General features: G+C 37.7%; 6 protein-coding genes and 1 pseudogene across 6 annotated transcripts; 1 reads left to right on the top strand and 6 right to left on the bottom strand.

Annotated features, from left to right (window-relative positions):
- Nucleotides 1–4,342: 4,342 nt before the first annotated feature.
- Nucleotides 4,343–7,196, bottom strand: LOC137736768 (heavy metal-associated isoprenylated plant protein 32-like). Its single transcript, XM_068476028.1, has 3 exons — nt 6,740–7,196; nt 6,522–6,597; nt 4,343–6,362 (listed from the first exon to the last, which is right to left on the bottom strand). The coding sequence occupies exons 1-3, from the start codon at nt 6,767–6,769 to the stop codon at nt 4,795–4,797; spliced, it is 1,674 nt and encodes a 557-aa protein (XP_068332129.1). The 5' UTR covers nt 6,770–7,196; the 3' UTR covers nt 4,343–4,794.
- A 9,531-nt stretch (nt 7,197–16,727) lies between these two features.
- LOC137737997 (probable E3 ubiquitin-protein ligase LUL4) lies at nt 16,728–20,725 on the bottom strand (annotated as a pseudogene).
- An 8,187-nt stretch (nt 20,726–28,912) lies between these two features.
- Nucleotides 28,913–31,133, top strand: LOC137736155 (uncharacterized). Its single transcript, XM_068475481.1, has 4 exons — nt 28,913–29,014; nt 30,010–30,141; nt 30,319–30,499; nt 30,733–31,133. Exons 1-4 carry the CDS (start codon nt 28,913–28,915, stop codon nt 31,131–31,133), a joined length of 816 nt encoding a protein of 271 aa, XP_068331582.1.
- A 4,737-nt stretch (nt 31,134–35,870) lies between these two features.
- LOC137737998 (uncharacterized) lies at nt 35,871–36,628 on the bottom strand. Its single transcript, XM_068477594.1, has one exon. The coding sequence runs from the start codon at nt 36,618–36,620 to the stop codon at nt 36,099–36,101; it is 522 nt and encodes a 173-aa protein (XP_068333695.1). The 5' UTR covers nt 36,621–36,628; the 3' UTR covers nt 35,871–36,098.
- Nucleotides 36,629–38,104: 1,476 nt separating this feature from the next.
- Nucleotides 38,105–42,925, bottom strand: LOC137736806 (uncharacterized). The gene is made up of 9 exons (XM_068476077.1): nt 42,471–42,925; nt 41,709–41,770; nt 41,406–41,460; nt 41,070–41,168; nt 40,743–40,829; nt 40,397–40,513; nt 39,384–39,476; nt 39,073–39,103; nt 38,105–38,521 (listed from the first exon to the last, which is right to left on the bottom strand). The coding sequence occupies exons 1-9, from the start codon at nt 42,564–42,566 to the stop codon at nt 38,337–38,339; spliced, it is 825 nt and encodes a 274-aa protein (XP_068332178.1). The 5' UTR covers nt 42,567–42,925; the 3' UTR covers nt 38,105–38,336.
- A 5,424-nt stretch (nt 42,926–48,349) lies between these two features.
- Nucleotides 48,350–50,984, bottom strand: LOC137736807 (uncharacterized). Its single transcript, XM_068476078.1, has 2 exons — nt 50,746–50,984; nt 48,350–50,600 (listed from the first exon to the last, which is right to left on the bottom strand). The coding sequence occupies exon 2, from the start codon at nt 50,588–50,590 to the stop codon at nt 48,632–48,634; it is 1,959 nt and encodes a 652-aa protein (XP_068332179.1). The 5' UTR covers nt 50,591–50,600; nt 50,746–50,984; the 3' UTR covers nt 48,350–48,631.
- Nucleotides 50,985–54,804: 3,820 nt separating this feature from the next.
- Nucleotides 54,805–60,278, bottom strand: LOC137736808 (UPF0613 protein PB24D3.06c-like). The gene is made up of 9 exons (XM_068476080.1): nt 59,982–60,278; nt 58,810–58,886; nt 58,481–58,586; nt 58,002–58,094; nt 57,825–57,890; nt 57,252–57,397; nt 56,934–57,042; nt 56,463–56,527; nt 54,805–56,238 (listed from the first exon to the last, which is right to left on the bottom strand). The coding sequence occupies exons 1-9, from the start codon at nt 60,198–60,200 to the stop codon at nt 56,091–56,093; spliced, it is 1,029 nt and encodes a 342-aa protein (XP_068332181.1). The 5' UTR covers nt 60,201–60,278; the 3' UTR covers nt 54,805–56,090.
- Between the last annotated feature and the right edge of the window lie 670 nt (nt 60,279–60,948).

The following is a 60,948-nucleotide window of genomic DNA, read 5'->3' on the forward strand; positions in this document are numbered from 1 at the left end:
AACATAATTTGCAAATCAATAATGTGAAAAATCTAAAAAAGAAACAATGGTAGTTTGCAAAAGAAGAAAAAGATAAGGAAAACTAATGAAAATAGTTTAAAAGTTTTGAGTTTTAACGATAAAGAAAAAATAAAGGGTAAATTGAATAGTATCAGATTTGACTTTTTAATGTAAAAATATGATTTTTCGTTAAAACAAACAGTATCGCAAACTTTTCCTTAAAATCATCAAAAGATAAGAAAGCCAAAACAAGAAACACGATTTTGATGAAGCAGAGGTGAAAATGTTGCTGTGAGATGTTAGGTTTGTGTGAGTGTGTGCCAATAATTTTGCAAATAAATCCGAAAAAAACCCACTGAAACTGAACCAAACCGTCATATGCCCATACTGCCATACAGGCATGCAGCCATACACCATCACATGTGAAATGTGAATATACATGCATGATTCTCCAGCTACCCGTCAAAGTCGTCCTCGTTTCTCCTGCCACGTGTCAGTATGCATAAGTTTTGAAAAACTACCTATACTGCTCATTTTAAATGTTAGAAACTTTAATGAAACTTTAATGAAACTTTAATGTTGGAAACTTTAATGAAAAACTCAAAATACTGTTTATTTAAAAAAAAAAACTACATTTTCACACTAAAAAATCAATTCTGATACTATTTATTTTACTATTTATTTTATCCTTATAGTTAAAACTCAAAGTTTTAAAATCTTTTTAATTAGTTTTTCTTTAAATGTTTTGTTCGGATCTCTGATCACCCCCCTGCAACCGTGGTCCGTAGAGCCTGATACACAAGTTGTTGTTGGCTCATCTTGCAAGCAAGCACATAAGTAAAGGTTAAAGGAGTAGATGAGCATTCTCTCTATAGAAAATATGAATATTCTATCAATATTTTCATTCTCATTTATTGGTTTGTTGTTCTCAGTACTCTTTTCATCCCTTTATATTTTGTGCGGTCACAGTTAAATTACGTCAACATTTTATATTGATTTTTTAATAAAGATAATAAGACAAAAAGAAATAAAAATATAAAATATTAATGTAACTTAATCGTGACCGTACAAATAGAAAGGGATGAAAAAGGCATCCAAACAGGAGGGCGCACAATCTGCCTCCCTCATTTATTGGTTTGTTGTTCTCAGTGCAATATTGTACAAAGAATCGAACTGTCTAATTTTTATATAACTCTTTAAATATTATTTACAAACCTTAATTAAATGTAGAACTTGAAAACATCTAACAATTATTCAATAGATAGATGAACCGTGTTTCTCACTCTAATACTAAAATGTTGATCACATTAATCAAACGGGTAAAGAATTTCTACTTTGGTTAGAAATTAGACTCTTCCAATCATCAAGACACGTTGAAGAATAAAATAATAATAATCAGGAAGGTAATAAAAAAAATTCAATTGAAAAGGTTGTTAGCATCCCCATAAATATTTACCACCCACAGAAATAAATCCTCTATTGTCAAACAAAAATGTATTTACTTTTGATGGAGTAATTATATATGAATGTGCAGTCTCACTTAACAATCTAATAATATATCGAAATCATCGTTTAATTATATAGTAACACTATTTAAATATATAACATGTTTGTTTCTCATACAACTAGGGCTTTCAGCCTTTCACCTCTATTAAGGAGTATGTGGACAATTTTATATATCTAAATAGCATTATTGTTAATCATATATATATATATATATATTACTGATGTCGTTTGGTAATGTGCAATTTTGATTAACGGTCTAACATCATACACTCGCTAACTTAAAAGACAAATTGTGGTTGGAAGCCAGTTGAAATTAAATTTGGTTAATTTTTTTTTTTATTACAAGCGGTATCATTAAATTAATATATACTATAGTGAGTGTTTAAATATGAAAAACAACGAGTTAAAAAGAAGAAATCTATCCATAAAAACAATCGATCACTTACAAATTACGTCAACAATTCGATTCCTATAACTTGTAGCAACCATTACCATAACATATAAAATAATAGTCTTACATTGCATGTTTATTTTAGTATAATATTATGTACAATCTCAGTTAAAAACTGTCACATCCCCGTCCGGGGGGACCACTTCTCGGGCTCGCTCCACCACCATAGCACGATATTGTCCGCTTTAGACCCCCATCACACCCTCACGGTTTTGTTTCTGGGAACTCACACTAGAACTTCCCAGTGGGTCACCCATCATGGGAATGCTCTCGCATACTACTCGCTTAACTTCGGAGTTCCCATGGAACCCGAAGCCAGTGAGCTCTCAGAAGGTCTCGTTCTAGGTAGGGATGAGAATATACATTTAAGGATCACTCCCCTGGGCGATGTGGGATGTTACAATCCACCCCCCTTAGGAGCCCGACATCCTCGTCGACACACACGTGGCCAGGGTTAGGCTCTGATACCAAATGTCACATTCCCGCCCGAGGCGGACCACTTCCCGAGCCCGCTCCACCACCATAGCACGATATTATCCGCTTTGAGCCCCTAGCACACCCTCACGGTTTTGTTTTTGGGAACTCAAATGAGAACTTCCCAGTGGATCACCCATCATGGGAATGCTCTCGCGCGCTACTCGCTTAACTTCGGAGTTCCCATGGAACCCGAAGCCGATGAGCTCCTAAAAGGCATCGTCCTAGGTAGGGATGAGAATATACATTTAAAGATCATTCTCCTGAATGATGTGGGATGTTACAAAAACTCTTACCATAATAAGCCATTAAAGCAAACACAAATTATCAAACAGAAGTCATTGGTTGCAGCCAGTTAAACTTTAAAAAAATCCTACTAGACTTTTAGTTTATTGATTATGCTACTAAATTAGTAACCCAAAGCTTGACCCAATTAGTTACTTGCTAATTAAACTTTTGCTTCTCGTTAATCAAAGTTTTATTATAATTATATGCAAGGGAATGGTAAGCCGAGGGGAAACAGACAAGTACTTTTGGGTAGGTACACTGAGCTTCCCATCAATCGCTGTCTGATTAGACAGTGGCTGATGGATGGAGCTCGACGACGGAACAGCATGGCAGCATGGCAGCATTGCAGCAGCAGCAGTGCAGCTCCTCCACTATCATCATGATCATCATGTGACGAATCCAACGCATCCAACACATCCTGTTTGTGTTATGGGGGCCACCCTCCTTCATCTTCTGCTCTGTTTGTAATTTTTTTTTTTTTTTTTTTTTTGGTGATTCTCTTTCTTTCCATCTTTCCTGTGATAAGACGCAGACCTGAATTTCTGTTCGAAGTGTCAACGCCGTTAGATTTTCTCCAAAATGTAAAGTTGTTACCTTGTCTTTGTCAACACCTTCTACACTTTGTTTCTTCCTCTTCTCATTTTACCCGATATACACAGAATTTACAGTCCATATTTCAAAACCACTCCCATTTTGTTTATTTTTTGAATTGATTTTCGCACCGTTTTTGTTAGTCTGTCGCATATGTTTATTTATTTATAATTATCAGATTAAATAAATAAATAAATAAGAAAATTGTTATTTCTATTCTAAAAATCTCATTCTACACTCCAAACTTTTTATATTATGAAAGAAAAATACACTTGAAAGAAATGTATAATGAAATTTTTGGAGTGCCAATAACACTTTCCAAAAATAATAGATAAAATTAAGGAAGAGAAACAAATGTGTTTGCTTATACTCTCCATTTTTTTTTCTAGCTTTGGAAATGATTAGAGTGATTTATATACTCTCTTTTATCTTCTTCAAATCTCTACCTTAATTACGACTCTTGATTTGTTTTGAAACAAATCATTAAAGAGAGTACATAAATCACCTTTTTAATGACAGTAGCGAGAATTAATGAAAAAAAATAAAAGTAAAGAAAAAGGAGACATGAAATGTGAAAAACACTAATCACTGCTATTAACATGTAATAACTCATTATCTTTAGGGGAAAAGTATTTCTTGAATATAACCCTACGACATATGCATTAAAAACTATCTTTCTTTTTTTTTTTTTTTTTTTGGTCAAGCATTAAAACTATCTATGTATTGTTAATTTATACAAAATTTTCTTTTCTATTCATATTTTAATTTCCATTTTAATAGAAACACTCTGAAGGTCTGAACTTTGAAATTTGATCTCATCGCATTAGAGAGAATCAAATCAATGATTCTTTTATCTTTGTAAACAGTGGCTACTAGAAACAGTGTTGAAGATTGCAGATTTCCACTAGCCCTACTCATTTAGGTGGACCTACCACCCAAAACATCCATGATGTCAATCACATTGAAGAAAAATTTGCATTGAAGAAAAATTTGTACAAAGTTGATGAGCAAAGCCCATGAACAATTCTGATCAAATGAAAATAAGAGAGGATTTGGAATTGAAATTATGAGAGAAAACGGGCAGAGAGAGAGATGGGGCCTCCCCTTCTCTTTTCATCTTATTTTTGCTTCTGCAACTTATAAACATATATAAACATCCTCATAAAAAACAGAGACAGCAGAGCAGAGCAGAGCATTATCTCCTCTCCCTCCACTTACATCCCCATCTCCTCCCCTAATTACTTTAAATATATTATCTATAAATACTCCCTATTCTTAATTAAACCCTAATTAACTTGGATTAAAAGGTAAGATGATCAAAGATGGAAAAAAAAAGGAGAAATTAAAAAGCATTTCCATGTATAATATGGCATCAGATCTTAGAACCATTAACTGCAATCACCAGAACCACGACAAACTCAGCAAATTAACCCAAATCAGCAGCTGCAGGACCAATTTTCAGTCAATTGTTCGTTTTTTATTTTTCACATCACATTGCAACTTGAGGTGTTCTCATCACTGAAGAAGTGAGTGTATGGTTCACCAGCTGGAGGAGGAGCGTATGGGTATGGGTATGGCGCCGGTGGGCCGGGGGGCATGTAGTTGACAGCAGGTGGTGGCCTAGCATACATCATTGGTTGGAACCTCTCATTGCCCATTGCCCTTTGCTGGTTCATCACAGCCTGCAAGTATTGTTGTTGTTGGTAGGGGTTACCGGGCATGGCCTCAGGCCCAGCTCCTTGGAAGTACCCTCCGCCGGCGCCTCCTCCACCACCGCCATTCATGGCACCCGCCGGAAGGCCTTGAACAGCTGGAATGTTGCCCATTTGGCTCATAGGCATGCTGCCCATTGGCCCCATTCCCATGTTCATGTTGCCCATCTGACCCACACTAACTCCAGGCATGCCCTGAGGACGCCCACCCATGTTCTGAAAAGCATTGTTCATAGCTTGAACTTCACTCATTCCTCCTCCGCCGCCACCACCAACTTTTTTACCCCCATTGCCATTGTTCATGCTCCCATTAGGACCCCCTTGACCACTGTTTCCATTCTTGGCATTTCCCCCACCACCATTTTTGCCTCCATTCTTTCCACCCCCGCCTCCTTGATTGTGGTGTTGGTCTCCACCACCGGCACCGCCCTTCTTTCCTGCACTTCCATTTTTACCCTCATTGTTCCCACCACCAACAGGCACAGGCCCACCACCACCTCCTCCTCCCTTCTTCCCATTAACCACAGCACCACCTCCATTCTGGGCACCACCATTCCCGCCAACACCCTTTTGGGCGGCGGCATTCATCATCTGAGGATGGTTCCCCTTCATCATCTCATTCATCATCCCCATGTTCGGAGGCATCCCCTGGCCGCCATTGCCCATCACCACAGGCTTCCCCTTTGTGTGAGGATGATGGGGCTCATCCATGTCATATTCAAACTCATCGTCGTCATAGTCATAGTCATCATCGTCATCAAGGTCATCGTACTCATCGTCACTCAAATCCTCTTCCTCCGGCATGTTGAACTTCACCGCCTTCTGGTTCGGGTTCGGGTTCGGGTTCTGGTCCTTGAAACTAAGGGGCATTTGCATGCCCTTCAATTGTGGCAGCTTCACATCTTGGAACCCCTTCATTTGCTGGAGTTGCTGCAGCTGGAGTTGCTGCTGGAGTTGCTGCAGTTGCTGCTGCTTGAGTTGCTGCAGTTGCTGCTGCTGAAGCTGCTGGTTCTGCTGCTGAAGCTGCTGGTTCTGCTGCTGCTGCTGCGGTTTCTGGCCGCCTTGTTGGCCGCTCTTTGGCTGGTTGTTAGCACCGCCGCCTCCGCCGCCACCACCATTCTGCCCGCCTTTACCGCCATTGTTTCCACCCTTGCCATTTTCAATTTGCATGTTCTTGAACTGATTAGGGAGGTTGCTCTGGTTGTTGTTTGCCTTCGGAGCGCCCCAAAGCTCTGCATATTTGCCGGATTTTGCAAGCTTCTTAATCAGAATAGCAGGGTCCACATTTCCGGAGACCGTCACCTTCCCCTGCTCTGAATCTATGTCGGTGGTGAAAACCCCTGTTCAAAAATTAAAACCCAATATTAACCAACAAAATTTCAGAAAAATGATGCAAACTTTGATATTCGTATCACACAAAACCAAAAGGGGAAACGTGATTCATCACATAGAAACATTTTTGTGACCGAATTTAAAATATGGGTTGAAATGGAGCATACCATCGATTTTCTGCAGAATTTTCTTTACTTTGTGTTTACATCCATCACAGTGGATGTTCACTTTGAGAACACATTTCTGCATGTACAAATAACCCAAAGAATACAGCAGAGTAAAAAGAAATATTCACAAAGGTGAATAAAAAAATAAAAGTAAAAAAAATAGAGACATTTGAGTTCAAATGAAGCAAAGAATTAATAACGAGAGTGAAAGAGTGTACCTGGATCTTCAAGAACTCTTCTTTACTCATAATCACAGCTCAAATGCAACAAATTAACACAAGGTTACAACTAATAGATCTAACAAACAGAAGCTACAGAAAACAGAGAGAGAGAGAGAGAGAGAGAGGGGGAGGTGAAATTACAGGAGCTACGGAAAATGGGTTGTTTCCCGTTTCTTTTGGGGACTTTTTCCTAGCAAAGAACACAGAGAGAACAAATGGGTCTGCGTTTCTCTAAGCAGAGAAAGTTTAGAACCAACAAAGTTTCAGTCTTTGTAGAGAGAGAGCGAGAGAGAGAGAGAGAGAGAGGAAGGGAGAGAGAGGAGCTCAGAAGAAGAGGTGGGTAGACATTAAACTCTAATGGGTATCTCTGCTTCCTGTATTTCAGGGTTAGAGAGAGAGAGAGAAAGAGGAGTGAGCTAAAATAGAGAGAGAGAGAGAGAGAGAAAAAAAGAAGAGAGAGAGGAGTGAGCTAAAACAGAGAGAGAGAGAGAGAGAAGAGAGAGAGAGAAAGAGGAGTGAGCTAAAACACAGAGAGAGAGAGAGAGAGAGAGAGAATGGTCCCTCCTCCAAGGCGTTTTCTCACTCTTTATTTTTGGGGCTTTATTATTTACTGATATTATTGCTATTTTATTATTTCTCTGCCCTGCAATTTGGCTTGGCTCGGAAGCCAAATAGTGATGGAGAACTGGGGGAGGAGGTTGAGTGTTAAATAGTGATGGTGAATTGAAAAGGGTAAGATTTGGATTTAATCTTTGATAATTATTATCAGCGGATGCGGATGAAAACTGTGTCAGATTTTCCTCTCCCAAAAATGGGTGGTACAATAAATAACGCCATTAAATAAGACCTCTTTCGTTTCGTGTATACGCTTGCTTTGTTGACGGGAAAAGCGAGAACTTGAACTTGGCAGAAACATTTTTACCTGACCACCTCTTTAAAATCGACTGGATTTTGAGGGTTTGAGTGAATCCAATGCCATTGAGTGAGTAAATTCCTCGCAATGTCAACTTCTTTTGACATAAATCAACCAATGGCAGGGATTTGTGGTGATGCAAGAGGTCTTAAAAGAAAACAAAATTCACACAAAAAATTTGAGAGGCATTTTATCAAATATATAATTAAGTAAAGTACAAAAAAACACCTCAATTATTGGTGTCACGACACTTTCATACTTCATCATTTAAAATTAACAATGACATACCTCATCTTAAGAATTTGTGCCAATGTCAGACATCCGTCAGTTTTTCTGTTAAATGCTGACGTTGTTAGAAATGGGACCAATTTTTATTAAAAAAATAATTAAAAATTAAAAAAAAAAAAACAAAAAAAACCCATCAACCCGTGTCCCCCCTCCCCAAAAACCCAGATCCCCTTATCTGAGTTCTTTCCCACCAAACCCTCTCTCTTTTCTCTCTCTCATCTCTCTCTCTCGCCTCTTTCTCTTCTCTCTCCTTACAACCTACATCCCTAAAATCCCAAAACCTAGAAATCATTGCCACCCGTCCCCCCCCCCCCCCCAACTTTCCTCTCCGATCCACCGACGACAACCCTACCTCTGTCGTTGACTCCAGCGATGACAGCCACGATCCCTAATCGCCCCTAAACCCTAACTCTAGCCACAACCTCCACAACAACATTCCCTTCTCCTCCTCGCCCCCGAAGTCTGCCCCTCCAGCGATTTGCGAGAGAAAAACAAAAAAATAACAACAACAACAATCCTAATAGAAAAACTCTCCGTTTTTCCCAGAAAATACCGAGATTTTCCCAGAAAATCAGAGGAGGCGTGAGAAACAAAGAGATAGTTGTGATCTGAAAGTGACTCTCTTTGGTTTGAGTTTCTGATAAATGGTGTATATAGGCGGGTCGGATGAGGAGGAGAGAGTGGAAGTGAAGTCCATGGCGATGGGTTCTGAGAGGGTGAAGCCTCTACACAATTTCAACTTGTCGTGGTATTTGAAGTGGGGGAACCAGAAGCACCTATGGTGCCAGAAGGAGAGCTCCGAAGCCAACGGGTGTGGCGGGGAAGGGTCTGGGGTTAATCGGCGATTGTCGACTTAGAGGATTAAGAGCTTGCCGGCAATGGGTTTTGGGATTTTAGGGATGCAGGTTGTAGGGAGAGAGAAGAGAGAAAGAGAGTGAGAGAGAGGGTTGGGTGAGGGAGAACTCAGAGAAGGGGATCTGGGTTTTTGGGGAGGGGGGACACGGGTTGATGGGTTTTTTTTGGTTTATTGTTTTTTTTTTTAATTTTTAATATATAATTAATTTTTTAATAAAAATGGGTCCTGTTTCTGGCCACGTCAACATTTAACAAAAAAAGTAACAGAAAAACTGACAGACGTCTGACATTGGCACAAATTCGTAAGATGAGGTATGACATTGTCAATTTTAAAAGATGAGGTATGAAAGTGTCGTGACACCAATAGTTGAGGTAATTTTTTGTACTTTACCCTATATAATTTGCTTTTGGCTTTAAGAAAAACTCAAGTATTGAGTTTAAATTATGTAACTTAGCCAAAGGAAGGCCATTAGACTAATCTTAGAGACATAAATAGGTGAGATGAAATTGATGATGATAAGTTCAAACTGCAATGTTATATAAAAAATAGAGACTGACTTCAATACTTCTATGTAAAAATTAATAGGAAATAAAGTTAACCGTAAATTTAATATTGAAATACGTCTTGCACTTATAGTTAGGGTAAACAAGTTTTGAATTAGAGTCAATCCATGTCAAGGTTCTAAAAGACGCTAGGAGCTAGTTAGACAGCGAGCTGTGGCCTAACGCCTAGGTGTCTAGGCACCCTTTCTTATTTTTTTAAATGCCTGAGGATTAATTGTAATGGTGGCTAGCCACTTAATACTTAGGCGGAGACTTTTAGAAGACTGATCCATGCTCTTGATGAAAAAATAGAATAAGAGCACCCTAACCCTTTCCCAGCTAGAGAAATCTTGTTCTGGAGACTGGTCGTATTACCTGAAAAATCATGGAAGCGCACTTAATCCCCTCACTATGACTACAGAGGTAGAGCACGATTTCCTCTCTTCCATATTAAGTTTAATCGGATGTTACAATATATACATAATCATATCCGAACTCAAAAAAGCTTACATACTAATTCGACTTACACGTATTATAAAGTTCATGACAGGATTCTACACAATTAAGGACACATCAAGTGTACTGCAAACACGTTACATTGTACACTCTAAACCCAACACATTTCATTTAATTTGGTCAACTTGTACAGTGAAAATACTCATATACAATGTAACATCAAAATACATCACTAGAGACTAAAAAAGAAAACCGACCTTAAAAAGAAATATATTTAAATTGATAAACAAAATCTTACCACCTCTTAAAGGTGTACATAAGAAGATAACTGTGGTAAAAAGATTACCACCTATTGAGGATTTAACACGTGTACATAAGAAGCTCGAGTTGACACATTTCAAGAGGCGTGGTCTTGAAATTTTCGCTTAGCAGAGAAGATACATATGTCAAGGTCATATGCTCGCTACATATAGTACATCACAACATGTCGTTTTTCTTAGCAATGATATTAAGTCAAAACGGCTTAGCAAAGTTCACACTATTCAAATATAGCTAGACCTAATGAACAATTACCCCATCATGGTTGTGTTTGGGTGAATAATTAACATTGGGATGAATTCATTAAAATCCCAGGCCTGCAAATGCTTCTTGGCTATAGTTAGTTGAAGCACATGCCCAAACAGATTTAAATATCATTTTTGGCAGCTAATAGACAGCAAGCCTATGATAAAAGTGACAAGGGATAGAGGGCAACTCACTTTCTTTATTCATACATTGATTTCGAGATGCTTTGAATAGTAAGAAGTCAGTCAACTGGAAGTAGCATGATATAATTGTAGTCTTCGCTTGTTAGGCATATAGCTAATCTTCTTTCTGAGCGAATGCTTACCTCAGGGCATCTCGTATAAGTCCTATGGTGATAAAGCTATTCTATTCTTTGGTGTGAAAGAAAGACGTTGAAGAGGCATGCCAGATCGAGATAGAGCCGACAAGAAAGGTCCCAAACGCCATCATTCTGAGATGAAGCATAAGCAGCCGAAGCTAGGCCTCAATCTTTTTTAGCTGGTTCTTGAGCTTTGTTTCGTCGAGTTTGAACTGAAATCCTTAGCTTAGGAGTTCCAAATCAAAAACCTAAAGTCGGTGAGGACAGTGTGCTGAGTAACGAGAAATCCTGTCTTGCAAGAAATCTATGTGAGTTTTGTCAGTCACATATAAAAAGTACTTTTCTGTGGTATGGGTAGGTAAATAACAAAACCAGATGATGACTCACCTTGCTTCATAAGCTATCACCAAAAATGGAAGGCTTGGACACTTGGGCAAGAAAGTCTATAAAAGCAACAAGGAATGTAGAAGAAAAGACTCTCAACACACTCAACTCTAAACTTAACAGCAAAAAACGAAATAGCTTTATTGTAACATCTCACATTGACCAATGAAGAGGCAGTGATGTGCCTTACATGTACATGCCCACCTTCATTTAGCACGAGGCCTTTTGGGAGTTTACTGGCTTCGGAGTTCATCGGAACTCCAAAGTTAAGCGAGTTCGCACGAGAGCAATCTCATAATGGGTGACCTACTGGGAAGTTGTCGTTTGAGTTCCTGGAAACAAAATCGTGAGGGCGTGGCCAAGGTCCAAAGCAGACAATATCGTGCTACGACAAAGCTGAGACTGGGATGTGACAGAATGGTATCAGAGCCACTCTAACGTGTGGTGCAAGTGTGCCGACGAGGACGTCGAGCCCCTGAAGGGGTGGATTGTACATCCTACATTGACCAACAGATAGAGGGTAATGTGCCTTATATGTATATGCCCACCTCCATTTAGCACAAGGCCTTTTGAGAGCTCACTGGCTTCAAAGTTCATTGGAACTCCAAAGTTAAGTGAGTTCACACGAGAGCAATCTCAGGATGGGTGACCCATTCGGAAGTTCTCGTTTGAGTTCCCAGAAACAAAACCGTGAAGGCATGGCCGGAGCCCAAAGTGAACAATATCGTGTTACGGCGGAGTCGAGACTGGGATGTGACAGAATGGTATCAGAGCTCTGCCGTGTGGTGCGAGTGTGCCGACGAGGACGTTGAGCCCCTAAGGGGGTGGATTGTAACATCCCACATTGACCATCGGAGAGGGGGTGATGTGCCTTATATGTACATATCCACCTCCATTTAGCATGAGGCCTTTTGGGAGCTCACTAGGTTTGGAGTTCATTGGAAATTCAAAGTTAAACGAGTTTGCGCGAGAGCAATCTCAGGATGGGTGACGCACTAGGAAGTTCTCGTCTGAGTTCCCATAAACAAAACCGTGAGGGCATGGCCGGGGTCCAAAGTGGACAATATCGTGTTACGGCGGAGTCGAGACTGGGATGTGACATTTATTTTGTCTACCCCTTTCTTTTCAAGCATTAGGACCACTGTAGAAAAGCTCTTTTTTGTCAATTTTTAGAAGCTCTGCTACGATTTTCTTTTTGTAGTATCGAATCCCTTTTGTAAACCTTGGTTATATTCTACTTTCCAAAAATGTATGTTTTGTAAAACACAAGGAGAATGGTCTGTGAGGAGACAAAACTTGCTCTAATCTCCTACATTTGCATTTATATACAGTAGATCTAACTTTTATGCATCTTATTTGGTCTTTATGTTCTTTTCCATTGCTTATTGTGGGGTTTTCTGTATATTTAATCCTATCAAACTAATTACTCTTATTTCTATATTTTTAATAAAAGTTGATCGCTGAGGAAATCACCTAATTAAACATGAACTCCCTTATGAATGGACATACGATGTTCAAATAAAAATCCTTGTTTACAAGGCAAGAAAAAGAACTTGATATAGACTTAACCCATCTGTAAACAATCCCAACGAATCAAGAAGTCTAAATGACTTGTAGCGCAAGCAACTAACGAATCTAATAACCAAAAAGATAATATGTTGAACAAAGATAACAGTGGCATGTTCAGATCTATATTAGTTTTGATTGTGAGCTTTGGAGCCTAATAAATGCCCCACAAAGGCACCATTCAAACTAATTCTAAACTTATGCTGCAGTAAATCAAGCAACGAACTTTGCCCGACAGGCAAGACAGAGGGAGTTGTGCGAGGGATAATCTAGCCCGAACAAGTTGAATAAGGAATGATCCTGCATAATCAACAACAAGATAATAAGGGTAATGCTAAGGAGACTAAATTTGTAGACTAGATCGTGGCTTAATTATAACCATGTTGGTTATACTCGATGTGGTTCTAAAACAAGACTATTAATTGGCACTTATTGTCACGTCTCCCAATGTCAGACGCATGATGTCTTCATGGGTTGGATTACGAATTTCAAAATTGACAATCACGTAACGCCATGCGTGTCTTAGTGAATCACCTTCAAATTTAAAATTGCCACTATATAAATACTTAGTCATCGACCTTTAAGATGTAATTATTCATGTACCAAGAAATTTAGAGCTTACATATTTATTTAATCTACTACATCTATCTTAGGGATTATAGAACTTGGTTCACACCACATAGTTGTGACAAATCTAACTTGTCTATCCTTTTCTTAGTTGCAAAGACAGTCGAGTAAATTATACGCGTGTGTAAAAATCATTCTCCACAATAACAGTTCAAAATCATTATGAATTTGAAACAATATTTTATTTTCAAATACATAAACAAATGTAAATAAAAATTGTTTAGAAAATTGAATCAATTGGTAAACTGGACTAACGAAGAAAATTCTGAAATTGCTCTATTAATCCAAAATTTTAGATACTGTTTTTAAATGCCATTAATTGATAAAAAGAACATAAAAGTATGTGAAAGAGACTAGCTTAAATTCCACAATCCAATTGCTAATCCCCCATGCAAAAATATCATATTCCCAAATGGTGGAAATAATTCGACAAAAAAAAAAAAAAAAAAACTGTTATTAGCACTCCAAAAATCTCATTCTACATTCATTTTAAGTGTATTTTTTTTTTCTAATTATAGAAAATTTGGAGTGTCAAATAAGATTTTTGGAGTGATAATAACAATTTCCAAAAAAAATGATGGAAATGAAGAGTGTAAGTATCCTTTTCTACATGTATCATTCATTCTCCCCAAAATTGTTTGCTAGTTGATACACCAACTAGAAGAAAGAATTTCCCAATTGGGCTAAGGGTTTGGTTCAATGGAAGCTCCATTATTTATGAAATGTGGGAAAATATGGGGGAAAAGGAAAAAGTGAAAGAAGCTTTTTACAATATAAACTACCTAAGATTTTGGTATTTTCCACAAAAGCAGTGATCCGTGGTGAAGAAATTGTGAGTATTGGCTGTCACAGAAGTTTTTTAGAAAAAAAAAAAGGTAGCTGTGGATCAGGTTAACAGCAATTAGGCAGAAGAAAGCTACTGCAGAGGGCCACAAGCAAAGTCCTCTCCTCCTCCTCCTCCTCCTCCTCCTCCATTGATGCAGATGAACCATGCTTTGCTTGCTTCCGGGTAGGTTTTTTCATGAGTTTTGGACACTTGTTTCATGAGGTTACCAATCATTGATGTCCTTAGAAGCCTAACGGTGAGGTGAGAGAGGTGACAATAAAACAAAACCCTAGTGGCTTTTTTGCCCCTTAAGCTTTTGCTTTTTACCCCTTTGGAGGGGCAACTTTACTAGTAAAAGGATGTTTGAACGGTGAGAAAAGGGACCTAAACCAAATGGCTTAGTTTCCTGTTCTAATTTAAACGAAGAGGATTGCTTTTAAAGCATTGATTGTGTTTTTGAGGTGACTTGTGGATTAGGTAAAGGTTTGAACTAAACCATTGACAAAAGTGACACTCATAAACAGGGCAAGATCTGCCTTGTCATTGGTTGTAATCCCTGTTTCTCTGTCTCTCATACCATGAGACTTAGCTACGCTAGAATCCCTCATAAACATTGGAGATTGTGACCAGTTGTATATTCATTTGTGTATATTAATCTAATCATGTGAAATCTGCTTTGTAACTGGTTGCATATCTCTATCTCTAGTTGTATGTGTGCATATAACTACCTCTCATTACGTGGAATCTGCTTCGTAACCAATTGTGTATTTACATCTTCAGTTGTATATCTGCTTATATTTATCTCTCTCATGTGAATTCTGCCTTACAACCGGTTGTATACCCTCTTAAGATGAGATAGATAGACAGACCCAAAAGAATATACAACTGGAAATAGCTGAGAATCTCAGGGAAAACATATAGAAAAAAGGGTGAAAACTATTGTGGGGTTTTCAATTTCCATTTAGCCTCCATACACAAAGAGACGGTGATCAACACGGCAACACTTGAAAGCAGAAAGGTCTAAAATACAATGGGGCCGTTCAACTTTGTTGAAATTTGAATGATGTCAAGCGGGTAGCTCAGTAGCCTCTCTTATAAATGGAACATAACATCATTTCAGCGTGAGGGTTTTAAAAAGGAATGACTTGGGCGGCCAAGCAATGCCATTGCCATTTATGCAGAATTTGTCACATGAAGCACCACATGGCCCTCTGCACAGAGAGAGAGAGAGAGAGAGAGAGAGAGATTTAAGGTCGTCATTTATTAGATTTTTGCCTGCAAACCAAAAAAATGCTTGCCAACCCACATGCTCTCTGCAAACGCTTTTTACTCGTTTCAACCCTTGAATTTTGTGTGTGGGAAAATAATGGAGGGGTGGATGCTAAGAAGTTGACTTTTGACACAATGATTCGTCTGTAACTTGGAAAATTACCATAAAAATACAATGTGCTTCTGCAGATTATGTGAACGTAATAAGTAAGATTCTAACAATTTCGATCAGAAGTCCGTACGCAATGACAATAGTAATTAATGAAATTTGTCACAAAATTTCTTTGTTGTTCTTTTTCAAACCAGAAGAGAAAAAGGAAACCAATTCTTTGCACAAGTGTTTCGGAACGATATCAACAAGTTGCAGAAGTGAATATACATATATACAGTGCTTAACAGACTGCAACAGACAACATTATGAAGGATGCAGGATATACAGAGGAAAATGGGTGATCAATATAGGACTTCTATGGCTCACATTTGGTGTAGGCAAATAGCAATGAATTATACAGAGGTACCCTTAAATGTAAGAATACAACGTGACGAGGTAACGCATGAAGTTTTGTATGGTAACAACAAAACAGCTGGTGATTTCATAAACACTGCTTGGATAATCTAAGCGGGATATTACCAGCAATTTGTAATGTAGTTAAGGGAGGTTAATAAAGTAGGATTATGACACATACGAAATAAAGGACTCAGACCAAATACAGAAAGGATGTTCAATAAGATGCAAATTGTCCCACCTAAGCTTTATAGATTCTTAAGTTGTTCCTTTACACTCTAACTTCAACGGAAAACATTCCCTCCCAAACTTTTTCAGATGTATCCCAGAGTGAAAAAAGTACTTCCTTGAGACACAGAATGTTTGTCCTTCTAGATGTCCCAACCTAGAATGTTCTTCATTCTCTTCCTTGAATCCATATGTACACATAAAGATATATGCATCGCATGTAAAGATATCATAGAGAATTGACTAAAGAAGCGGAAAGTTAACAAACACATGCCTCTCCCGCTTTCTTCTTCTCCCCCAAGAAAAGAAAATGGTGAGGAGTGTGGAGAAAAAAAGCATGGAAATTGATAACTTGTAAGGAAATACTGTAAACCTCATAAAATTCAAAAAGTTATTCAAACATCGCCTTGAATATGGAAAATGAAAAGATGAAGGCTCCTTAAATGTATACAAGCTTCAGAAAACAATCAAGGAAATCAAACCCACAGTTTTTACTTATTTGTTTTTTTTTTTTTCCTTAAATTCTAAACAAGTTGCTTGTAGAGGGAACCATTGAAGAGAGCTTGCGGTTTGCACACACCATGTGTATGTATAGTAGTTAAGAAATTTCAGTCTTTGAGGATCAAATTTGAATCATCTATGTAAAGATAGTCACATGAATATTAGAAAGCAACGCAGCAATTACAATATACAAAACAAAACAAACAAAAATGCCTTTATACAAGTGAAAACACACAGATAAAAAGAATTCGATAGTCATACCACAATCCACGTAGTATGGAGAAACAAGTATCTTCATTGCTCACTTTTATTTATCTTGATCTCTATAAGTTCCTCAATGGGTTGACGGCAGATAGGGCATTTATTGGATTGTATCCGCAATTCTTTTGCACAGTCAGTGCACATACACTGGAAAATAGAAATGAAATGAGAATAAACAACTGTAGTCTATAAAATTTTAACCAAAGAAGCAGGATAACAAGAAATTTAACAGAAATCTATTGTGGGACTATCACAGATGCATTATTGGATGAGTCAAGCCCATCTGCCTGGATGAGTCTATTCACGACCACAAGAGACATCCTCGAGCACAATGGGCTTGAATCTTCCAGACCATCATTCTTTATAGATTTTCTAGCATATGGTATAAGTGCAGATTCTCCAGCATACTCTATGATAATTAGAACCCTCTCAATATAATTATGTATCTTAGACACATTCTCACCATATGTCGACAAGGTAACACAGCAGTGTCCTTAGGCTCAGTCATGCATATCACGCATTCCTTCCCTGGTTCAGTGTCATCAAAGCTTTCCACTGTCGAGGTTCCTATTCCATATATCTCACGTAGCTCATACCGAACTTCATCAATCCACAGTATCTGCCTAATTACTTTCACTTGGAAATGGTCACCATTGTTCTTTTCCAGTACAGCTTGAGTAATCTGCATACGAGGGGAAGCATCTGGGGCAGGCTCACCAACATGCTCATCTGTTGAATCAGGTGGCAAACATGTTTCAGCAGATATCACAAGGGGAAATACATCTTCTCCAGGTGATGGTTTTGAAAGATCATCCAACTCAAAGAAGCCTAAATCAATGCCTGTTCCTGAGGGCTGATGAAATTTTTGGCCAAGACCCTTCTGAAAGGGAACTCTCACCGGTATAAATGCTTCAGGAAATAGTGGAACAAACCTACACTCTGGCTCTTCCTTGGCAAAGTAGAAAACCGTGACGCTGTCAATAAGAAGACTTGATCAGAAAAAAGGAACGTGATATAGCCCTTAAGAAATGACGACCACCTAACAATACTGTTAAGAAAATGGAAACTGTTACCAATAAACCATGGAGAACTAGCCATGGTCTTTACTGTTAGAAAATCATGACCGTGGCCAAATAGGCATGTGATGTAAGCGGAACCCACTTTTTTTTCTATATACGGAAAACGCATAGGGTGAGTGCCATATACATGCACTACATATATAGCTGGCTCCACGCAAATGCTCAGCAGGAATATGCAGCAATCATAACACAAAATGTTTTACATAGTGCTACTTCTGGACAGTAACTCTTGCACTTAAGAATGCTAATCTCACATCAAATATATAGACAAAAGTGCAGACAAACTAAAGCGCCTACCAGCATGGTTTTCTGCATAACACAAGTAGCACTAACTCAAGAAAGTTGTATCCAAGCACTTTTGAAAAGCAAATTAAATATAATACTTCAATGAACAAGTCACATATTTTATCATAAGTTCATAACTCTTTTTAATATGAGGATCAAAAGACTCAATTTACTGCTTCAAATTGCATTTTAACGTTTTTTTTTTTTTTTTTTTTTTTTTTTTTTTGTTTTTTTTCTCACACTGCTCAATTATAATTTGATATTTTTAAACCTCTAGACTGAAAGAAATGTGGATAAACAAGACATGGACTATAGCACCACTGGTACTAGAAACAGGGTGGACCAAATAATAAAGAGTTGCTTAAAAAAGAATTGCCTTACATGAAGCGCAAGAGCATATAGACTCAATTACAAAGATAAAACTGTTACTTTACATGATGATTTCTCAAAACCTATGAAATATTTGACGAAAGCTCTACGAAACAGTTTCAACATAGCTGCATCTTACTTTGGTAAAGATAATCAAATGTGAGAAGGTTCGGTTAGATGCCAGTATGACCCTCTTTTCTGTAGGATTAGTGAAGTATATCAAAGGTAGTATGACCTCCTAATCCAGAGTTTATCATGAAAAGCAGTAATCTGGAAAAACTGAAAGATAAGCTAGGCCCAAACAAGCGATTGCAGTAAATTATAGGGTTCTTTAGATATAGACCCTTGCAACTCTTATTTTCTAGACAAGAACCCACCTAGATATATTCCTTCCTATTTCTACTTCCTCTTGAGAGCAGTGTTCAACAAACAAAAGCAAAAAAATTAAGCCTTTGTATATGATAGGGAACCTTCCTATGGGAGGAGGATCCATACCTTCTCAAGATAGAAAGAAAAAAAAAACCTAGAGCTTCAGAGTGCAGAGCTCAAATTTCTACCAAATAATTATACTTCACACACAAATGTGAAATTATTTGAATCATTGATTTGCCAGCGAACATTGACGGCCGTAGCTAATTTCTTGTTTATGTTCATATCTACCACTGTCATCCCCCAAGCGAGGAAACATATTAAAAGGCGAAATTCATGAGCTCCATTTGTTTTAAGAATTCCATCAGCAATTACATCAGCTAAAGACTCAAATATAAGCATCAAGTAACAGTCGTTTCATAAGTCCCGCATCTTATTAAACTTTCATATGCTTAGATAATCAATATAATGGCAGTTTGAATTCAAATTGTTATGTATAACTCACAGAGTATTATCTCTTTACCCTTCTAATTGATCACATATGGGAACTTTATCCCACCTCCCCTAATTTCATCTGGTTCAGTACCATAGGAGCAACACTATCACTCCATTTTCATGGATATCGACAATGAATTCGAAAGCAGCATCATATTTCTCTTCCCTTATATCTCATTAACACGCACACTCTCTGCCTATTAATTGCTACGGAAATTCCATCTCGGCTAACTCAAATTCTTAAACTTAAGCTTATACTATTAAAGGTTTAATATTCTCAGGTCCTAAATGCCGATAACTTTGAGATCGAAACCCCAACCCATTTCTTGTCCACAACACTCAGCATGAATACAAAGAAAAGAATCTATCACAAGCTACAAGCTTCAAACATAGACATAGACATAGAACAATTCAAGAAGCAAAACAAATACAAAGAAAAGAATCCCAATTTGCTCACCTCCCATCATACATGGCGTCAAAAACGAAAGACACTAAATGCTGATCAGGGTTCAGCTCATCAATCTCAAGCCTCAACGTGTCCTTACGCACGTTGACATCGTTCTTAACCTTCTTGGCGTTCTGATGCTCAACGTAAGGCGGCGGAGGCGGAGGCGGAGGCCGAACTGCGGGCCACCCATTACTCTGACTGGCACCATAATTATAAGGCCGCTGGTAATTGTAATTGTAATTGTAACTGAAGCGCCCCATCATGGAATTCCCATGGTTGCAGGAGTTGTATTGGCCGTAGCTGTAATGGGTTTGCGGCGGCGGAGGCGGGAAAGGAAGAGGGTGGGTGGGGTAAGGAGCTCTGGGCTGCGGTCCTTGTGGAGTGTAAGGCGTGGCGGAATTGGCATATGGGTGGTTATTATTTGAAGTAAAAGAAAAAGAGGAAGAAGAAGAAGAGGCAGAAACCAGAGGACCAGGTGGCGGTGGAGGAGGAGGTGGAGGTGGAGGTGGAGGTGGCGGTGGCGGTGGCGGTGGAGAAAGAGAGGCATGTTCTGACGAGTAATAAGGATGAGAACTTGAGATGTAATGGAGTTGACGTGGCGGCGGTGGCGGCGGAGGCGGTGGTGGGTTTTGGTAATAGTTGTTTCTTCTTCTGCTGCTGCTCCATGAAATCCCCATTTCTGAGAAATTTGGGGAAGAAGAAAAGATCAAAGCTTTTGGGTTGTGAAATGTGAGTCAACAAAAATGGTGGGTTTTGGGGAGGCTTGGTCTGGACACCGCGCGTCTAGACGACGACTGTAGGAAAAAGGAGAAAGGAACAAGATCGCGTTTTGTTCGCGTGAAGAGTCCAATTATTTGGGCTAAATTTTTTTCTTCGTCCGTATGGTGAGTCATTATTTTTAAATTGACCTATATTAAAAAAAAAAAAAAAGTGTTAATTTTAATTCTGTGGTGAAGTTCGTTATCAATTGTAGTCCAAATTAAAATTTCTGTTAAAATCTCATCCGCATGCAGGGGTAAAAAAGTCATTCCATTCTCTTTCCTTTTCTTTTTGGTAATTCCACTTTTTTTTATAATCAACAAAAACAAAAAAAAAATCTCTCCCCAATCCCTACCCTTGTTAGCCACATCAACAACGACCACCCACCACCTTCCCCCCTCTCTCCCACATAACACTAGCCATCCCGTCCACCACTGTTCTTCTTAAAATGAAACTAAATTTCATGTTTGCATAATAACTTATATTATAACCTAAACGCGGTGCGGTACTTTGTGATTTTTTAAATCTTGAATTTGAACTTTTGGCTATCTTGAAATGAGAAAGTCTGGTAATATGAACCTTGTAATTTTATTGTTTATTTATTCTTTTATTGTAGCTCTAAAAGTGTTAAAAATAAAATAAAAAATTATGTCCATATGGCACTTTATGTTTGGTTGATGGAATCAATAAAAACAAAAATAACAATTTTTGTCCTTACAAATGACAGAAGAATGAGGAAAAAATTCAATTTGGACAATGAGTGATAACGAATTTCACCACATAATTACAATTTATAACTTTTTCACCACATGAATCTATTTAAAAGTAGGATATCACCATAAGGATCACGAAAAAAAATTGACCAATTATTTGTGTATAAAAACGTTAAGGATACTATTTGCCACGGTTTGGGGTAATTCGAGGTTTATATAGAATTTTAGGTTGCTGACATATTTTTAAATTTTTTAACACTAATTTTGGTTGGTCTATGATTCAACATTTCTGACTTTGATTATTTATTTATTTTTTTAAACCAATGGATTCAATTCTTTCATTCGTAAGGTTGAATTGAATGGATTTGAAGGGATTAATTTCTGAAGGCTTTTCGTTCCATACGTGCGTCATTACGAGAGATAAGCGTTTTTTCAAACTTGGAACTTTGAATTAAAAAGAAACAAAAACACTATTAATCAATTAAGCTACAACATATTGCAAAATGATTAATTTAACATAAGCAGTTTCAGCAAACAAAGCAAGTAAATTTGTACATAATACACTTATTATTAGACATAGCAATTTCTTATACGATCCGTTAACATGACACATAAACGATACGAAAATAATGAGTTTCAGGTCAACACGATAACTAATCGGGTCGTTATCAAGTCACACGATAAGAACACGTTAATAATGAGTCCTTAACAGGTTTACACGAGAGTGACACGCGGGTAACCTGTTTTAACACGATAAAAAAAAGGTTATTTTGATGATTTTAATTTTTTAAACTACTATAAAATACAATAGATATAGTGGATATGTGTGTATTGTTTATTAATTATTATTCTATATAAATTTAAAAAAATTTAGTTTTATTTATTTATTTATTTGTTTTTATAGTATACTATAGGCAAAGAGTGAGAATAAAAAATTATAAAACACATTAAAAATAAAATATTAGGTAATTTAAAAATACCAAACATATTAAAATTTATAATAATTAATTTACAAGTGCAAAAAATGTGAAAAAAATATAAAAATGCTCGTAATCGCATCCTCTACGTTTTCTGTCACATCCCCGCCCGGGGTGGAACCACTTCCCAGGCTCGACTCCACTACCGTAGCACGATATTGTCCGCTTTGGGCTTACCATTCCCTCACGGTTTTGTTTTTGGGAACTCACGAGCAACTTCCCAATGGGTCACCCATCATGGGATTGCTCAAGCCCCCTTCTCGCTTAACTTCGGAGTTCCTACGGAACCCGAAGCCAGTGAGCTCCCAAAAGGCCTCGTGCTAGGTAGGGATAGGAATATACATATAAGGATCACTCCCCTGGGCGATGTGGGATGTCACATTTTCAGGATAGGTACATCCTCGTTTGAATTTTTAAAACTATGCAAACCCTCATGAATAATATTTTTAAGGGAGTTCAAAATGAATAAAATTCATAATCATTAATATAAGTTTGAAAAATGCTAAAGCATATATCAATGCTCATGATTGCATCATTTACGCTTAGGCGATGGTTACATGGCCGTTTAGGTTTTTAAAACCCTCCAAATCTCATGAATAGTGTTTTTTTATTTGAGTGCAAAATTAATAAAATTAATAATAATTAGTGTAGAAGTGAATACAATCACTTATAATGACAAGCTTTATAACTTTCGTGAAAGGGTCAACTCCAAAATCTAACACCATAATCCATAAACCTTATATTTGAATTTAACCGTCACTTGTTGTTTACACTTTATTCTACTCGCCGAATTTCATTTTTTAGATTTTCTTTTTTGAAAAGTGATCTTTTAGCAAATGTAGAAAAATGAACAGTTCGGATCATTGATATGACATTCCAATATTTACGGTTAACTAAAAAATGAGTTGATGTTATATAGTTTCTAGAGAAATTATAAACTTCGAGCTATATTTTCACTAATGGTAAAACTCTGAACGTAATATCAACGATCCGAACCATTCATTTTCTTGCATCCTCTAAGAGATCATGTTTTCAAAAAAGAAAATTTGAAAAGAAAAAAAAAATTGGTGAGAAGAATGGAGCGTAAATATAAACGACAATCAATAGTTAAATTTAGATCTATAGTTTATGGATTATGGAAAACCTTAGTGAAAACATTGTCAATATAACTCTGGAAGACAATAAATCAAGCCAAAATTCCAATATCATTTCCCTTAGTGATTGATGAAAATTGAAAGGTTTTATTTTTATTGAAAAAAAATGTGCAAGGTTTCACAACATTGAAACGCAATTTTTTGCATATCTAGAACATTTGTATTTTGTAGTATGCACTAATGTGTTTTTTCGTTAGGCTCTTATTTTGGGGTATGTAAACTTGGAAGACAAATATATATATATATATATATATGTATGTATGTATGTATGTATGTATATATATATATATATATTTAATGTTTGGAAGTAATATTTATGTGACAATGTGGTATGTATATACTAATTAGGTATTATGTTTTACATTTTTTGGGTCAAATTATGTTTTTCTTTTTCATTATTTATTGATTTAAATATATTTTTTCTTAACGGGTACCGGGTCGGGTCATATTACCTGATAATATTAACGGGTCGATTTCAGGTCGAGTCATATTACCAGTTTATTTTAATGGATGTTACACGACACGACCAGTTAAGCTATTAGGTATGACACGAACACGAGAAACACGACACGAATTTTAGGTCTACATATTATACACGTACATACCTTTTTTTACAAAATATCTTCATTTTTCAAACACGTCTCACTGATTCATTAAATTTCATAAAATTCAATGAACGATATACGTTTCATGCTTAATAGAAGTTTATTTATATAGATTTTACACATAATTTTAACATATAAAATTCACTTATACATATTAAGAGGAGTGTGTAAAAATTAAAAATGGGTGTGTAGATAGCATTACTGTGACAGCTCGTCCCAAATTATTTGTACCGTAGGTGTGAAATGACGATTTTGCCCTTGGTCGGTATTTGTCATTTTGGGGGGTGTTGTTTAATTGTTTTTGGGGGGTTGACTCTACAGGACACACACACACACACACACACACCCATCCCTTTCCTTTCCCCCGTGACTCTCTCTTTCCTTCTCACTTGTACGGACGAGACTTAAAACCCTTGCAAACGTGATGGATCGAAGTGGAAAATGGTACCTTTGTGTCCGTGAGGACCATACGAGTTCAATCATACCAAATTTAGGTAAGGAATCCTTCAATTTCACATTGAACCATGAACCTCCGATTTTGTCACTGTTTATGCACAAGTGAAATATTGATTTTTAGGGAATTTGAAGCTTTTAGGAAGTTTAGTGAGGTCTTCAGGAAGCTCGGAGTGGTTCGTTGGGTGAAAGTGGACGTCGGGAAAGCAAGTTCTAAGGTTGGCCAGATTTTGTGAGGTTTCTCCGACGAGATTCCGTGAATTTCAGGGCTTGAAAGTGGTAAGATTTTGTTCTACTTGTTGTAAGCTTCATTTTGGTACCAATTTCATGGAATTTGGTTAAGAAATGAAGAAGATATGAAGTTTTGAAAATTTTCTAGTTTCCGGCGAGAATTCGTGTTGTAGACGGCGGCGCTAACAGCAGCGGTCGGCAAGACTCACCGGAGAAGACAATGAATATTCCATCAACTTTAACAGAATATACTAATGGCGTCAGGTATATATAACGATATATTCCATTTTTGGACGGATTATTCCCTAACGCCGTTAGGGTTACCACACGTGTGCCAGGCACATGCCCGCGCGTGGCCGGCGTGTGGCGGCGCGTGGGAGGTCAAAAAATTATTTTAAAAATATAGGGATGTTAGTGAGGTTGAGTAGATCACGTTGGTATATCCAAACACTCCATTTGAGCATTGTATGAGAAGTTATTACCTAGTTTTGGCTATGTGCTTTAAATTGACGTTTTTATAGTTGTTTCGCATATAGGTGAGACCTATCCTGAAGACGAGCGCAGTCACTCAAGGCTCGAGGGTTACAACCCTTCCACATACCAGTGAGTGGGCTTTTGGTTTTCCGTATATACTTATATACTTATGGTTTTTCCCAAAAAATGAAATTGAATGTTTATATGTTTTAAATGCCATGCATAGTCTTTGCCTATTTTAATTATGCATTAGTAGTTGCATATATTTTTTATTAGTGCTGCGGACGCACAAGTAAGTGCCAGGTAAGTTTATAGATTATGGTTGTGAATTAGTGGTTATGTGAGATGCATTAAGAGCTCATAAACTTGCATCCCGGTGTTAGTGCTTCCGCCTAGAGTAAGGCACAGTCATTCACGTGATGTTCACCTTCTGCACCACACGCTCATCTTGGATCAAAGTTAGGTGCACAGTCCTGTCGCACAGACCACTTTAGGTGGTTTCAACTCGTAGGTGACCTGCGATTATTCACACAGTCTTCACGTGATCGTAGCACTTGAGCTTATTTATTTACACCCAGTCCTGTCGTACAAACCACTTTAGGTGGTTCTAACTCGTGTGCAGGTGTAGTGATTGAGTTGTGGATTTGAGCTCTGGATTCAGCCATACAGGTCACGTTAGGTGAATCTGGCTGACATATTTTCTGCATTGATTGACATTACCTGGGTTACTTACATCATGTGTTGAGTTAGTTGACATGACTTACATACATACATATTTATGAATGTTACTACTCTGAGCATGGTTGTGATATATTTATATATCCTATTTTTCTAGGAAATTATACAGGTTTTACAGAGAGGGGTTAGAACTTTTGAGAATGAAATGATTTTGAAAAGCTTTGTTTTTACCCACTCACACTTTCTGTTTTGCACCCCTCCAGATTCTAGTTAGAAGCGTTTTGGTGGCTCTCGAGGACTTGACCGTGGTTCTGACAGAAGACATCAAAACAATTAGAACACTCACAAGATATGCAAGACTGCCAAACTAGGCTCTAATACCAAACTGACACACCCTGACCGAAATCAAGGCATGCTGGCCGTCATGTAAGGGTGATGTAGTCATGTGTACAGTGCGGAAGCAAAATAATAAAAACAATTACGAATAAATAAAAACTAAACTACTAAATAAGCTAGTTAAAGTAACCCACTAGTGCAAGACTAAGTGTGATAAACATAATCAGAGCACAAAAAGCCTAAGTGCAGTCCAGAAGAACGAATACTAATTACAAAACATCCAAAAGTGATCCTACATTTGTGTTGTTCTGTCAGAACCACCGTCAAGTCCTCGGGAGCTACCAAAGCGCTTCTAACTAGAATCTGGAGGGGCGCAAAACAGAAAGTGTGAGTGGGCAAAAACAAAGCTTTTCAAAATCATTTCATTCTCAAAAGTTCTAACCCCTCTCCATAAAACCTATATAATTTCCCAAAAAAATAAGATATATAAATATATCACAACCATACTCAGAGTAGCAACATTCACAAATATGTATGTATGTAAGCCATGTCAACTAACTCAGCACATGATGTAAGTAACCCAGGTAATGTCAATCAATGCAGGAAATATGTCAGCCGGAGTCACCTAACGTGACCTGTATGGCTAAATCTAGAGCTTAAATCCACAACTCAATCACTACACCTGCACACGAGTCGGAACCACCTAAAGTGGTATGTACGACAGGACTGGGTGTAAATAAATAAGCTCAAGTGCTACGATCACGTGAAGACTGTGCGAATAATCGCGGGTCACCTACGAGTTGGAACTACCTAAAGTGGTCTGTACGACAGGACTGTGCACCTGACTTTGATCCAAGATGAGCGTGTGCGGGAGGTGAACATCACGTGAATGACTGTGCCCTACTCTGGGTGGGAGCACTAACACCGGGGTGCAGGTTTATGAGCTCTCAATGCATCTCACATAACCACTAATTCACAACCATAATCTATAAACTTACTTGGCATTTACCTGTGCGTCCGAAGCACCAATAAAAAATATATGCAACTACTAATGCATAATTAAAATAGGCAAAGACTATGCATGGCATTTAAACCATATAAACATTCAATTTCATTTTCTGGGAAAAACCACAAGTATATAGGTATATATGGAAAACCAAAAGCCCACTCACTGGTATGTGGAAGGGTCGTAACCCCCGAGCCTTAAGTGACTGCGCTTGTCCTCAGGATAGGTCTCACCTATATGCGAAACAACTATAAAAACATCAATTTAAAGCACATAGCCAAAACTAGATAATAACTTCTCATACAATGCTCAAATGGGGTGTTTGGATATACCAACATGATCTACTCAACCTCACGAACATCGCCATATTTTTAAAATAATTTTCTGACCTCCCACGCGCCGCCACGCGCGGGCACGTGCCTAGTACGCGTGTGGTAACCCTAACGGCATTAGGGAAGTCGACATAACATCTCTCCCCTCTAGGCATAGCAAACTCTAAATCATACCCTAGAGGTGTAGGGTGAGGTTGCGTCACTTGAACAAATGTATGAGAAATAACAGAATGTGTAGCACCACAATCAATCAATACTCTAGCAAAATAACCAAGGATGTTTAATGTACCCATAATCAAGTCAAGATGTCCAGTGATGGTGGAAGATGTAGTTATGCCAGCTAACCTTATCCCGTTAGATATTGTTGATTTTGATGTGATTTTGGGCACATATTGGTTGCATTTTAATCGTGCCAATATAGATTTCTACGGGAAAACAGTTACCTTCCATCGTCTTGGATTACATGTGGTTACTTTTATGGGCGAGCAGAATGGGGTGAGACATGGCGTTATTTCTGCTGTAAAAGCAAAAATGTTGTTATCAAAAGGTTGCCAAGGATACTTAGCTCATGTGGTGCTGGATGATGTTGCTCCTTGTTGAGTGGAGGATGTAAGGGTAGTCAGGCATTTTCCCGATGTTTTCCTTGATGATTTACCTGGACTGCTGCCAAACCGAGATGTGGAGTTCACTATTGATTTACTTCCATATACTAATCCTATATCCTTAACTCCTTATCGAATGGCTCTTGTTGAGTTGAGGGAATTAAAAATCCAGTTGCATGAATTAATGGATAAAAGTTTTATTCAGCCTAGTACTTCACCCTGGGGAGCTCCAGTATTGTTTGTGAGGAAGAAAGACGGGACTTTGAGGCTATGCATTGATTACCGGCAATTGAATCGGGTAACAATTAAAAATCGTTATCCATTGCCGCATATAGATGATTTGTTCGATCAGCTTCTAGGCGTCTACGTATTTTCCATGATTGATTTGAGGTCTGGTTATTATCAGTTGAAGATCAATAGTGAGGATGTCCCTAAGACAGCTTTCAGGACTCGTTATAGTCATTACGAGTTTCTAGTAATGCCATTTGGATTAACGAATGCACTAGCAGTTTTTATGGATTTGATGAACTGAGTATTCCAGCCGTATTTGGATAGGTTTGTTATTGTCTTTATTGACGATATCCTGGTATACTCTAAGTCTAAATCTGAACATGTTCAACATCTTACTTTGGTGTTGAAAAGATTGAGGGAACACCAACTATATGCTAAGTTTAGCAAGTACCAATTTTGGCTAGATCAAATGGCATTTTTGGGACACGTCATATCTACTCAAGGTATTTTGGTGGATCCTCAAAAGGTAGCAGTAGTGGAGAATTGGGAGCAGCCACGAAACGTCACAGAGGTGAGGAGTTTTCTTGGCTTAGCAGGATATTACCGATGGTTTGTAACGGATTTTTCCGTGATTGCTTTACCACTGACGAAGCTAACTAGGAAGGATGTTAAGTTTGAGTAGGATGATAATTGTGAGCAGAGTTTCCAGCAATTGAAGTATTGTCTCACTCATGCACCTATTTTGGCACTTCCAGATGATAGTGGTAATTTCGAAGTCTACAGTGATGCTTCCTTGAATGGTCTGGGATGTGTGCTGATGTAACATAGTAGGGTGATTGTTTATGCTTCACGACAATTAAAGCCTCATAAGATGAATTACCCTACACATGATTTGGAGTTAGCCGCTATTATCTTTGCTTTGAAGATGTGGAGACATTATCTTTATGGAGAAAAATGTAAGATCTTTACGGATCATAAAAGTCTCCAATATCTTTTCACTCAGAGGGATCTTAATATTCGACAACGGAGATGGTTGGAACTGCTTAATGATTATGATTGCACGATTGATTATCACACTGGTTGTGCGAATGTGGTAGATGATGCACTTATTAGAAAATCTTAAGGTCATGTTAACGCGTTGTACGCTAGTCCTGTTCCTCTTCTGACAGACTTGAGATCAACATGAGTGAGGTTAGAGGTAGAAGATCGAGATGAAGCCTTACTTGCTAATTTTCAAGTTAGGTCGATTTTAATTGATCGTGTACTTGAAGCCCAGATGGATGACGAAGAGACCCAAGAAATAATTTAAGTAAGGAATCAGGGGAAAAAGAAAGACTTTAGAGTTCGAGAATCGGATGGCATGTTTATGCAGGAGAGTAGAATATATGTGCCAAATAATTTGGAATTAAAGAAAGCAATTCTTGATGAAGCGTATATCTCAGCTTATGTGATGCATCCAGGAGGTACTAAAGTAAAATGTATCATACCATTCAACCATATTATTATTGGCGTGGTATGAAAAGAGAGATAGCTGAGTATGTGAGTAGGTGTGTTATTTGTCAACAGGTTAAAGCTGAAAGGAAGAAGCCGTTTGGATTGTTGCAGCCGTTTCCCGTTCCAGAGTGGAAATGGGAAAATATTACTATGGGTTTTGTGTACAAGCTTCAGCGTACACATATTGGTTTTGACGACATTTGGGTGATAGTTGATCGGCTTACTAAGTCAGCGCATTTTATTCCAATGAGGGAAAAGTATTCTTTAAGCTGATTAGCTGAATTATTCATATCGAAGATTGTGAAGTACCATGGTGTTCTAGTGAGTATTGTCTCGGATCGTGGCCCTAGATTTACTTCTAAATTTTGGGTGGCTTTTTAGGAAGCTTTGGGTACGAGATTACTCTACAATATAACATATCATCCTCAGACAGATGGACAATTAGAGATAACCATTCAGACGTTGGAGGATATGTTGAGATCTTCGGTGTTGCAGTTTGGCGACGCTTGGCACAAGCAGTTGGATTTAATGGAATTTGCCTACAACAACAATTTTCATTCGAGTATCAGCATGTCACCATTTGAGGCACTGTAAGGTAAATCTTGTCGTACACCCTTATGTTGGTCAGAGGTCGGAGAAAGAGTTTTGGTGGGCCCCGAGATTGTAGATGAGACTACTCAGAATGTTTAAGTAATTAAGTCTAATCTGAAAACGGCCCAGGATCAACAAAAGAGCTTAGCAGACATGCATGCCACTGACAGGGTGTATAAAGTTGGTGATTGGTTGTTTCTGAAGCTTTCATCATGGAGAGGTATAGTACGGTTCGAAAAGAAAGGCAACCTAAGTCCCAGGTATATCGGACCATATCAGATCACCGAGCGATTTGTAAAGTTGCTTACAGGCTTGAGTTGTCTTCCGACCTGGCTAAAGTGCACAATGTTTTTCATGTGTCCATGCTTCGTCATTACTTTGCTGATCCGTCACAGGTGATACCTCCTCACCCATTGGAAATAAATCCGGATTTGACATATGACGAGGAACCAGTAACGATTTTGGATTGGAAGGAAAAGGTTCTGAGGAACAAGACTGTGAGTTTAGTGAAAGTTTTGTGGAGGAATCACTCAGCGGATGAGGCTACTTGGGAGGGGGAAGACCAGATGAGAGATTTGTATCCCCGCTTGTTTTATGGTTACTAGTGTTTGGGTTATTATTGTTGTGTAATTTCTGGGACGAAATTTTCTTAAGGTGGGTAGGTTGTGACAGCCCGTCCCGAATTATTTGTACCGTAAGTGTGAAATGATGATTTTTCCCTTGGTGGGTATTTGTCATTTTGGGGTGTTGTTTAATTGTTTTTTGGGGGTTGACTCTACAGGACACACACACACACACACACACCCATCCATTTCCTTTCCCCCGTGACTCCCTTTCTCCTTCTCACTTGTACGGACGGGACTCAAAACCCTTGCAAACGTGACGGATCGAAGTGGAAAATGGTACCTTTATGTTCGTGAGGACCATACGAGTTCAATCATACCAAATTCAGGTAAGGAATCCTTCAATTTCATGTCGAACCATTAACCTCCGATTTTGTCACTGTTCATGCACACGTGAAATATTGATTTTTAGGGAATTTGAAGCTTTTAGGAAGCTTAGTGAGGTCCTCAGGAAGCTCAGAGTGGTTCGTTGGGTGAAAGTGGTCGTCAGGAAAGTAAGTTCTAAGGTTGGCCGGATTTTGTGAGATTTCTCCGGCGAGATTCCGTGAATTTCAGGGCTTGAAAGTGGTAAGGTTTTGTTCTACTTATTGTAAGCTTCATTTTGGTACCAATTTCATGGAATTTGGTTGAGAAATGAAGAAGGAATTTGGTTGAGAAATGAAGAAGATATGAAGTTTTGAAAATTTTCCAATTTCCGGCGAAAATTCAAGTTGCAGACGGCGGCCGCCGGCGAGACTCACCGAAGAAGACAAGGAATATTCCGTCAACTTTGACGGAATATACTAACGGCGTCAGGTATATATAACGGTATATTCCATTTTTGGACGGAATATTCCCTAAAAATCAATATTTCACTTATGCATGAACAGTGACAAAATTGGAGGTTCATGGTTCGATGTGAAATCGAAGGATTCCTTACCTGAATTTGGTATAATTGAACTCGTATGGTCCTCACAAACACAAAGGTACCATTTTCCACTTCGATCCGTCACGTTTGCAAGGGTTTTGAGTCCCGTCCATACAAGTGAGAAGGAGAAAGAGAGAGTCACGGAGGAAAGGAAAAGGATGGGTGTGTGTGTGTGTGTGTGTGTGTGTCCTGTAGAGTCAACCCCCCCAAAAACAATTAGACAACACCCCAAAATGACAAATGCCCACCAAGGGCAAAATCGTCATTTCACACCTACGATACAAATAATTTGGGACGGGCTGTCATAATTACTATAAAAAAAACTGCCCAATCATTATCCCATTTTTCATAACTGATTTTTTAAAACAAATTTAAAAATTAATCATACTCAAAAAATAAAAAAATGAAATGAAATGAAATTTATTCACACACAACGTGTGTGGGCATCTGTTAGTTTAATAATTTAAAAAATGACTGAATTTTTTTAAATATCATTTTAGCGACGAATAATGCGTGTATTGTATATGTATTCTGGTTTTGTAAGCTTCTTGCATTTCAAGGTTAACCTCGTGTCAAAGATTACAGGCAATGCCCGGTCTACTATTGATGGCATAGGCCTTTTCGCAACACTGGTCTCTTGAAAGGCCCAAACTGCTCCTCCGCCTTCCTTTTCACCACCACCATCACCGCAGCTGCAAGGGAAATGATGATAGTCACACATTTTTTTTAGTCTCACTCGCCCCTATTTGGTCATGGCCATTGTTGCCATTTAGTATTACCGTTTAATATAATTTATCTTCACTTATAAGTGAAATATCTTATATTCGATTCTCGACAATAGAGATTTCACAATGAACTTATTCCCTCATGCTTTTATTGTAAATATATTGTTGTATATATATGTTGACCCTAAAAATTACAAAGCCTACGTGGTGCGCAGGCCGAGTAACTAATAAGCTAACTACGTCCTTCGGTTGAATGCGGGGCGTGCGAACTTGTCGGCCGAGTTCGGCCGATGAGTAAAATTTGTTGATGTTGCGTTGAGCGCGTTGCTGACTTCTTTATCTTGCGACTGCGGCCGAGGAAGGAACAAATCTCGGCCTTTGGATTCTTGAGCCTGAAGACAAGGCTGCTAGTTCTGCGAAGTTCACAAATCGTCGGCGCCCGACTCGGTCACAGTATTATATTTGTAAGAGTATAAGCACGTTGAATCGACACCAGACTATACGGACACAAGTATTCAAAGGTGATGTATGTCTTGATGGTGAATGTGGTTCGGCCATCAGAATGCCGAACTCTGAAACTCACTTGTGAGTATCCAATCATAAAATCACTCGGCATCCAGTATGCCGAATGTCGTAACTCGTAACACCTTACTTTGCCAAGAAGGCTAATAAGATGACCTCTGCCAATAAGGATTCGACGCAGTGCTGTTTATCCAGTCGGTCTCGACGCAGTGCTGTTTATCCAAACTGAATGTGCTCCTCGGTCGGCTGATTCTACGACAACAGTGCTGTTTATCCAAATTGAAGGTGTGTCGGCGGGAAAAAGAAAATAAAAAATCTCAAGATGTTTGAGAGGTTTTGCACATGGCAATTGTGTGTTGAATTGGGGGTCCCCCTTCTGCTGCACGGCGTCTGTACTTATAGGAACATATTTTCTGTTTAGCACGGTCTGGATAATAAGTAGAAACCGACTGAAACTCAAACTCGTAAAAATAACTAATTTGCGACATAGGTGCCAAAGCCTATATTCATATAGTTGATTCTTCAAAGATAATAAAACCCACCTTGACTTATCCCATCGTAATTAAAAACTAGCCTAGCTAGGCTTTCTTTTCTTGTCATAATTCTATCACTCATCCATACATCCTGATCCCATTTAATGAATTTCAAACCATTTAAAATTCATTTCTGACTTGTGACATCCCACATCGCCCAGGGGGTGATCCTTAAATGTATATTCCCATCTCTACCTAGCACGAGGCCTTTTGGGAGCTCACTGGCTTCGGGTTCCGTTGGAACTTCGAAGTTAAGCGAGAAGGGGGCTAGAGCAATCCCATGATGGGTGACCCACTGGGAAGTTGTTCGTGAGTTCCCAAAAACAAAACCGTGAGGGAATGGTAAGCCCAAAGCGAACAATATCGTGCTACGGTAGTGGAGTGGGCCCGGGAAATGATCCGCCCCGGGCCGGGATGTGACAATTTGGTATCAGAGCCTAACCCTGGCCGCGTGTGTGCCGACGAGGACGTCGGACCCCTAAGGAGGGTGGATTGTGACATCCCACATCGCCCAGGGGGTGATCCTTAAATGTATATTCTCATCTCTACCTAGCACGAGGCTTTTGGGGAGCTCACTGGCTTCGGGTTCCGTTGGAACTCCGAAGTTAAGCGAGAAGGGGGCTAGAGCAATCCCATGATGGGTGACCCATTGGGAAGTTGTTCGTGAGTTCCCAAAAACAAAACCGTGAGGGAATGGTAAGCCCAAAGCGGACAATATCGTGCTACGGTAGTGGAGTGGGCCCGGGAAATGATCTGCCCCGGGCCGGGATGTGACATGACTACTTGTCAATCAACCTAACCTACTTAGGTTTTCTATTCACCATTATCCAAAACTTGCAAATCCATGCTATGCCATGTGAAGAGTCCAAGCCAAGCTGTTCTAATTCACACAGTACACTGCTACCAAATCCAAATTAACTCGGACTGTTCTGCTTGCTTCTACGTTGAGGTTGTGATTTGCATCCCACTTATTTTGTACAAGAAAATTGAGATAATTTATTAAAAGATAATTATTATGATTAAAAACCATAATATTATCTCTTAACAATAGCAAATTATCTTATCTGACGGTTAAGAAACATGCTCACTCAACGGCCTCGATTATTCGGGTCGATGGTGTAAAATCAGGTCCAAACAATATAAAAACATATTCATTATTTCTGTTTGATTTATTCGATTTGAAGACTATACATAAAGAAAGATGTGTAAGAAACTAAAAATAAGGTGTGAAAACCAACTTCTCACGTACAAATGATATACCATAACTGGTTATCCTCCAAGGATCTTTTCCTCCGGGCCATCTTTGCCCTTGTCCAATGCATTGCTTGTCCCGTGTGTTAGTAGTTAGTACTCATCAAATTGGGCATCCTAAACAAAGAGAGGGAAGTTCGAGTGAGAGTATTGGTGTTTTACATTCTAGAGTTCATGGACTAGTAGTGGGAGGAAGTTTGTTTTATTGATGGTTGCACTTGAATGATTCGCGTTAATTGGTAGCACATAAAAGTGATGTTTCTTACCGTATTTATAACTTTTCGGTATTTACACACCCTAAGTATAATTAAACAACTAAAATTGTCTTCTTGATAACGAAATACTCTATTGTTTCTTTTTTTTTTTTTTTTTTTTTTTTTTTTTAAAGAACTAAAGCTGCCTTCTTCAACAATTTCTTTTTTTTACTTTAATACAAAATATTTGGTTGAGTCCTTTTGACAAAAAGAATCCAGCAACAAAATCAACTCTGAAAACACACTACACAACCAACACGCTAACCAACTAATTTCAGTTCAAAGCCAGCAAATGTGCAGTATTATGGCATCATCACTAAATAAATTCTCCTCCAATCAATATATTGTCTCAATGACATCACCGATGATATATAAGATTATTATATATTAAAACAATAAATCATCCGTCAATTAGCTGCTTACTATTTTGTTTTTTAGTTTTCATTTTTCTTAGTTTTCTCTTCTTCTCCCTATTTGTTTTTTCTTAATGACCAAACACCACATTAAGATAAACCAAATCCAAACCTGCAACAATTTCATTCAGTAATATACATCTTTGTGCTACTTACACATCTCTTCATAATTTGACCATAAAACATCTGAATTCTTCAATCACACACAATAAATCAAACAAATTAAACCCCCGAAGAGGAAAAAAAAAATTCCAAGAGATTAAAAATTAGTATACTTTTACAATGCCATTACAAATACATAACATACAAACTTACAAAAACAGATGCCAAAAACAAACCCCGTCAGCAAAAATCCGGCCTCGGTTTCTTCCGAACCGAAACGCAGCCTCTCTGATGATCCCTGAAAATCCTGATCTCACAACACTCCCTGAGGTCCTCAAGACTGATATACTGCTGCTTGACCATCCTCAATGTATCACCACCAGTGTCATGAATCCAAACGTAAGGGTGGCAAGTTTCGTCATAGTAATACAGCAAGCCTCTCATGCTGCCAACGCCGCTGCCGCCACCCTCTCCGCCGGGCATATAGGCCTTGTATATGCTCTTGCACTTCAGCCTCTTTGAGGAGCCTGGTTTCAAAGTGTGAACCTTTTTTAGTATGGACCCAACTCTTATCTGCAGTTCCACAGGCTTGTCACTCAGGTTCCAAACCCTAGTTCCACATCCTGAGGATTGCTGTGTGTGATCCCTGCATCCATCAAAGCACCCTCCAGTTGGGAAGATACCAAATCTGGGCATCTTTGATTTCAGAGACTTGAAATGTTTGGTGACTTTGGTCACCTTGGACTTAAAGACAACGTGCATCTTTTTGGTTTCTCGTGTTGCAGAAGATTCACACCACCCTTATTTGGCATCTTTAAATCCATATATAACCTCTCAGTCACCCCATAAAGTGAATTCATGATATAATTTCTCATTCTTGAATGTAGAGGTCGCAAATTAATCCATTAGGTTGTTAATAGGTACCTATTAAGACCCGTTTAATTTGATATCACCATAATAGAGAGGTGAGATTCGTAACGATGATGATGATGCAAAGTGAAATCAAACTAAATGGGTCTTAATGGGTATCCATTAACAACTTAATGGATTGATTTGCTACCTTTACTTGAATGGATGGTTGTGATTATTTTTTGTAGTACTGAAATACAATCACGTGGTATACTCAATCCGAATGTTATCTATATGTAAATTATTGACATTCACTCTCAATATGGGATATATGAATGGGAAAATGAGTGTTTCAGTATGTCGTTGAAACATAATTTATTTTGTTAATATTTGATCAATATGTCGTCGATATTTAATTTTGATAAGCTAAGCAACTGAAATTTAATTTCTAATATACCACGTGACTGTATTCTAGTTTCACACAATAATGTTTCCTAATTGTGGGAGGCTATAGTAATCATGTGACATGATAGAATATTGTTAGCCCTTGCATTAAGGAATTGGTAGGGTCTCCAAAAGGCCAAAAATTCAACCCTAGAAAACGTGGAGACAAAAACTTAATTAAAAAAATAGTAGACTGCTTTTTCCTTTGTTTTGGAGGCAGAAAGAGAGAAATGGCACCCACACTGCACGCAAAGCTTAATGATGAGGTCTCATGTGTAAATGATGTTGCTTCCCATTTGGTCATTCTCCTGTTCAAGTTTCAGAGCAACCACCTTTTGCTTCCCAATTTCACTCCAATGTCTATCTTCAGCATATTAAAACCCTGGTAATTTGGACCACAAGCAGTTGGGGCTTCTTTCATGGGTCATGACTCTTGACTGAAACTTGAGTGTAACCGAGGATATATATCGCCATTCCCCTATAGCACTCGTCAAGTAATTCACTTCCATAAGTGTTATAGGATGTCGGTGATATACACCTATGTGATATATAGTATCTTCTCGTGACTTTTTCGGGTGGATGGTGGTGTTCCTGATGGTTGAACTGTTTCGCCTAAAATACGTTGCAGGTGGATCAATTTCTTCAATTCTTACCAAACCAAATCTTCAAATTTCAGACCATCACCCACCCACCATGACATATTGTAGCTCACAATATCATATCCAACGGATACATTACCTTGGCACCACAGCGAATACGATCGTCGATGTTCGGCGCAGAAAGAACATTATAATAAAGTAATGGTAGAAGCGACTCGTATTTCGACCAACTTTCCAAGAGGACAAACTTAGGGCACAACAAATCTTCTGATAAAGATATAACCTTCGGAATAAGCACTTAACGCGTAGGGAGCAAAAAGATTAATCGTTTCAAACAAACAAGTCTCACAAAAATGATCTCAATGATTTCTTTAATCTTTCATTTCAAGTTGAAAAAGACAGAAGCTACACTCAAATAATTCAATCTTAATAGTCAAGTTAACCCATATGTGTTCAAAATACAAAATCTAAAGGATGGGAGGCTGTACAGGGAACAAAATGATAACTATCAGATGCTGCAGTATTAATAGAGCACAACACTTTGAAAGGAGGAGGTGGGAAGAAGAATTTACAAAGAGCGTGGATTTCATTTCTCATGATGGTCGTCAGACGCGTCTATCTTGATTAAAAGAGGCTGGTCGATATCCACTGGTGTTTCGGAGACAACAGGTAACTCTGGTATAATATCGATGTTATCAATATCCTCATTTTCGGCCAAAGCTTTTTCCAAAGCGGCCTTGGCAACTCTTGTAACACAAATCATTAAAATCACTGCAAAAAATCCAAAGAAAAAGAAAAAGGATGACAAACTGAACATTTCAAACTTCAATATATTTACAGAAACTTCAATTGTAGTACAATGTTTAACCAAGTTTTGCTTATTAGCCCTTTTCAGTAGTAGCAATTTCACTTAGTCCATAATCTTTACCGGAAATATCAAAATGCTTTGTTTAACTACAATTAACAAATGACTACCACACAAGCCAACATGACAAATTTCAGGAGTAATTTTAATATATTTTCCGTCCCAATTTTCCCCCCTTTAACCATTTAACACACCTGTAAATCCAACTACACTGCCATTCCAACTTAAGAGTGCTCCAAAGTCCAAAAATCATGTTCTCCCGTTTCACTCATTTCTTTCTTCTTTGTTACATTGACATGTCATTTGTATATTAAGCTTCATGTTATGATAGTAAGAACTTAAAACATCTTGGTCTAGCATAGCAGTCCTGATGCTCCTACTACACTAAGGAAAAGAACAGAAGGTGGCTGGAAAAAAAAAAAGGGTAGTGTGTGCTAGCTGAGCAGCTGTAACTTACCAGAGACTACAAGGCCCAATATGATAAAAGCCTGCATACAAAATACAGCAGAGTGAACATATGTCAGAGATAAAGACAACGAAGAAACAATGCTATATACATATCCCAAAGCCTCATTCGAAAATCCATAAACTGTGCTCTCAAAGAGCTTATATGTCCAAAATAAACAGTTATGATGCACCCTTTTAGGACACGTGTTCACATCATGCCCCGGATACTTAATCCCAGTAAACAATGTTGAGGTGAGATCATTTGAAAAATTACAAAATTACAAGCAGTCCAGAACAAATAAAAGATGAGATAACTCTTACCCAACGGGTCTTTGAAAATTCACCCCATCCATGGGTCACATCAGAAAGATCCTTGAGAGTTGTTCCAACATATACTAGCGCAAATGTTATTGGCTATAACAGAACCAATATCAAACACATTAACATCAAAATCTCCATCTATGATAAAGACATCTATTTAACAAAAAGTGTTAAAGTATTTGAAGCCTGCTCAGGCAACTTGTCCTCTGAAAATATGTTGCAACAAAAATACGAGTTGATCAAACAATTGATAATCTACTCAGCTCGGTAGGACCTAGAACCATAAAGCCAAAAAGATTCTAACAGTACATGTATTTTTCCCTCAAGCAAATCCAAGTCCTGCAGATTCAGGTACATGCATTTGTACACAGGTTCCCTAATCGGAACTCATACATGTATTTTACCAATACATTTTACAGTCAGAGGTTACATATTGTCCAAACAAAAGGCTGACATCAGCTTGGAACAGATGGAAGCATGCATATGCATCACATATTAAATTGACAAGTTCATGAATATGCAGACCACCTTTTAACACAATGCAACTCTCCGGTAATACCTTAAAAATTTATATGACCGATGTCTAAAAGATGCTGAACCTTTTTCGCAATTGAGTGTAACAATGTTGCTTATAAGAAAATAAAGGAAGTTATGTTAATCGCATACTAATCCAAAGACACCACAAGAAGTCATGATGGATGAATTGGCAGCATGTTAAAAGCTCAAAGTATAACACATGGAGTAACTGAAGGGGGGTAACTGCTAACCTCACAACATGAACAAAGCTTGCTAGTCAAGCATACAATTATATTCCTATAAAGACACACTAAGACAACCATCTTGACCAACATATATATCCAAAAAAAGAGACAATAAACATGACAATATTCCATTATGCATCTTCAAAAAGCATTGTGTTCGTCACTTAAGATTAGAAAGAAACAAAATAGAATAACAAGATGTTGGGATGGAATCACATAAAAGTAGTGCCTCAATGAGGGTGAAGAAAATACCATCATCCCTATCCAGGAAGCCAGCATGTATTGTCCTATTGGAACAGGAGTCACAGAAAGGAGGTAATTTAGCATGTTGAATGGGAGCAAGGGAACAAGACGAAGCAACAAAACAATCTGTAGAAAGAATGAAACAAATAATATCAGCATCTATTTACTTTATACTATAGATAATATTCATTTTACACTGTAAACATTCCACTACTTCCATGCTTCATTGTTTACTATTTGTAAAACAATTAAATTTGGGTAAATTAATCAATAAGATGCAAGTTGAAACACCATTAAATTTGCATACTGAGAATGTCAATTCACATTTTGAAGGTGAAATATGAATCAAGCAAACCTTAAATCCGGATCTCCGAATTGCAATTGCAACTGCCCGGAACTGAGGATAATCCTTCAACCTTGAAACAACAAATGATCTCCCAATCTGCATGGGTATTCAAGAATAAGATAAAGAAAGCATAGATACTATATTTATGACCAATGGGCTGAGGACAAGATACAAACAAAGCATTTACCTATGAATGAGGGAGAATAGAAATGAGAACGGAATATCAGTGAAGAGCATGTGAATAATCACACATATAAATGCATTAATATTTTCTCTTTTTTCAGAAACTCAAAAAACCAGGAAATTCCAATACAAGAGTTTAGGATAGAAACATACAGTTCTTCCTAGAAGGAAAGCAGCCCCTGCACCTAAAGTGGCTCCAATTGAATCAGCAACAAAGCCAACAGGTAGCCCAAAAAGATAACCACCACCGAGCTGAACCATTAAAATGAGGAATCGCGTAAGGTTGCAAACTTGCAATTAAATAAAAATACAAAATTTCTTTTTGAAAATCTTTCATCTCTGTTTCGCCCTAGACCATGTATTGATATTGCACAATATAACAGTAAAAGAAAACTATAAGTGAAGTATGCAAAGCATATGCTAGATCATTACTCTACAAGAATTACAGTGCAGTAACAACAATTGCTAAGGCATCGGACAAATGCTTACAGTAAGTACTGAAGCTGGTACTGCCAAGACTGTTAGTGGAATGTATGCAACAGCCCTGCATGTTACCCAAAGGAATATAAGTTGAAAGGCAAATAGAGGCAGACTGTTACTGTTTTACCAGTAAGACATGTTTGAGGACAAATTAACCTGTAGGCAGTCTGTTATTGCGACTAACTTTTAATATTGCGATCAAAATGTTAACAACAATCAAAATGAAACATGCACATCATTATTAATCAGTGTCCAAACCCAGAGAAAGGAACGATTGGTAGAAACAAAATTAAGGTCCTTCAATTTACTTACAGCACAAGGGGACCCCAAGGACCAAGATCCTGCTCAACCCATAATAAGAAGTCCTTCAAAATCTGCAGGTAGCAGTTACTTTATCAGTCAACAAACATGACCATGTTCACATAAGAGACATTGGTATCAGCATCATTGCCAAAAAATTGGGGTAGCAAAAGGTCTAAAAATAGTGATCCACCAAAAAAACCCTCCCTATTGCAGCTGACATAATTAATGCAATTCAGAAAGAGAAGTGCTACTGCATTGTCACGTCTCAAACTAAAAAGAGAAGTGTGACTGTTGTTATACTAACGAGCAACAAAGCTATAACCATGTCCATATTCAAGTGTTACAAAAATCTAGTTACAAATGAACTAAAAATCGAAATGAGTTCGCCATTTGGGCATGCTTGAAAATGCAATCTCAGTTTCGAGCCCATCAAATTGGGCACCTCCCTAAATTCCTTTCAAACTTTACTGTCAACGTCTAAAACATGTCAAGCAGCACCAAAGCATCGCCCTAATGAAAACACAATTCCACACACAGCTGAAGCAAAATCCAACATTTCCATCAATTCGAAATGTGAGACCAATCCAATAATCCAACCAACAAAAAGATGCATACCCAAATCAAAATCAATCAAAACGCACAAGAAAATCATCCAACTATTGAAACCCTATAGCGCAAACTAAACAGAAAACAAAACCCACCAGGAAGAAACTCACAGATTGAGCTATCAAAAAAAGAAAACAAAACCGACCCAGACGAGAAAAACCGAACCTTTTCCACGGGAAGAGTAAAACAAGCAGTGGCAACGGCGGCCAGGAGGAGGAGGAGGAGAGCGATCCTGAGCGCGGAACCCCAAGTGAAGGCCATGGAAAACCTCCGACGCCAAGGCCTGCACTCCTCGTCGTCGTCGTTGTAAATAGGTTGCTTCAACGACAAGCGAGGCCTCAATCCCCCAAGGTTTGCCAGATTTGATTCGGCTCCAAAAGATGTGAGCTTCCTGCCTCGGTTTTTTTCTGGGTACCCACTGTTATTGTTTCCTTGCGTTCTTATCTTCTCTGTCCGATTTGATTGAGAAATCTTCCGAGATTAATTGGGAATTTCAGATGATTAGGAAGGCACAGAAAATCGTAGAAAAATTACTGATTAATTAATTTGTTGTGTGTTGGTGGAGTTTTTCTGCAGTTATTTTTTGGGGAATTTATAAATCTTGTGAATTATGTAAGTTTGATTGATGGGCTGAAGGTGGTGGTTCGTGTCTTGTTGCGTTTGAAATAATTAAAAATGGTTCCTTTTTTCCAAACGCGGTTAGTATCTTTTTATTCGCATTTCTTTTACAATTTTAATAAATTTGTTTTTGTTTATAAGAATATCAAAAAAATTGAAAAGAGGTACTAAAAAGGAAAAAAAAGGAGAAGAGAAAGAATCATTTTGTAGCAATTATGATTATTTTATTTTTAGTTGTTATTTTTCGTACTGTAATTGAAGTACAAGTATGTGAAAAACATAAAAAGTGAAAAAGAGCAAACGAAAGATGTCGGGAGAAATGTGAAAGAATATTTTTAGAATGACAAGGAAAATGGGAATTAAACACTAAAGTATGAACTGAGTTTATATTGTTTTCATTTTTAAGTTTTTGTTTTCATGTGATCTCCTTTACTTTAGTTCTTCCTCTTTCCGACCAAATCTAGTCATTCATCTTCATTTTTCATGTGTCTCGTATATTTTTCTTTGATTTTAGTGCAAAAAAAAAAAAATAAAGAAAAAGGTCAAAAGAAATTAAATTTATTAGCAAACAAGCCATAAATTACAACAACAAAAATCTAAATAATGATATTGTATGTTTAATTTTTAAAATAAATAACATTAGTAAATATAAAATGTTTTTCGTTGCAAACAATCTTAATATTGGAAGTTGTTTCAAACTTGACAAACCCAATCTGTAGGTAGATGGGCCCTGCCTTGGGTTTCTCAAGCATTTCATAACTCAATTAATCTTTAATTTCTTTTTATTGGATCATGGGCTCCAAAAATGGGTTCACCAAACTTAATAATGGAGGCCGAGTTTGCATGAGTTATTTTTCAAAGGTACCGTCAACTTATTTAGATGAATTACAAAAGGTTGGATTGGAAGAATTAGAACTACGTTATATGAGTATTATAAACGCGTGTAGGAGAGATTTGTAAATGATTCATTGCAAGTACGAATCTCTCACACGTCTCTAAAATGCTCATATAAGCTTCCTAATAATGTATCTAATATTCTATGACGCATTCTTTACTAACTTGATCAAAAATCCCAAATGACTTGAAAATCACCCGCACAAATGTAACCTTTTAAAAATGATTTTTTTTTTTTTTTAATTCTGCTATGAGTTTAGGTTCATAAAACGAAATTTGGATGGGCTACAAGGATTAATTTTCATTAAAGAGTGCTACTTAATTTTATTTATTTATTTTTGCTAACGGGATTGGGCGGTGTGTCTCTTGCTTTACTAACTGTATGTGAGTTTACTGCAACTAGGTTTAGTTTGGATGGGCTACAAGGATTAATTTGAGTGACCAACATTAAACATAAGCAAAACTATATGTAGAAATTATTTCTCCTTTGAAAGCCGAGATAGGCTATAACCCATAGCGTTGTATGTGACTTCGCTATTATCGGAAGAAGAAAAAATATATGCGAAATTCATTTTTCGTTATCAAAATATGCCGTACTAATGATGGACTGAACAATAATGCAACTACAATTTACTAAGAGTCGGATATTAATCAATCAAATTAAGCATATTTTTCCTGCATCAACCAATCAAGGCTGTTTAACTAGGCCACCATCTTGAATAGCATTAAAACTTGACCAAATCTAGCTAAACCAATCAAACCTTTCAAGAACCAATTAATGCAGCCCACTGACGAACCAAATATTCAGACTGCTACCTAATTCCTATTGAATGATTACACCTGCATTCATCACTGTTGCCATTCAACTTCCATCCGATTCATTCATCTCATTTGCGTCTTGATTAGAATCAGAAAAGAAATTAATATGAGGACGTAATCTGTGTGCTTTAGCGACTAAACACTGCTTGGCTCCTTAATTTTTAGGGTTGATTTCAAACTAGTAGCTGGACTTTGACGCCTTCACAAGCTCATACCTGTTAATGCAAGGTACTTTCCGACCCAGAGAGGTCCAAAGGAACACCAGCCCAAAGAAACACCGGCCCAAGGAGCACAGGCCGAATAGGATGGAAGGACAATCCCAAGCGCTATCGAACACCACACAGCAATCCAGAGTATTTATCAACAACAAGGCCGAAAACCTTCCCATAAAGTATTTTCCAACCGTCAAGATGCAAGTTGGTACACTGACAGCTTTAGGGCACAAGGTCCTAGGAACATAGGCGTAGACCTAGTCAGACATCAACTTCAGGCCACGTGGTGGCTATTTAGGAGGACAAAATTCTATGAAGGGACATAAAGGCTAATAGGTAAGGTACTTTGGTGCGGGTTTCCACCAACCCTCAAGCCGAACAAGGCACTTGGCATATGTGTTGTCCTATGAAAGCATGCAAGTGGAGCTACACAAGTATCACTTCGTTGACACGTGGGTCGGCCAAAGAGCGAAAGGATAACTAGTAGGTCAAATCAATGTATTCGGCGCATTAAATGCAAAGGCAGTGGATGACTCAAGTCCAGAGACTTAGGGCTCACTGAGGGCTATGTAAGGAGGATGAGTGCTCCTTAGAATAGGTAGCTCAGGCAAATTTAGAGAGAAATTAGGCTAAATAGCTAAAATGGCCCATGAGATTTGCATAACACATCACTTTGGTCCCTGAGATTGAAAATCAACAGAAATAGTCCCTGAGATTGTCCACCATCCCTCATTTTGGTCATTCCGTTAAAAATCCCATTAAGTCTCCTGGAGCTCTTGACCGGAAGTTTAGGCAATTTTCAAAGCTTCGTAACTCAATCATTTCTTAACCAAATTCGACCCATAATATATCAAAATGAAGATAGAAAAGTGTAGAACAAGATTATACCTATTTGGAAGCCCAATGGTTGCCGGAGATGACCGGAAAATAGCCTCAAAGTTGACTGGCCTGGGGGAAAATTGAAAAACTCGCCGGAAACTGGGTAAACTTTAAACGTTCATAACTTCTTCAATACTCAACGAAATCGAGTAATTCAAAAATGAAAATCATACTTCTCGATGAGAAAAAGAGAATGGTACCTTTCTTGGTTGCTAACTCGTCGTGGTTTGGCCGGAAAACGGCTCGAAAGTTGCTAACTCATTTTCGAGTTAGCCACTCTTTGTTTAAACCCTACGATTCATTCCGGCTAAAACCCTAAGAGCTTTTATAGAGAAAAACAAGTTTTTTTATGGATGGATGGTGATTTTGAAGTTTTGAATCCTCCAACCAAGGTATGACTCAATTTATGAATTTTTTGTTCGTTTGTTTTCAATTTTTTAGAGTTTAGAAGATGAGTATTTTGGTTATTATTCTTTTTTAATCAATCCTGCATAGCTTGTTTATCTTTCTGCAACAGCATATTGCTGCAATCACTCTCCCACTATCCATCTGCACCCCAAAAAACCAAAAAGACTTGCAGATATTGGAAAGACCTTGGATTCCGTTTGCTTCTTCTGTTTTTATATTATATTTTTATTTTTCTTCTCTGTCGGTGTTTGACTACACCCCAAAATCATCTGGCATCAATGTACCTATTTCATAAAGTGTCACCTATCACTTTACTTTCAAGTAATTGTTCCTATATTGCAAAAGACATAACTTTACTCTTGGTGCAAATATTGCAAGGACTCGCAGACTGTGCAAGGATTTTAACACATTAGTAAAACTAAGTCCAAAAAAAAAAAAGGAGTTCCATGTCAGGCACATTTATGCTTGCATACTTTTATTGTTGAATGTTATCTGAAGTCAAATAACTAAGGGCTTGTTTGGTACTCTACTTGAATTCAACTTTTTAAACTCAAAAATAATTTTCAAGTTTTAGGCCTTAAAAACTTGTTTGGTAGGACTATTTTAAAAAAAAATGAATTCAAGACTAACTTAAAAATACAGTCTATTATCTAAAAACATAAAAAGTGAGTTTTTTTTAGAGTTTTTAAACTTAAACTCATTCATTTTTTTTTCTCTCCCTCCTCCCTTCTCACTCCAAATCTATCTATCTCTCTTTTCTTCTTTTTCTCTCTTTTTTTTATAACTTTTTCATTTCTCCTCCAATCAATTTTCTTCATTTTCTCGGTTCTTTCTCTTTCTTCTTCCTCTCTATCTCATCCGATCATCTCTCTTCTTTCTCTTTCCTTCAATCATTTCTTACTTTCTTTCTCCTCTCTCCTCTTTCTCCCTCTCCTGCTACCTCATCTTTTTAGATCTTTTTGTCTAATTTAAGTCGTAAGATTTAAAAATTTAAAATCACAAACCAATCAAGTTTTTGAGTCTTAAAGAAAATTGTTTTCAAGAAATGTTCTTGAGAAATGATAAAAATTTTCAAATAGGATACCAAACAGACCCTAATAATCTTTACATGGTTTTTGTCAACATCTGTAGAAGTGTCAGTCTTGTTGTCAGCCATGACTAAATTCACACTCCAATTTTTAGTGTCCATTTTCAGACAACGTAAAGATAGAGTTAAAAATTAAATGAGTGTAAAGATAAATTCACTTATTGAATTGGGTTTATGGGGATATATTAGGTAGTAAATTTGGATTTAAAGAGATATTAATAGTTTAGTTAAAAATCAAATAGGTGCAAAGAGTAAGTTGAGTGTAGAAATATGTTACATTGGTTGAAATAAAATTTCCCTTTACATTTTCCTTCTTTGTTTTAGATGTCAATGAAGTGTCAAGGCATGGTCCATGAAATTCCTTGCACTGCATAACTCCAATAGCTCAAACTCAAAGCGTCAAAGGATCCATCTATTAATTTGTCCGCAATTGGATAAATTATGGAGGATATCAAGGCGTTACTCCCGACGATCATTGAGGCTACTTAGACTAAGGGTGTTGCCCCCAGGCTCGCAAGTCCTGATCTTTCTTTGAGTCAAGTTTGTGATATGTTGCCTTGATTGGCTCTTAGTAAAAGCCAGACAAACTGGAAAATTGGAAGAGATGCGTTGAGGATTGAGGAATAAAAGCCAGACAAACTGAGATGCATTTAAAAGTGTCTTTATCTCTTCTACCCATAAAGTTAATCATTTCGTACCCTTCCTTCTTGGATCCTACGGAGTGTCATCAGAACCAAAGATGCCAATTTCAAAACTTCATTTGCAAAAATGAAGATGTTGCTTGCTATTCAATTTGAAATTTTCTTTTAATTTACCGAAAAACCTACAATACTCCGAAGTATTTAACATTTTGCGACCCAGAGCACATTTTTTTTAACAAATGATATTATTTATACTAAGGGGGAGGAGATGAGCTTAGTCTCGCTATGGACTAGCAATAATGTGGTGTAAATTCACCTTGGATGAGAATCGGACCTAAGATCACTCACTTACAAGTGAAGAGAAATATCACTAGACCGTAATACTAAAAGACTGCGACTCAGAGCACTTAAACCAAAGAAATTTGGATAGCCAAAAAATTAGATAAAAAAAAAAATACCAAACAAGCTCCAAATATCTACTGATAGTAAATGATAACTTGGCTTAGGAGGCTTAATCTTAATTACTTGAAATACAAGATTCTGTAATGATGTACAAAAGTGGTCTGAGACCATATGTGACTACATATAAACAAAACAAATAAAGAATGCCGAAAGCTCAAACTAATGAACAATATGGATCAAAACAATGAATGCATCACCCTCATACTTTGCCGTCAAGCACCAGAAAAACTGCATTCTGGCATTCCGGGAAGAGCCTGCATTTCGGATTCTCGTGTTCTTAAATCGCCGCAAGGTTTTTAATTTGCTTCACATGTTTGTAGAAGCTTGCCTTCCTGCACAGAGTGCATTCAGCAGTATATGATCCAACATAAGGTCGACAAAATAATAGTGCCCAATTTCGCCATCTCTCCACTTCATCTTCAAGGGAGCTCGGCCATAGTGCACCCCATCGTTGCACCGATTATCATAATGCCACGGGAAGGTCATGTCGAAATTGTCAATTACACCAGAGAGGAGCCCGGCTTCCTTCAACTTATCTAACAATACTGAATTAAATGCCTCCATTTTACTCGGGTTAAATCCCAGAGTTCTTGCGTACCCACCAGTGGCTATTGTTGTCCGGTAAAAGATTTTTGGCACCGTCAAACCTCTCTGCCTTATCGACTCCATGATTTCCGCCCAAAATGTTGCTGCATGGCTTGCACCAATAGAGAATGATCTTATGTTGCGCCAGTAATAACCGTCGTGTAATCCAGAGTTCATGATTATAGTATCTGGAACTGTCTCTTCTGAGAAGTATTTCTTTAACAAGTTCCTAAACCCTTCATCTTTCAAAGAATTCAACCCTTGGTAGTTTTGCGTTTCGTTCCAATGACCATTGAAGATGCTTGTAATTCGAACGGTCTGAGAAGGGTCTTTTGGATTTGAAAAGTTCCTATCAAACCGTCTAGGAACTGAAGGAATATCAGGCCGATCCAATATAAAGTTGAGAGTGTTGCGTATTGAGTCTACGTGATTGGAGTCGCCCCAAAAGAAAATCCACCGGTTGCTCAAGCAATTCCAAGCATCATTAGCCGAAAACAATCTAAACGAACAATGTGCGGAGTAAACCCAACCATTACTCTCCAACACCCCCAAAGAGCCATTGCACCATGGACTTTGGCAAGGAAAATCCCGGGATAGGCAACGATACCGACCGTCATTACTAATTTCACAACCATCATTCTTCCCATGCCTAGTCCACCTTCCTGCCCAAATCTCTCTCCCAAAATCGGACTCTTCGCAAGTACGCAGCTCAGGCAACTTCGCCGTGCCCTTCACAAACCTGACCGGAATCTTTCGCAGCTCTCGATCATAAGAAAACCTAGCTGGTGAAAATCTAAGACCCTCAAAATGCCTAAAAAGTAGAATGACAGTAAAATTGTACAACCCCACAAAATCCTGATGAACTTGAAGCTTAACAGAATAAGAACCATTGCCAAAATCTGTCACCAGAGGCCTAGATTTCCATGACTCCCCAGAAAGATCGGTTTCGAAGTAATCCCCACCCAAACATCTAGGGCTCTTATCCTCCCCCAACGCCAGAAACTGGAACTCATAGATTTCACCAGCCGATAGTTCGATCAGATCCTTACCGTCCAAATCAGGGATAGCAATTTCTACTGTTCTCGAAACTTTACAGGGCTCTCCTCCCGGAGCTAGCCACCTAGCCAGAAGACTCTTCGTGAAGTTAGGTTCCAATTCAGCTACAACCCAACTCGAAGTTCCGGATTTCAGAGAAACCCCAGTTGAATTCTGGGCAGAAACTGGTCCAGATTGGGAAAAATTAATTGGGTTCTGAGAATCCAAGTGGGTTTTGAACTGGGTCGCACTGATTTGGTTCTGGGTCATATTGGTCTGGTTGATTTGGCTCTGGGTCGGATTGGTCTGGTTGATTTGGTTCTGGGTCATGTTGGTTTGGCTCTGGGTTGGAGTGGTCTGGTTCTGGTTCTGATTAACCGCAATGTCGAACGATTTGACGTCGATATTTTGATGGGTTTGGGCGAGATTAGCTAAAGCACTAACCTTTGTGGTGAGGTAAGCTTGGCGGGTCCTTGTAGCGTCGACGAAGTTCTGCATAGTTCCGGCATCGACGCTCCAAACCACCACCATTCCGACGAGGACCGCCGCCGTTAACAACCCAACTCGCCATTGAAGCAAAGGACCCAACCTCGTACTCGCCGTCCACGGCTGCGATGGTGGCCAGCCCAGTCCCTTCTCCGGCATCTCTCACAGACTGCAACAACAAAAGTTAACAACTCGCCATTAAAGCAAACCCAGATGGTAAAAAGTTACCAACTCTGACGACAAGGAATGTGTTTTTCTCGATCTTTTCGAAGCAGTGCATATGATAATACAGAGAAAAAAAAAAAAATACTTACTTGGTCTGAGTTTGCAGAAGTACAATGTTAAATTTCCTTTTTATCTGCTCCTTGAATTCTGAAAACAGAGAGAATCAAATCTGTGAACTTGAATGCAGTTCTCTCTCTCTCTCTCTTCTATTTCTGGTCAGTTCATGCTCTTGTTTCTGTTCCTGGAGTCCGACTCATGAGAGAAGAAGGAATAGCTGTTTATAATTTATAAGCTCTGCTGAAAAACATAAATTTAGGCCCGGTTTCTGGGAAGAAGTATTAAATACAAATAATTATATAATTGGTCACAATGTTAGAATTTTCTTCGAACAATACGTTATATTAATAATATAAAATGAATAATTGAGATTACAAATAAAATTTAATAGTTACCTATCACTACGGGTCTAGTATTCTTTTTTATAATTAAAGGTTTTAATTCTAATTCTCGATAATGTTAAACCACATTATTATGAAAAGTCTATTTTATTTAACTCACTCTTCCATTTTAAAACAACTCTAAAAAATAAAAAAAATAAAATTTAATAATTGTAAAATTGAAACTTTATCAGAGAAATCTAACGATTAAACCAATTGTTAATTTTTATTTTTTTGCGAGTTAGTTTTTAGTTGAGAGTTCTAATCCTGGCAGGAGCAAATTATTAGAAGGAAACTGACTGGTGAGTAGGAGCGCAAATCTTTCTTAATTTTTGTGGACGGAAATGCCCCTGGTATTTATTTGGGGGTGGCGATGAGGTTGATGAGCAGTGGATCACCGACCGGGGGAAGCCAATTGGAGGGAGCGCCGCTGCGTCGGCGGGTGTGGGGTAAGGGTATTTATGTCAATTAATGCATTATATTACTGATGTAAAATTGATTGCGCATGGGTGACGATGGTTTGGGATGTCGTGCCACCTGGAATCACCTGGTGATGTTTGAAGGAAGGATTGTGGAACGGACACATTTCTTTTTACTTATCGTATATTTTTTGTTAATTTCTATTTGTTAATATTCTTCAATTCATTTGATCCGACGATTGAAAATTTAAAAAATTTGTGAAAAAAAAAAAAAAAAAAAATGTATATCACACTCCTTGTGGAACACAAAAATGAAAGGCCAAAACCAAGAAAGCGAAACCATCCTATGCATTGCGCAAGTGCAATAAACTCCAGTGGAATTCCCCGTCACAACACTCATGCGGATTATTTTTTTTTATTTTTTATTTTTTTTAGTGTTGTCGACACATTCATTATATTTTAGAAAAACTAATGAAAAAAATTTGAAAACTTCGAATTTTAATGAAAAAGACAAAATAAAGGGTAAAGTGAATAGTATCAGGATTGACTTTTTAATGTAAAAATGTGATTTTTCGTTAAAACGAACAGTATCATGAGTTTTTCGTTAAAATTCCCTTATACTTTTCACACACTTTTCTCAAATTTCGGCCATCGAATTGAACAATTGAAGAAAATAACATGTCAAAAATTTAACAAAGGTATATAGGAGGTAAAAATAGATGTGTGAATAACACTTTTTTTTTTGGCCAAATTTATTTGAACATTCTGATTCTACTATTGTTTGGCTTTCTTTTCTAACATGTGACCTGTAACCTGTAATATACAAATCGTTTATCTCACTGAATAAGAGATGGCCTTTTTATCGTAGTTGCATAAAACAATTATGTCTATACACCAATGTGTTGGTTCAAATCCCACCTATTCTCCACCCTCTAACAACAACTATTTAACTCAATAACGCTATCATTTGTGGAAAAAAAAAAAATCACCCATTGAAAACTAAACTGTAAAATAGATAAAACATTGTTATTTTGCTAAACACTATATATAATTTTGACAACGTTAATCAAATAGCTAAATGATATATGATCTGATTGATTTTTTGGAGAGTTAATTTGTAAAAGGTGAACTAGATCTATAACAAAATGAGAATAAGAGCTGAGAAAGTGTAAGAAGGTGGATAGCATCGTTTTGTGTTTTTCTGTGGATATAATATATAACGTCAACGTGGTAACAATAATACTACACAAATTTAGAACAAATTATTTTCTTTGAAGAATAATGTTCTAAACTAAAAATAAGGACAATTTATTTTCTTTTAATTTATTTTTCTAGCATAGAACAATTCAAAATAGATGTTTATACAATGGAGATATAGGGAAGTATTTCTCGTAATTAACTTGAACTTGTAAACTAATTGGAACACCATTGTATTAATTATATACTGACAGCCAGAATAAACAGTAGTTATGTGAAACGAACCTAAAAAATCAATCAACATTTTTAATTGATAAAATATATATCTAATTTATTCAAGAAAATGGTAGACAAAGATATTGAGAAAGCGATTAGAGTTGTTAATCTGTCACACACTTGTAAATCCATAGATTTTAGTTCTTGATTAACTCAACAAATGTATATACCACGTTGACAAGTGACAAGCACATGTAATGTCATGCATATGCAATTAATTTAGCTAATAATTCATTTAAGTCAGGTTAATTAAATTAAAACCAATAACTAGCACATGTATGCATTACGTAGGAAATTAATAAGAGAACGCACTTGATCATCCATGCATTACGTAGGAAATTAATAAGAAAACTCACCTGATCATGTGGCTCAGTTTCCTGCCTCTGCGGTTGATCTTACGATCATACGATGACGATGACGTACGATCGCCGGACATACACCGTGAGATTCGAATCTCCTCTCTGCAGTTCAAACCCTAAACAACTTTTCACCTAGATTTCCTTCCTGAATAATGGAAGAACAGCTTCCTTCCAAGTTTCTGAGATGGATGTTTTTTGGGGCCTTTCTATCGTATTTTCTGTTTAATTAGCTGCTAATTAAGCAGCTTGTCTTTTGAATGTTCTTGTTTTGCCGTTCTGGTGTTGTTAATTGCCTTGTGGCTTGTGTTTATATTTAATTAATAATTGTGATTTGTTTTGGGTTTTTTATTATTTTATCAGTTATTATCTTTGTTTAAGCTGTTGGTCAGTTGGTCCGTTGGTGTGTGATCGTTTTTACAGTTGGCTTTTGTTGTATTTTTGTTTCTTCAGTTTCTTCGTTCCTTTTAGTTTGTGGTCTTTTCCTCTTGGCCTTTGGCTTCTATTCTTATTCTTTATACATACATACATACATACATACATACATACATACATACATACACACATACACACAGAGACCCCCTTAATATATGATTGTCTTTAGAGAAAAGAAAATATAGTTTTTGAAGCCTCTGCAAATAACCTAAATTAGATAATGATCTCATAATTATAAACTCTTAATCATGCTTAAAGATTTTAACCCCATTTTTGAACTTCCAAAGTGTCTCATCTTCGTGGTTGGGTTCAAACTACTTTGAGTGGTCGTATTTTCGCATTGTGAAAAAGGCTAAAAACTTCCAATTAATGAATTAGAAAAAAGGGTTTAGTTTGCCCAATTTTCATGGATTGTGGAAGGAGGTTGGTAGGAATGGAATAAAAGCCCCATTAAAGAAATTCAAAATTCTTGCCTGCCGATAGTCGGCAAATTTTCTTGAGTACCTACCATCATTCAGACTTCATTATTGATACATATTTGATTGTTGGATTTGATTCAACGTTCCTCGATCACCAATCTATTGCCGTTGAATCCTTTCATGCCTACATTTGGGATAACAGTTGGCAATTGAGTTAAATGGTAGCATTGGTGAAGTGATGGTGTGGACCATGAAACGAAAGGAGGAGGCAAGTCACAAGTGGAAAACCAAAATGTCAAAGAGTATGATGGGTTGGGTGGGGTGGGATGGGGTGGTGATGGGCAGTGTTGGAGCAAAAGGGGTAAAAAGCCGAATGTTGAAGTGTGTGAAGCTTTGAATGACTTTTCTTTTTATCTTTTGCTCCAGGAAAGAAGATAGTTGAGTCAGTGTGAACGTGTAAAGTTTGATGTTTTTGGATCCAAATTTGTTTACAAGTGGTGAAATTTGACATTCTTGAAAGAAAATTTGTGAGCACACATATGAGTCGGTGAGAACACCGCCAGCCAGCTATCAACAACCAAATTCCACCTTAATCCCTCATTGATCAAGTTTTGTCCATGCTTCAACACGGACAATGATTATATGACACGGATTTACGGTCATCTTGATTCCTGGTGCCCACTTAATAAAGCAATGACATGCAAACGATTTTCAATAAATGTCACGCCATGTGATGATAAACTCATTCCATGTAAGTTACTCTTATGAACATGACAACATCTCTTTATTAACAGATGTCAATAATACCATTATCAGTGACGTGTCGACATCATCCTAGATAACATGTCATTAACAAAACATGTTCATATTACATTATTAACAATATCGATACAAAATCTATCCTTTTGCAAAGAGCAAACGCCATGCCGAACTAATTTCTGCTCTTTGATCATACCTTTAACCTATATACGTTCTCTCCTATGATTCCAAAAAGCTCCTCATTTAGTCTAGTGGTAATTAGTCTCTATTTCATATCTCATGGACGAACTGATTTTGTTCTCATGCATGACACATGTTGATTAGTAAGAAAAGAAAAGGTGTCATTAGCGCTACGGCAAACTGATATTCCTCTCTACTCGTTAGGAAGAGGTCTCAGGTTCAACTCTACGTACATGACAAATTCGATACATACTATGATTGACACATTGTGTGACAACCTAAATCCCAACCCAAAGAGGGTGGTGATTTTCAAACACCCACAAGCTAAAAGACAGATTATTATAACAGTAGACTCTAGACACTGCCACAACAGCCACAACAGCCGTATTCAAATCTTCCCAACAGCCATATTCAATTCTTGGGTAAATCCCAAGAGATTAGGTCAAATAAGACAAACAATTAGCATGTATGGACACACATTAACGGTATATATGGGATACAATGATGGCGAGGATGAATATGGTCGCTGCAAATGAAAGTTTTTATGATTTTTAGTAACACCTACATTGACACGACCACGACTCGTTAAGCTATCCAACCCAAGAGGGCAAAACGACGATACTATGTCATAGGAAGAAACGACCAAATGTGTACAAACAAGACACCAACCCTAATAAGTATGGAGTTGATTCCAGACTGCTAAAGCCAGACAACAGTGCAAAAAATATGACTTTCTATTGTTTTTTTGTTTCTTGATAAGTTCACAAAAACGGTACTCTATGGACACAATTTCAACAGTGTGAACGAAACATGATTGAAATTCACTTGGTGTTTAATATAGAAGGAGATGAAGAAACTGGAAAAAGCTGAGAAGGTAAGAGATGAGAAATCAATAAGAATAGAATAAACGAAAGAACTTTGAAATGAAAATAGGAAAACAGAGCGACGCACTATAGCTAATGCCACGGATCATCCCAGCCTTTCGGTCCGTCTCTTTTAACAAAATCAATGATGGCATGAACAGCTTCATCAACTCTGTTGGACAGGGAGTGATTCCCGTGTTCAATTTCAACTTTCTCAGCACCGCCCATTGCTTTGCACAATCTGCATGAAATCCACATAGCAGTACAATTATTTAATTGGATTGGAGATTAATCCCTTACACATAAACAGATAAAGTGTGCACATGGAAACACTACAAGAGAAGACATTTACGTGCTGTTTTAAACGTAACCAGCATCAACAATCATTTGTTTATAATACTATCATGAGGTTCTTAACAACACAAATGTCGTATAAAAATGAACCTAAAAGTTTCTGTTTCTTACCTTTGGACCAGTGCTTTCTTGTCAACATAGTCTGGCACATATTCATCAGCCATGGAAAATATAACCTACAAAAGAATACGACGATTTAATTTGTATTGCCATACACCAAACCAGAAAGTAGCATTGTTCTTGTATAAAAGGTAAACAAAACTTATGCTTGTCACTAGAGGTAGAAACCAAGAGGCTGACAATGAATTCACCATTTTTACGTAGTCTTTCCTGAAGCAATACAATTCTAACTTAGTCTTGCTATATTTCTTACCCTTTTTCCTATCATCCCTTCTAAAAAAATCTGTGATTTAAGTACTTACCTAACAAAAAATATATAATTAAATTATTCTGAAATTCTTTTAATTGTGGCCCCTTCTAAAGTCGTTAAGATCTTGCCTAAAGGTTTACTTCAAATCAAATTAAGTTACTATATAAACACACTTCCTTGCAAATAAGAAAATAAAATAAGGGATACTCTACCTGGCAAGGTGTGTTAGCCATGTGCCCAAGTCTCAACCTCAGCTGGTCATCAGTAAGGTCAGAACTAAACATGTCATCATCGCCGTTGTATGCACAAAGGGAGTGATACCTGCAAGGCATTTCTTTCTTTAGATGAGGACGAATAGCACCAATGAAAGGCAATATGGTATTTGAAGGCTGAGTAGCAAGACGATCTTAATGTCATGGTGCAACCCATTGCAAACCTCTACGTATTTTCACGCCTATTCTTTCTAATAAAGTTCATCCCAGGACTGGTAATACTTCTTAGTACTAATGATAATCCGGGTGCATACCCACCGATAGGCAGTTATCGGGGCTCCTGGATCTGCTGCACTTGGCATTAATTCCGACCCACGTCCTTCACTAATCATGGTTGAAGCCAAGTCAATCACAGCAGCTGTTTCGGGAAGAGTTGCTCTGTATTCCCGATCACTGACTGGGGCCTGACATTTTAATTGGAATTAGGACCACAGATTCAAATAAAGGTTCATATAAACAAGGATAGAAGATACTGGAACAAGGAAGTTAAGAACTCTCACATCAATCATTGATTCACCAGACATTAAATAAAAGATGGTTTCACATGATGCTGACAGAATACGAGCCAGAAAACATATTTCTGTTACGAAAACATCGTTCTTGAGAAAAACAAATCTCTCAGCATAATATCAATCACCTACAATTTATAACTCAACATTTGGTGGAATTGAAAGGAACAAGGGAGCCAACTTTGCACCCAAATGGCAAGATGATAATCCTAAACACCTTAATTCTGAACGAGGTGCTTCATGTCTAGCATCTTGAACTTATTCACATTCAAATTTCATTTCAATATAGATCAAAAGAACCAGAGTATGGAAAGGGTACTACCTGAAGAATGGCAGCACGGACCGCTCGGGAGCATGCAGCATTGGTGCGTATGTAATGTACAATATCCTAGAGTCAGAACCAAAAACATAGTATTCTAATTAAATGCATCAAAAAGTGACAACTATGAGTGCTCTCATTAACTTCAGAAGCTCAAGTCTAAATGCAATCAACACAAACCTGACAGCCAGTACTATGGCCAAGCAGTACCACGCCCTCAGAATCTTCTTTGTTTATAAAGTGACTGATCAGCTGATCAAGTTCCACCGCATCCTTCAATACACAAGGCAACAATATCTCATAAGTAAAAGCAGTAATATTTGTAACTTCAATGCCCAGACCCCAAAAAGATACACACACACACACACATAAATATTTAGAGAGAAAAAAAAAATTCAATTTTCCAGTCCAACTTAAGCCCACTTGAAAACAGAAAGCTTAAACATGTAACAAACTAAACTTGATGAAAGGTCCAGGCCAGTCACCATGGATCCTTTCAAACATATAGATACAATACAAGTAAAACTAACTGTCTTGCAACTTACAAGGATATGTTGTTTACCGTACTGTACATAAAAAGACTGGAACCGGTGCATGAATCAAGAACCTATAAAAAGGAAAAAAGAAAAAAAAGCAAGGGATTGGTTGAATTAAGTTACTTGTTTCAAGCTGGAAGTGCCATATCCACTGTATGAAGATGACAAGAGTGGTTGAACAAGTGACCATTTCTCTTTGTCCAAAGCAATTGCAAGAGGTTCCAGGTATCTGTAAATTGCATAAAAGAGAGATATGAAAGGAATAACACATTTTCAAAATTTTCTTTAAGCACCTCACTACATTATGCAGTGAACTTGCATTCATATATGAAGAAAACCGCTGTGAGTGAAAATCATACATATGATGCAAACTAGTCACACAAACAAGCGTTGATGATGGAAGACAAAATATCACTTCTCTTCAAAAGAAGTTAACAAGCAGTGTTACATACTCTGTTGCCAGAAAACCATCAGACAGTCCACCAATAAAAATGACTTGCTGTCGATAATCACCTGTTTTAAATGCTACCTGCATCACAAGGATAATTCTCATTCATCATCAAGTAAATTATATGTATAAACATACAAGATAGACTCCTAAAGGTGAGCACGATGAAAGTGACTGAACTACACTCGACAACAATAACAAACAGCAAGAACTTTATATTAAATGAAAGTTGATTATTTTTCGAAAGAAAATGACTTATATAAGACAAGCACTGGAAAAAAAGAGAAAGACACAAAATTCGTAGTTTGATCTGGTTGAACTAGCCTAGACTACGATAGTAACTTTTTTGTTCGAATGCTGGGCTTTAGCCTAAAATCCAAAGTACTTAATTCTATGAGCAATTTGAACAGAAATCTAGTTTACAAGTTTAATCTTGCAAAATGTTAACCAAACCACTGAAACCAAAAGGCATGAACCTTGTGTTCTTGATGCAGCTCACTGAACCTTCCAACATTTTTTGCAGGGAGCAATGTGTTTTATTGAACTAAAGGAATAGTTACAGTCTACAGAGTAGACACAACTGAACCTTCCAACAACAGAACCAGGTAATTTCTCCTCTTAGTATCCGTAGATAAATAGCATCGAAACAAATGAATTTGAAAATCCTAACATTCTTGAAATGCTGTTCTCCCTCAATAGCTGCCAGTGAACTACTTCACATCTATTTTTCACATGTTACCAAAACCCATCCTAACCTCCTAAGTTCTCACCCAAGCTCCAGCATTTCACCTCAAATCCCAATCTCAGTAATTGGCATAAAGTTTATCCACCAAATTCAAATCTTCCCAACATCCCAAGAACATAATTCAGAGTAACTATAGTTAAAAATCGCATTTTTCGATAGCAAAATGGCACCAATTATCCCCATTCTTTCAAAATACCAATCTCAGTTATCGGCATAAACTTTACCCACCAAATTCGAATCTTCCGAACACACCATTAACATAATTCAGACCACCAAACAGTTAAAATTTGCATTTTTCAACGACGAAATGGCACCGATTATTTCAAATTACCAACTTCCAAACAGAGATCGAGCCCTCGCAACTCAACACCACTCAAATGAAGCACAATCCAGAAACAAAAAGCATAAACTGACATAAGAGACAGACAGACCTGAATAGGTTTGGGGCCGTACTTGAAGAGCGCGCCTCGGAACTGATTCTTCCGCACAACGGGGCCGGAATTGTCGCCGGAACCGCCCGAAAGGGAGTCTGGTCCCATCTTGACGGACCCGGCCCGGTCCGAGCGGCCACGGACCACGCCGGAGAACCACGAACCGGAGGAAGACGACGGAGAAGAAGACGAAGACGACGCAGACAGCGAGCGATTCATGTCAGAATCAGACGCTCCGATTAAATAACATTTTTATTTATTTTGGATTTGAATGCAAATTTCAGGTGAAGAGTTGATAATCTGCAAATCTGCATCAGACGTCGTCAAGGTCCGTGGTATCTCCGTCCCTGGCAATTACAGTCACAGCTGACGTGGCAAGTTATAGAGGCACGCGCTTCTAGAGCGCGAGCGCGTGTATTGTGAAGTATGGGCCTTTTTCCTCTTCTTTTCTTGAATATACGTGGGCTTATGAAGATAAACCAGAAGGCCCAAATGGTTAAGCTTTTTGTTTTTGTTCTTTTACTCTGGCCCATTTGGGAATGAAAAGTAATGTGAGGCTCATTTGGTATCCAACCTAGAAATTATGTTTTTTGTTGTTTTGGTTTTGGGTCAATGTAACTCTTTTTTTTTTTTTTTTTTTGTCAAGGTCAATGTAACATTTCATTCAAGGGGTTTGCTCTCCAGCACATAATTTCACAAAAAAAAATAATGAATGAATGCAATTCAACTAAACCTTATTTAATTAAATTCACCCGTTCACTAGTGAAAGAAAATGTTCGGAAAGATTTTCTATTTCAATTCAATATTACAAGATATAAAAGCCTAAAATAAAAAAGCCCAGAATCATAAGCACAACCTAATTAAAACAGCCCAATACAAGATGAAATTGAAAACCCTAAATGAATGTGAGAAAATGTAAATTTCTGTATTAAACACGTACGTACGCATTTTTCGAAATACCTTCTTT

This window comes from Pyrus communis, chromosome 6 (assembly GCF_963583255.1).
Source record: "Pyrus communis chromosome 6, drPyrComm1.1, whole genome shotgun sequence".
Taxonomy (NCBI): domain Eukaryota; kingdom Viridiplantae; phylum Streptophyta; class Magnoliopsida; order Rosales; family Rosaceae; genus Pyrus; species Pyrus communis.

Excerpts from the sequence above, each read along its gene's own strand:
- LOC137736155 (XM_068475481.1), top strand. The coding sequence starts at position 28,913 with ATGGCATTTTTGGGACACGTCATATCTACTCAAGGTATTTTGGTGGAT. Across the intron at positions 29,015-30,009 it reads AGCCACGAAACGTCACAGAG|GTTAAAGCTGAAAGGAAGAA; the intron begins GTGAGGAGTTTT and ends ATTTGTCAACAG. Across the intron at positions 30,500-30,732 it reads CAACAACAATTTTCATTCGA|CTTTCATCATGGAGAGGTAT; the intron begins GTATCAGCATGT and ends TTGTTTCTGAAG.
- LOC137736768 (XM_068476028.1), bottom strand. The coding sequence starts at position 6,769 with ATGAGTAAAGAAGAGTTCTTGAAGATCCAG. Across the intron at positions 6,598-6,739 it reads AAGAGTTCTTGAAGATCCAG|AAATGTGTTCTCAAAGTGAA; the intron begins GTACACTCTTTC and ends TTGTACATGCAG. Across the intron at positions 6,363-6,521 it reads AATTCTGCAGAAAATCGATG|GGGTTTTCACCACCGACATA; the intron begins GTATGCTCCATT and ends ATTTTTGAACAG.
- LOC137737998 (XM_068477594.1), bottom strand. The coding sequence starts at position 36,620 with ATGCACGTTGTCTTTAAGTCCAAGGTGACCAAAGTCACCAAACATTTC.
- LOC137736806 (XM_068476077.1), bottom strand. The coding sequence starts at position 42,566 with ATGGCCTTCACTTGGGGTTCCGCGCTCAGGATCGCTCTCCTCCTCCTC. Across the intron at positions 41,461-41,708 it reads CCTTGGGGTCCCCTTGTGCT|GGCTGTTGCATACATTCCAC; the intron begins GTAAGTAAATTG and ends GGTAACATGCAG. Across the intron at positions 39,477-40,396 it reads CTTCCTGGATAGGGATGATG|CCAATAACATTTGCGCTAGT; the intron begins GTATTTTCTTCA and ends GTTCTGTTATAG.
- LOC137736807 (XM_068476078.1), bottom strand. The coding sequence starts at position 50,590 with ATGCCGGAGAAGGGACTGGGCTGGCCACCATCGCAGCCGTGGACGGCG.
- LOC137736808 (XM_068476080.1), bottom strand. The coding sequence starts at position 60,200 with ATGAATCGCTCGCTGTCTGCGTCGTCTTCGTCTTCTTCTCCGTCGTCT. Across the intron at positions 57,398-57,824 it reads TCCGTGCTGCCATTCTTCAG|GCCCCAGTCAGTGATCGGGA; the intron begins GTAGTACCCTTT and ends TTAAAATGTCAG. Across the intron at positions 56,239-56,462 it reads AAGAAAGCACTGGTCCAAAG|ATTGTGCAAAGCAATGGGCG; the intron begins GTAAGAAACAGA and ends GATTTCATGCAG.